General features: G+C 38.7%; 1 protein-coding gene across 2 annotated transcripts; it reads left to right on the forward strand.

The window, feature by feature from the left end:
- Positions 1-5,980: 5,980 nt before the first annotated feature.
- Positions 5,981-45,763, forward strand: LRIG3 (leucine rich repeats and immunoglobulin like domains 3). 2 transcript variants are annotated; one of them, XM_031048058.2, is made up of 19 exons: positions 5,981-6,056; positions 14,051-14,122; positions 14,431-14,505; positions 27,727-27,861; positions 28,474-28,617; positions 30,251-30,394; positions 30,712-30,855; positions 31,294-31,437; positions 32,738-32,818; positions 33,489-33,560; positions 33,917-33,988; positions 34,903-35,066; positions 37,860-38,180; positions 38,718-38,999; positions 39,547-39,999; positions 40,215-40,373; positions 41,396-41,539; positions 41,628-41,903; positions 45,057-45,763. In XM_031048058.2, the coding sequence occupies exons 5-19, from the start codon at positions 28,502-28,504 to the stop codon at positions 45,299-45,301; spliced, it is 2,817 nt and encodes a 938-aa protein (XP_030903918.2). In that variant the 5' UTR covers positions 5,981-6,056; positions 14,051-14,122; positions 14,431-14,505; positions 27,727-27,861; positions 28,474-28,501; the 3' UTR covers positions 45,302-45,763. The 2 variants fall into 2 exon arrangements, with proteins under 2 accessions (XP_030903918.2, XP_005148154.4); XM_005148097.4 differs by lacking the exon at positions 5,981-6,056 and adding an exon at positions 6,453-6,880.
- Positions 45,764-72,089: the final 26,326 nt, after the last annotated feature.

Raw genomic sequence — 72,089 nt, forward strand, 5'->3', positions numbered from 1 at the left:
GTACACAGTGCTGGTGACTGCTGCATCTCCTGCTGGGCTCTAGCTGGCACGTAGCCCATTCAGACCAGCAGGCTGGTTTTGCTGCCCTCTGATCCAGCCTGCTCTTTGATGCTCCGGCTCAGAAAAGTCAGACTTTATTGGCAAATATGGCTTTTGCAAGTAACCACTTGAGCAGCTGTGGAAGTGGTGCAATGTCTATTTGGACAACTTCTTACTGGGACAGTGCTTGCTTATTTTGCTTTATACAATAATTGGGAAAACAACAAGCAGCAGACAGCAAAACAAGGGGAGCAAGTTCAGACGACACTGCAGTCTGCTATGACTCACTTGTTCCCCAATGATAGCAATGTGATAGCTCTGTGCAAAATCTCAAGTGCTTGTGCTGCGCTGCGACACTAGGTATTCATTTTGTGAGAGCTGTAAATTGTGTCCTCCTCAGCCTGCTGCCAGCTTTCTGTAGCCCTCTCCACTCCACTCCACTCCTCTTTTACGTCTGCCCCCCAAACAGGACACAGTACTTCATGTCAGCCCTCAATGGAACATGTTTTTCTTTCTCTCACATAGAAAATGCCAACTGATGTAACCCATCAGTTACATTGTTGACACATTGTTGACACATTTAGCTTGTGATGCACTACTAGATCATTTTCCACAGGTTTCTCATTTTGTATTTGTTTGTATATGATGCTTCACTTAAGCATAGTCCTTCCCCTTTGTTTCACTAAATCTTATAAGATTTAATCTGTTAATAAATCCTTAATACAACTTCTTACATCAGCAGATAAAAAAGCAAACTACTACAGGGGTATAATAAAATTAAAAACTACAACAATTTATATTTGTGGTAAGTTTTGCTTATTACTGTTATAACAGTATAAAAGTATACTTATTATAGAAGAAGTTTGAGAAATATGCTTACATATTAGTCTATTTAGCTATTTGAAGTATATGTTTGAAGGCAGACAGTGGCAATAATCTAAAAATCCACAGTCTATCTAAACCAGTCATAAGGGTCCTTCTAGTCAGCAGAGAAGAAGAAAATCCTCCAGAGGCTGATTCATTCCAAATGTCTTGATTGCTTATTTTAGAAAGGTAGTAATCACTCTCTGGATGTGTCTTTCTCCACTGACTACAAAAGAAGCCGAGCCAACTGCTTTAGAATAGATACCAAACTCCCAAATTGCTAAAATTACACAAGATGAGTCCCAGCTGCAGCTTGTTACCCACTACCCCTCCCCGGATCAGATAATCAGACCTAAATTCTTCAGAGATTTAGGCCCTAACTCCCATTGATTTCTCCCTGTGAGATTTCTTAAACTGTTGACTTCAGTGAGAGTTACACACCTAAATGTGGTGAATACTTAACATTGGGGGCTGCAAAACACTGACAAAAATCTTACCCAATTTGCATGTGATGATTTAAGCAGATACAGCCTTCAAGCACCCACACCTCTCTGGCAGAAATTTCCATCCTCATTGCAGAAGGGAACACGTGTTCGTGCTTCAGGTGCAGTAACCTCCCCATGCCAAGGGAGAGGAAGAAGGAAGAGCTGAGGATATTACTGTTTGCGACAGCCACTGCTCGGTTAGATAGGGCATTTCTTTCATATTCCCTTTTTGGCCACTTCTTGATCTTTCTTACCACGAAACATTTTAAAAGATTATTTAAAAAACCCCAACAAACTAAAACAAATAGAGCAGACATGGCAGGTGTTTTATTACAGTAGCACCATCCTGAAATTACATCTACTTATTTTTATTCAAATTGACAACATTTCAACTCGAGTGTTCCTTAATGACCTAAAACTAACTCTTCTTTTTTTCCCCTTTGAAGTTACATCATTGTAGATGTTGATTGTTTAATTGTCTTTCCAATCATGCACTTCACTTCCCACTTAGCCCCATGCAGGACATGACTTGAAGACATTAACAATGTCACTAATGTGGATTGCCTTAGGATGATTAAGTTTATTTGTAGAGGAGGCAAACACTCACTGTTTGGATGAATTCTATAAAAGCTGAACATTTTCTGCCCTAGGCAAAGTTTTCAGAAAGAGTTCGTATAGTTTTTCTGGTTGCAATCAGTGCATTCAAATTATGCCTAATTTGGTTTTCATAGCGTCAGTGTTGGATCACACAAAGTCACGTATAATTACTACCAAAAATAAATCTTGGTATGCACCTTGGGATATTCACCATGGACTTATGACACATTAGCAGGAGATTCACAGTTACTAGGAAATTATTTAAGAACATTTTATTGTTTTCCTCAAATGCAAGTGAAATTGCAGTGGCTAATCATAGGAATTGAAACACATGGTCATGAAGTCTTAGTGCTATTATAAATTAAAAGTAGTATCCATTGCTATAACCAATGGGCAGAAGAAAAGGAGGGTAGGAAACCTCTTTAGAAGTTTAGAGTAGTTTAGAGTAATTTCCATGAAATATATTCCATTATATTGGATGAGGTTCTTGTTTACACACAGAAAGTGAAGAAGCTAAAAGGGTCTTCTGCATCCAGTAGAGAGGTTTTGTGTGTCTAGTAACCTCTCTCTCATCGTGGCTTTATGAAAAGTTTTGTTAGCTTTAAGATTATTTTTTAATTACTTTTTTAAACAGATTAAACTGAGGAACCTGCAATAGGGAGTTATAATCTTGAGAGGATGAACTCTTCATCTCCTTCTCCCAGATAGTCCTAAACATCTTTGACTAGAAATAAAATAGAACTGGGAAAGTTCAGGAATAGACAGGACATTAATTCTGGTAATACTCCTACAGGGGCATTTCCTGATAGGAAAGCAGATAGATGTGTGATTGGTATCTATCTCACTCCATCAGAACTGAGATGTGTCAGATCATAAGAAATGGTGTTCTGATTTGCTTCTGCTTTTTGCTGCTGAACACTACCTAAATCACTTTATTTACCCATGAAAAGTAGAAAATCTAAAACAAATACTAGACACAGATTTGGATTACCTCGTGATCCATGAGAAGAACACGGGGAGACTCTTAATTCCCAGGATGGTCTTAATGAACATAAACATTTAATACAGGTGTAAATGTTTACTCCTTTTGACCTTCTGACAAATCCTGCAGGTTTAACTATACATAACTGCATACAACTATATGTAGTTGCCTCTAGTGTCTTGAAACTCCTTTGAAAACTGATTAAAAGAACTGAATTTAAATTAAACAGTTGAAGTTAGTAATGTAATTTTAAGTCAGAACAGAAAATGCACAGTATCTTAAATTGGTTTTACTTAACTTAGCTATAGGTAAATTACTTGTAATAATCTGCTAAAACCAGCCTGATTAAAAATTGACCTTTTCTGGAGGTAGGTTACTTGAAAGCAGTGCCCAATTTCAGCGTGTTAATGATATGTAAAAAAATTATACCTAGACAGCTTCTGGGTGTGTCTTTTGCCTGAAGTGAATGCATATTTTAAACAACATATGTTTGGACTTGAATCTGTAAACCCCTGTTTATCTGATTTAAAATAATCAGGAACTGAAAAAGACACCAGTAGAGTCAACCCAAACCATCCCAATGAAGGCTCTACAGATCACTATATAAGCTCCTTTCCTCCACTCCCAGCTCACTCAGACTACAATGTTCAGCAGTCTTGTGGAGGAAATTAATCTCTTTACCCGAAGAAAGAGCTTTAGGATCTAGTTTTACAAGATTTTTTTTTCAGCAGCAGTGCTTCCCCCTCCTCATTGTTATCCCCTCAGGCTGACCTATATTCAGGCTGCCATAGAAAGGGCCTGTCTTTGTGTAACCACCAAGTCCTCTTCCTTGTGCAGCTACACAGAGAGCTGGACAAGTACTTTATTCGTACTCAGAACTAAAGGGAGGAGGGTGGAGAGGTGTGTGTGTGTGTTATCATTTTTGATGGGGCTTCAGTAAAATCAGTTCTTTAATCCTGTTGAATATGCATTTACACTAATGCTGATGCTAAACAAGGGTCATCAGAAATCCCTTGCTATGTGTGGAGATAACAGGGTAGAGGACAGTGAAGCCTCTCTTTTTGATGCAAGCTTACTTAGGGCAGACATAATCCAGCCACACCTGTGAAGGAGACATTCGCATTTGCTTACATACAGTCATGGTGGTCTCATAATGATGAAGAGACCTCTGGGCTTTGGGTCTGCCAGCACTTGCAGCATTCGAATCAGGTTCAGAACTGGTCCCTGAGGCTTTTGAAGAAAGCAAATCCCCCTGAGGGAAAAAAGACTTTCTGTCATGGGCTCTGAAGTACACCACATAAGCATTTTTTGAATTCGTAACACAATCAGTTTTAAAATGTTTTATTAAGCATTTTGAGAAAAGAAGCTGCAAAGACAGATGGATTAATTTTCTGAATTGCTTAACTTAAAACAGCTTCATATATTAGCACTAAATATGCGTTAGTTTTTTACAAAGGGCACAGTGTTCCATGACTGCATGAGTGGTTTTCAAAATTACAGAAACAGAAGTTTTTGACCTTTTCAACATTATTATCTTTTTTCTGCTTTCTTTTCTAAGATCCTCTCTTGTTCTGTAGTTCAGATATGTACTGTGTATATTACTGATTGCTATGATAAAATAAGTTCAAAATGCTTTGTTTCCATTTTTCCTTTCCTTCAGATATTAAAACTGACAGTTTAACAACTCTGTTGCTACTTACTAGTGAATTGCCGCCCTTGCCAACACTCAAGATAAGACAAGCTCATTTTTCCCTAATAAGAAGCTCTTTGCTGTGCATCCTGGGAACTGTAGTACAAGGCTTAGTTATTTTAAATCCGTTTTAATTTTAGTAAAGTGCTCAGTAATTCCCTTGAGCAACATCAACATGAAGATCTACCTCTTGAATTTTTGATTACTTTGCAAAAGTATCAAGTATAACATATTTTAACTAAATGAACAGAACACATTCAAGGTCTCTGTATCTTAGTATAATGGTGTGAAACAGCTGGGCAGCTAGAACAAATGCTGACACTTTGGAAATGGAAGCTTTCCCACTGACTTCAATGGGAACAGGTACAGGCGGATAACTTTGAAAATCAGGATCTAGCATTGCCCCATTGGCTGTTTGGAACAGCTCAGTGTTTCACGGGCTTTGCTCATCTAATGTCAACATTTTTGAAAGCAAGGCAGCAGCTGCAAAGAAACTGAACAACTATGACATGCCAATGATGCCAAAGCAGTCTCATTGACAAGAAATAAATGATAGCAACTTGCAAGTACACAGTAATTAATTTTTATCATCTTATTTTGTTTCTTTGCTTGCTTGAAGTGTAGAAAAAATGCGTGTCCCACAGCAATTTCCCACAGCAATTTCCTTAAGGAGCACCAGTGGTCAATAGAGCACAAGCTGACAGAGCACCACACAACTCTACACACCCCATGCATCTGAACCAGTTATGCTGACAGTGGCACATGAATGTTTGTTGTCACTCAGGGCTTGCCAGCTGGCTTTGAAAGTTCATGATTCCTGACTAAAATGTAGTTTTGTTTCTTTAATTTCAGCTGCATCCTGAGATGCACATGGGATCAATAAAAAACAGGGACAAAGCTTCAGCCTTACAAATCTTTATATCGGAGCTGTCAGGCTTTTGAGGCTCCAGGTTCCCAGTGTCTAAGATGTCTACGATCTTTCAGGTGAAACATATAGAGGTGGGAGAGATAGCACAGCGCCTGTGAGCAGTTTGATGTCTGCTGCTGGATATTAGGGGTGGGTGAAGACTACAGTAATTGAATCCATTGGAAGGCCTGGGCTTACATATGGAACTTGAACAATAGGTATTTACTTAAATTACATAGATTACCTCAGAGATGTGGAATCTGTATGCCCTGCCCACTTCCCTGAACCTCTGAAGCTGGGATCCTGTGGGGAATATAATGGGCTTAATTACGGTGTCTGGACTAGCCGAGTAGGACCCAGAAGGCAGGAGTTAACCTCACCTCACCTTTTACATGCCAGTGACCCCAGGCTTGGCTGGGAAGCCGTTGAGGCCTCCAGAATTGCCCCAACCCATGCTAAATGAGTGCGATGGCGAAGGGGAATCCCGCACGGGTAAGGCCTCCATGCCCTTGCCTTCGTGGCTCGGCCTGCTCCCAGCGGGTGACGGCGAGGGCACGTAGTGCCCGGTGCTCACGGCAGCCGGGTGCTGTGCTGCCCGTCCATAGTAAGGCCGTCGAAGGGAGCAAGGCCCCACACACACGCTCGCTGTGCTGCGAGGCCACCCGTTGGCTGTCTCTCCCGAGCCGGGCTGCGAGCCCAGGAAGCCGCAGCGGCCTGGCAGCAACCGGGAACGACCCCAACCCACCCGGACCCTTACCCGTCACCCCACACCCGCAGCCCCAGCCCCAGCCCGGCGGGGCGGTCGGGGGGTGCGGCCGTCACATGGCAGGGGGAGGGGGCTCCGACGGGGCGGGCCGTGCTCGGGGCTCCCCCGACCGCTCGGAGGCGGGCTGAGGCGGCGGAAAGTTTGCGGAGTGGCTGTCGGCCGGCGGTGCTGGGACCCCCTGTCGCTGTCTCCCTTTACTTTTCTCCTACATCCCCCTTCTCCCACCGCCTTCCCCCTTGGCGGCGGCTCTGGAGCATGAGTGGGAGCTGCCACCCGCGCTGAGAGGCGGGAGGTCGCGCTGCGCCCGGGTCTGTCAGTGCGGGAACGCCAGGGACGGGAGCACGGGCAGCGGCTCCGAGTCCGCCATGCCCCGCCGACCCTGCGGGGTGTCCGCTGCTCTCCTCCTGCTGATGTTGCTGCTGCTTCTACGGGGGGACCACGCCGCCGCCCGCTGCCCCTCGCCCTGCCGCTGCTCCGGTCACCTCGTCGCCTGCAGCCGGCTGGAGCTGAGAGGGCTGCCCGAGCGCTTGCCGCGGGGGGCGGTGCAACTGTGAGTGCCGGGGCGGCGGGCACCGCGGGGGGCTGGGGGTGCCGGCCCGCTCCCGTCCGCCATCTTCTGCTCCCGGGGCTGTGGTCCTGTCCGCGAACACGGAGTTTCGTGGCGGTGCCGGGTGGGGACAGCAGCCGGCAGCCAGGCTGTCAGCGGGACTGCGGCCCCGGTGTGGTGGAGATGGGAGCGGGCCCGGCAGCGCCTCTCGGTGTTTTGGGAGGGGGAGGAAGAAAGTTCTGATGACTTTGTTGGAAAACGTGCGACAGTCACAAAGTTACTATTGATTTACGTGCCGGGAAAACTGGGTCTCGGTTTTACTTGTGCGGTTTTCGCCTCCTTTCGCCTATAGTTTAGTCTGTAATGGCTTTTCTATGAGCGGAGCTTGCCCCGCTGGGTCCGGTGGCACGGGCTCGCCGAATCTGCAGTAACGTGGACTGAAATGCCGTCTGCAGGAAATCTGCTTTTTCTTGGCAAACTTTTATGGACAAAGCTTAAGTTACAGGAGCTTTCTAAAAGCTTGAAAATATCTGAGGAACTTTCCCCATTTGTTTTTAATCTTTTGTCACTGAGAGATCTTCTGTATTAGCCGTATTAATTTTCTGTTACATTTCCAAAGCAGATTGAGATAAGGACTTTAAAGTAAACAGGAAGACTTTCAATTAGTTGTGGCTAATTCTGTTCAATTGCCTCGTCTGGAGGTCATGCTGCTTTACTCATGAAATGTGGATGCCTGTATTGACACCAGATGGAACTGAACACAGGAATGGCTCTGGGAGCTGAATATTTCCAGGAGTGGTACAGGAAAGTGTGAGGAGAAATATTTTATTTTTTAGTTTTCTTATTTTTTTTTATTTTTTGGCTTATGTGACTGAAGCATATGAACCAAGTGCCAGGTCTGCTTTACCTTCAACAACTGGTTTTGCTTCCTGTTAAATTTCATTCCTCCTGCTCTTTTGAACTATTTGAGTATGCTAGCGTAAGTTTTCTTACAAACCTAAGGCTTTTTCGATACTAAAGCTAAGCTTCATAGCTTAGTTTAGTAGCTTAGCTTTAGGGCTATTCAGTTAAAATTCAGGTGTGACAGCATGCTAAACAAAAAACCAAAAGGGGGCCTGAATCAGGACTTTCATTTTAGGAGCTGCTTTAAAAAGCATTTTGCATTAGCAGTAATCCAAATTTGCCTTTTCCACTTCTATTACTGAAAGACAATAGAACACATTGCAGGGCTTTTTTGTTAGCACAAGGAGGGCTTTTCTAATTAGAATTCCCTTGGTAGTGTAAATTGTCCTTATGTAAGTTCACATTCCTTTAAAAGTGTGAGAAAATAAGTTCCACTTGTATAAATAAGCTTTGGTCTGTTGTAAGAGGTCCTGCTGTGATTACTCATTGGACAGCTGTGTCACTAGCTCTTAAACTCACAGGAGTACATCTTTGTAGGTGTCACCAAACCATGTGGTCTGGCTGCTTTTGTGTAAATATTTCTTTTGTTTGTGTCAAATGCCTTAGAAGTGCCCTCCTCTTTCTTCCTTTCCCTCCTCTTAGTAAGACAACAGGGAAGGTTGCCTGTTACTTCCAGCTACCCCAGAATTTAAAGCTGGGATTGCGCAATCCTGAAGATTATGATGCATTTCACTTTTACATATGCGAAAAGAAAAAAAAGGTTTGACTAACCTGGATTATTGTTGCAACAAACTGTACACTTACGAATTATAAAAGACTGCGTATGAATTTTATTGGTGTATGTTTACTGTGTTTTCCATGGAAGGCCATAGCGGGTATAGCCAAAGGCTAGTAGTTTAATTGCAGGCTTTCCAATCCTCTTTAGAAAACAGCTATTACACCAGTGTTCTCAACATATGCAAACGAGATCTCCCAAGCGGGAGAGTGAGAGCTCTTGTGCCTGAGAAGGCCCGTGTAAGGCTTTACACCTTCCTCTGCTCGACTGTCTGCTTGCCCAGATGGAGAGCAGGTCAGATGAAGTTGGTTTTTTTGAAGCTCCTTTTCACTCTCATGCTTTTTGTGTTCAGATTTCCCCAGTGAAATGAAATGAGTGTCTAATGTGGAAAGGCTGCATGACCTTAAGGAGAGAAATAAACCAAAAGAGCCGGAGAACTGAGTTATATCCCCTTCCTTTTGGTGGCAGGTGTGAGGCTACTGCCATGTGCGGAAGTGACTTCACTGAATGGGTGTAGACAGACTAAAATTTCCAGCTTTACTGTCATTTTGGCCAAAAAGACCATCTTTTGTATGGAAGATAACAGTCTGCTGAAAACTGATAAACATTTGTAATGGCTTTGTGTACAAATAGTTTTGGAGTTAGATTTCCATTTACTTCCAGGATGTGTGTCCTGAGATTGCAGGAGCATGGGTTTGTTAGAGCTGGTGTAGCAGAGCCGGAGGTGAAGGAATGAAAAGAGGAAGAGTGTGGAGCATTGGCTAGTGCTCTCCTTGTGTGCAAACTCCCAGTGGCACTGCCATACCCCTCTCCAGGTTCACTGAAGAATACTGAAGTTGTCAGTGGGGCAGGAGGGAAAGTCTGAAAGATGGTTTCCACTTGTGTTTGTATTACATCTTTAGTATTTACATTTTATAAATCCTCTAGTTCTCTAGCAGGATTGCCAGAAAAAAGGGCTGTATGGTTTTCACAGCTGTTTTTCAATATTTTCCAGACTAAAACTTGAACATAGCAAGCTGATTTATGAGTCACTTTGGATCAGTGCCTTAAAACAGCTACAGCCTGGCTTTTTGTTTTTCAGCTCTCCTGATTTCTGCTGAATTAGCAGCTCTATAGGCCCCTGTGGGACTGATTAAGAAGCTGTTGCTGGATTTGCATTTTAAAATTTGACTTGGGGCTCAGGTTTCTGAGTTCTCTAAGGAAGAAGATGATAATTGTGACTAAGTGTTGTAAATTAAGTTAGAGTCTAAAAGTTGTATTTATAAAATGTGTGAAGAAACACTACACACTAGGCCTTCCTTTCCATTTTTTATCATGCAGACATTGATGTTCAGTGATACTTTTCAGTTTTCTAATTCAGAGACTTGTGAGTTACAAAAGATGGCCATACAATACAGAAAATAGTTTCTTTCATAAAACAGGCACTTAAAAGGCCTCAAAAACTATGGCATGTTTTTTCAAGTGGAGGCAATTCTACTTAAATGCTCAATCACTTTTATTAGAAGTTTGGGTAAAGAACAGGTATATATACTTTTTATTGTTATAAAGAATTTCTTAATATAAATCTGGTTTCTGATGTTTCTGAGTTCACTCACTGTTACATCTTTCATGGCTTTTGAAATTCTAGTAGCAAAAGTAATCACAGAGGAGATTTTCTCCCCACTTATGTGTTTTTTTTTAACAGACAAGGAAAATTCAGAAATGGAAAATGCATAGTAATAATCTTAGTGTTTGAACATTGTCAGTTCCATTTCTTTAAAGGAAAAATACTGATTAATTTTCAAACCTTTTCTTCATACTTGTTCTAAGATCTGTTGAGAAATGCACTGAACTGAAATATACTTGCAGCTTTGCAACAGAGATGATAGATTTTTATATTTAAAAAATGCCTCAGATCCAGTGCTTATAAGTTTCAGAAACTTTTATAGGCTTAAGCTCCACTTAAGAGTATTAGTAGAAGACAAATACTTTAACCCTTGGTTCACTTCTAACTACTCTGATTAAAAAACTTAAATATGTAACAAGGCTTCCCCCCCCCCCCCAAGTTTCTAATGCCAGTAGTACTGAAATAATGTTTAATAAAATATTTATAATTAATTTTTTTAATCCAACAACTGGTAGACAAGTATGTATACAGCTGTGTGAAATAGGCGATTCAATATTGTGTGGAGGGGTTTTTTTGTTGTTTAGCTTTGGGGTTTTGTGCAACTTGTGTTTGACAACCTGCTGTAAGTAAACCAGGAGTAAGTAATTTGTGTGTATGTATGTCTTTTTTTTAAAGTAGGTGCTACCTGGAAAATCTGAGGGTATCTTTAGTGTTAAAAGACAAACACACAAAAAATAAATAGTTTGAAACCTAGTGTAAGTTGTTGCGCTCCCGGTTGCCTTGATAGACTCCAGATGGATGTGAGCTTGAGCTATGAGTGAAAGTGTCTGGCTCCAGTGTGGTGATCATGCACAGCAGTGGTTGTAATTGCAGGATTTTTATAGTTTAAGGGCTCTGCCAGATTTTTTTTTCTTTTTCTTTTTTTTTAACATGTTATAACTCCAGCAGAACAAATCTACTCACGTCTGATACTGTCTGGTAGGTCCTTTAGGCAAACATGTTTTAAATAAACCCTTTGCAGGGTTTTTGGATGAAATGAAGAAATGCAGGTTTTTAGTACTGATGTTGAATGCTCTTTGTTGAAATAATTACTGATTCCTAAGTCTTGTCTGAAGCATGAGGAACAGTAACATATTAGGCACTAACAGGCATAACTTCACTGAATTTTGGCAGTTTATTTGCATAGTTCTTCTAATCCCTACAGGCTAAAGCCAAATACAGAATTAAGTTTAAGGGTAAAAATGTTCTGCTATAAAGCACCAAATTAGAGTCCCATCTAGACATTTGTGACAGCATATTTTTTCAGTATTTATATTTAAGAATACAGAATTCAGATCTATGCAGCTAATATCTTCAGCTGCTGAAAACAAAGGGATTTTTCAGTAGTCTATGGACAGACAATTGTTTGCACTAGATTTTCTAAGCAGTGAAAGATGCAGTCCTCTAACTCAAGTGTGGTTAACCTCATTTATAGTAGACCTCAAAATCATAACGATGAAACTAGCATTTGTGGGTTTTTGAAAATGTTAACACTGTATTGGTTTTCCATCTTGAGGAAGAAAGTCTGTTGGGGTTTAGACACCTAAATCTGTCGGGGTTTAGACACTGGGAGAAGGCACGGATATGTATTAGGTGCTTGACTCCAGAATGGAGTCTTAGAAAACAGCTCCTCTGAAGCCACCTAAAGGTGGTGGAGAGTGTTCCCCTCTCTAGGTGGCTTCCACCCAGCCCTCACACCCTGTTTTTGTGCTGGCAAATGCCTTTCACATCTGCGGGTCTGCTCTTGCATGCTCCTATGCAGCCCTGGCTTGGAAGATGTAGGTGTGTATCTCCTCCCTGCCCGCGGCCGTGCGCCAGACACCAGTGCCACAGCTCTGCAGCTGGCTGGGCCTGATCCAGTTTGCTGGCTCAGAGCACACCTCTGATGGTACCCCTTATAATGCCCATATGTGCCTGAGATTATTTTTGATGTTTGAATTTTATTATTATTTTTAACCACTGACTCCAGGGGAGGACAGAAGTGACAATGCCAGGAATTGTCTTGGCAATATTGAACAAGTACTGCATAAAGCACCAGACAGTTGGGGGAGAGTAAAACAAGTTTTTATCGTTCCCATGTGCTGTTGAAGAAACATAGGTACCTGGCTGGGTTGCAGCATTACACCTGCGTTCAGAGTTATGCAATGGTGGGTGTAGAGAAATTGGAGTTCTCTGAATCTGCAGTTGTTCAGGACTTAGTCACAGAGCACAAGACCTAGCACAGACCCTAGATCTGTCTCAGTTTAAGTCAGTTCTGGAGTGTGTGCAGCAAAGGTATGCTGATCATCAGGTTTCTTCACAGCCAGAACTGTGGATGGGGAGTGGATGCATTCATGGCAGTCAGACCAATATAGGTGACTGTACTGCGTTTTATTATCCGGAAAAAGTGAAAGCTTCCTCATACATTCAACTTGAAATACACTTCATGCCTGGCATGGCTTGATGGGGACCCCTGCATGTTGAATGACCGTTCAATGCTTGATTAGCACAGAGAAAAGTATCATGAAGTGTAAGAAATTTTTGTGCCTTTTTGTGATGCTAATAATTCAGCTCACTGCTGAAGCATGCTGGTGCAATTCTGCATTGCAGACTCACAGGTGTGAGTTTAAGAACTCATTCAAAATAGTGCAGTTTTTGTTTGCTGGCTTGGATAAACTCAGCATTAATATGTCCAGTGAGCCCTTTGCAGATGACTGAATTCATGCAGGTGAGTCAGTGACAGGTTGCAGTGCATGAGCAGGAAGGTGCATGTTTTGGTGGATGAGTGACTAAGAAGGGGGAGGTCTTCAAGAGGGCTAGCCATGGTTAGAAAAGCAATTTTGAGTCTGTGCTGCTTGTGCAGATCTCTATGGCTGTGCAAGCTTGCCTTTCTGTAATTGCTTTTCTGCCTTCTATTGTTTGGTCATTCTGTTATTTGTGTGATGGTTCTGCTGCTTCTGAGGCTACACAAAAGCTTCTTAGGACTCTATTTTACTGTGTTGTAAAATATTTAAGACACATGGTAAAGATGTATGGTGTCTGTAGGGAAAAGAATTTCTTGACAGTGGTCAAGAAAATGTGTTGCATTCCTAGTACCCTGGCTTATTTTGTAGAAATACTGCAAAGACACTAACAAGATTTCTTATATGCTGCATTGGTATATATAGTTGGAATCTTCAGTGCAGACTGGCACAAGCTGAGTACTCAAGCTACTTCTCCAAGTGTGATTGTGATATTAATATGACTAGTATACAAACATCCTAAAACTCAAAATAGATTTAGGCTTTCCTATGTTTTTTGTGATATTGCTTAAGATCGCCATTGAATTTGGAATGGAGTCCTGAATTGAGTGAAAGCATGCAGATAGTGTTGAGATTTATGGACGATCCTTATTGTGTATTTAAGATTATGCATTGCTTTAGAGAAGTGAGAAGAGTAAATGATACAACTAACTCAAGGAATGAGTCTGCAATGAGTATTGGTTTATGAGTCTTCCTTGTAATCAAGAGAGGTTGTATTAGCCAGATGTTCTATTGTGAAGAGATGGGGCAGAGGAGTTGTTGTTGGTATATGAGTCAAAATCTTAAGGTGTTTTTCATGGGTCTTACACACTTAGACAAATGGTTCTAAACTGTTTGGAGGTATAGGAAATTTTTTGACACTGCTGGCAATGACCAATCAAGGTATTTATACTTAGTTATACTTGTATACTCAAATGAGTTTGTATTCTAATTTACTAACATAAGAAAACCAAAACCTTTTAATGTACTTGGAAACAAATGATAACATAATTTGGGTTGAAATTGTATTGCTTCACACAATTTATGTTTATGGCAAAACTGACAGGCTGTTTGTTTTTGTAACCTCCTAGGGACTTAAGTCACAACAAATTAACTTCAATCAAGACCAGTCTCTTGGATCACCTTCATAGTCTTCAGGAAGTGTAAGTTAATTTGTCTTAATAAAAAACAAACAAAAACAAACAATCAACCCCCTGAAAAAAGAACAGCATTAGTAACAACAAAAAAAAACCAACCAAAAACCCCAACCAGTGTTTGTGTATGCTAATTGTATCCCTGTTTCTAATAATTGGTTAAAGAACAAAGATGCTTGCTTTTCTGATACTTGGCATTAAGTGGAACTGAAATTATTTTTTAATGTTGGGATGACACTGTTCAGCCATTTAGCAAGTCCAATGTACATATTTCTGATTAACGTGAAAACTGACTCTCCATTTTCTGACATTAATAGGAAGTTGAACAACAATGAACTGGAGATCATTCCAGATCTGGGACGAGTCTCTGCAAATATAACGGTTTTGTCTCTGTAAGTAGATCTTACTATTGTCCCTAGTTAGTAGAACCAACTCCACAGGGTTTGTGGAAATATGTGCATTACAAAGATTAAAGTGAAATAATTGGGAATGGAGTAGCTTGTGGTTAGAAGTTGATGATGCCATATTATTTAGCAGGTTGTTTAAAATGTGTATAATTGAGCTTAATCCTCGTAGTTTTTATGCTTCCCTCAGATATAAAGACTGCATTAGAATTAATTTATGTTGTGGTAGTGCCCAGAAGCCTCAGCCCTGTTGTGCTAGGCACTGTACAAACATTAGTAAACGTTACACAAACTTGTACAATGCAGACTTTAAAACAAGAGTTATACTCTATCTTGGCTGAAATCCCACTCGTGTTAAATCATGGCAGAGTTCCATTAATTTCAGTGGGCAACATGGTGAAATCCCCTCGAGATGCGGCTTCAGGACAAGTATCTAGGTTAGCAGATAATTTGCCAATATCTTTAAAATGTCTTTTTGAGCCCATTTTAATGTGTGGCATAGTTTGTTTTTTTTTTCATCTGCAGTTAATGGATATAATCATGTGTCACAATTATGTGTACATTCATTGTTTTGTTTGAAAGAAATGAGCAGGTTACTTGATGTGGCATCTGTAATGTGAGTATAAAGTTGTAAAAGGCATATATAGGACCAGTAACCAAACCAGTTGATTTTAAAGGAAATGTTATTCCTGAGGTTTCCACTCAGAATCAGGTTGATTTCCCTCCCCCCCACCCATGATGTAGTTTCTCTAATTGTTGAAGGAACTGTTACAAAAATACTTACTTTAATACTATTAATTGAAAAAGGGAAAAGATGCCTCTTTCATGTGTGGGATTTGTATTTTATCAATGGGAATCTAAAGTGTCTAAAGCCAGTAGTATGTAGCCCTCTGGCCAAACACTGCCCTTGAAAACAAATTGCAAGTTACCCTTCTTGAAGAAGCCCGAAGGGTTAAAACAATACAATAAACTGTGGAAAGCTGTTCAGTTAATTAAATTGATCACTATTCAATTGCTTACATCTGGGGATTTATAGGGGTTTGTTTTTACTCTGGGCTCAGGTCAGCTAAGTCAGCTGGTGCAGCCGCTGTGTCTGGATTGCTCTGTTTGAGTAAGAACTAAGTGATATTTGATACTGATGTGGTTTCTTACAGATCAGAATCAGAAAAGAATGAAAGAAAAAGCAACAAATAACTGTTGAATTTAAGCATATCTTCTATTTTGCTTTAGTGTTGACACTATTTTCACATTGACATAGCACTCTGTAGTTTAAGCATCTAATTGATCTAAATATATATTTTTTTGCGTCGTTGCTAAGGTTCATTTTGCCACAAGGTTGGAAATAGTATCATAACAAAGTGTTTTATATCCTCCTGCCTTCTGAGGAGTGCAAAGTTGAGAATTTGTCTTACCATCTACTCTGTTCCTTCTCATGGAAACTGAACTAGTTTAGATGAACCCAAAATCATCCTTCTGCAGCTGTGCAAAAACTTCTGTATTTCTTTGAGAGTATAAATGCAGATCAGTCACTGCTGGAGCATATCCTTGGGTCACTAGCTTGGTTCATTTACTCAGGTGGTCAGACATGGAAAACCCTTTGTTAGATCTGTGCTGTCAATGAGAGTATAATAGTTAACACAATTGTTTGTATCAAAATAAATGTACAGAGAACATAAAATTAGACTGGTATTGCATTGTTATAAAAAAAAAACATCTTGTTTCTTTTGCAAAGGTTTCTATTTCAAACACAGAATAGACTCATAGAATTGTTTAGATTGGAGAAGACCTTTAAGATCATCTAGTCCAACCGTTAACCTAGTGCTCCCAAGTCCACCACTAAACCATAACACCTCCACATCCACACTCTTAAATACCTCTGGGGACGGTACCTCAACCACTTCCCTGGGCAGCCTGTTCCAGAGCTTGGCAACCCTTTCAGTGAAGAAATTTTTCCCAATATCTAGAAATTTTTCCCAATAGCCAATGTTCAAGGCCAGGTTGGATGAAGCCTTGGTATCTGATATGGTTTAGTGTGAAGTGTCCCTGCCCGTAACAGGGGGGTTGGAACTAGATGATCTTAAGGGTCTTTCCAGCCCTAACTATTCTATGATTCTAATATCCAATTTAAACCTCCCCAGCACAACTTCAGGCCATTTCTTCACCTTGTCCTAGCACTTGTTACTTGGGAGAAGAGATCAACACCCAACTCACAGCAACCTCCTCTCAGATAATTGTAGAGAGTACAAAGCCTCCCCTGAGCCTCCTGTTCTTACAAGTTATTTATGTAAAGATGTTAAATCTCTTTTTACAGAAAAGACTGTAAATAGTTATAGAGCAGCTGTCTGGCATAAAAATATATGTAATACTGTGTTATTATAGATGGATATATAATCTATCTTATAATACTTTTTCTTTGAGATGTGAAAAAATATGTTCACTTACTCTTTCCTTGTTGGATGTTTTTTGGAGAGGTTCAATCAAACTGAGTTAATACATGTAAGTCATGCGAAGAGAACACATATGGAACAATTAGAATATAATTTTTAGAGCTACTCTTCAAAGAATAACTGTACTCAAAACATCTGATGACTTCAGGATTTTAAACTTTTATATGAAAGGAGCTTGTGGAGCCTTTCCAAAACAAACCGCTCTTTCCTTATTGAGTCTTTGTTCTGACTTTCAAATAATAGCAGAAAAGAGAGTGCTAGTCTTCTGAAACTTGATTTGATTGTATTTTTGATGAGATACATATACGCTGGTTCATTACTGTCAGTTGAAAAGCCAGTTTTTTTTTCCCAAGACGTCTTCAAGGAATGTTGTGGAAGTGGCGCCTTCCTTTCTTGCCAAAATCTTCATTGTTGAAGAAACTTTTTCAAGATTTTTCTTCTCTTTTTTTTTTCTTTCCCCACTTCTCAGGACTTGTCACTCAGCTGTGGAGCCTTAGAATTTTACCTGTTCTGCAAGAATTTTCTTGCCCTGCAAAGGAATTTACATTGCTGATATGCCTACAGTAAATAATAGTGCAGGTATTTCCATACAGCACTGTGTGTCTAAATTCTTTGAGCAGTATAAACAAGCATGGGAGGATTATCATGTTAGTGTAGTTTCCATTTCTGGAGCTACCTCATTGCTAGCTATCTTAATTGATATTTATCTAGCTTAGATATTTGCATACTGTTGAATTATGCAGAGTAAACATACCCAGAGCAGCAAATGTTCCCAGTCACATGGTCACAGTCAGTAACATGAAACGATAATGCCAATGTTTTGTTTCTATGAATGCCAGCTAAGGGTTGAACACCATGGGGGAGAAAAGTATTGGGCAGGCACACCCCCTACCACCATCCTGGGAAGACCTTGTCTGTGTGAAGGAGTATACAAGTACATTCAGGCACACTCGCATTACATGGCTGGAGATACTCATCATATGAATTAAAATACAGATGTATCTATTCTTATCACATGAGAGAACTTCAGAGCCTCCTGGGAATCTGGAAGCTGCTGTGAACTAAATGGATTGTACTTTGGGATAAATCTGGTCAGGAGGCTCCAAACATCACAGCTGGTAGTCAGGAGGCCAGGTCCCCCTAAATGCTGGACAACATAATCTTTTGGGAGGATACTGGATTTAATAACCGATTACCACAAATATATAACACAGATGCCACACGCAGTAATGTAGGTATATTTATCTACCCCTAGGACTAAAATATATTAGGTGTTTCCTAAGCTGCATTCTTGGAGTGCTTGTGAAAACAGCTAAATTAATGCATAATTGTTTTAAATGGTTGTGGTAGAAAATCCTGCACTTCTGGGAGAATAAACAAGTTTCTTTTCATTGTTCCTAGATAGGTGGATTGCTTTTGTGTCAGGTAGTGAAGTGGATACTCATTCCAGGAGAACAAGCAAAGTTATGAATTTAGTTCCCATTCTAACGGCATTCCTTATCCAAGATGTACCAGTCCTGTCCTGCTTATCTTGAAAATCCACTAGAATCTGTGGTGTTGATATATGAAAACTGGTATTGCCTACTAGGTCTGTCATTGCTGTGAAGTTTTGTACCTGGGTTGGATCCAGAAGTAAATTGAAACCAAGTAATAGAAGTACAACAGCCTTGAAGTCCTGCATGGTGTTTAACTACCAACTACTGTCTGCATAGAGGTTTTACTTGAAAATGCTTCAGAAAATGTTAATTGCTTTCCATGTGATAAGTGCTTTGTAAGGAAGACAGACACTGATTTGCAAATGCTGCAACATTAAGGTTTTGGGTTTTTTTTTAGGATTTACAGTTTAAATAAGAACCCCATGCTGCTTTATTTGCAGAATTTTTTTAAATATGTATCTGTAGACACCATTCAACATCATCACTGTGCTTTGTCTTTGAATGCTATGGAAGGAGACAGAACAGCTTTGAGTATTACAGTATCCTGCCTCCCCAACTGAATTTTATTGTTCTTATCAAAATATGTACGTAAAACATGTTTTATATTACCCACATCCAGGATATGTTATATAGCCATCATCTTGCTGTCTGCAGGGACTGAAAAACCTGTACATACCAAAGTCACTAGTGCGTATAGTGAAATTCTGGTGTTAGGCTAGCTTTAAATAATGGTCTGTTTTAAATAAACTTGTGATTTTACATTTTATTGAGTAGAAATTGTTTTCTTTAAAAGCACTAGTACATGTGGTGCAGATGATTTAAATGAAAATATTATAGTTTATGTTGTAAAGACTGATCATGTTAGTCTAGAATACAAATATTTGGTCTTGAGAAAGCCAGAGTGGAGAATAGAAAGTTCATGGTACAGAAGTAAAAGGAGCATGGATCATTCAGTAATGTTTTTCAGGTTTTACAGTAATATATGGCTTGTAATAGGTTCCCACTTTTTTCAGAATGTGAGACCTCCTGTTCATAAATGACATACAGAATGTGCAGCATGGCACAGGTCTTCCTCTGCTGTGCTGAGGAAAATCCCATCTGTACAGGAAGCCTTAAGGCAGTTAAAACAAGGAATCACATGGCCATTCACTTCTGAGGTCTGAGATGAAGAAAAATGTTGCCAGTATTGAGGAGGATTCTTGAAATGTGCCTGCTTGTTTGTGCTGGGCTGCATCCTCAGGTCACTTTTCTGAAGGCTTTCTGCAGTCTTCCATTTGTAATGCCTTTCTGTTGGTATATGGTGAGTTTAAATGCATTGTGTTTGAAGATGTCTTGTGTCCTGCATGCTTAAAAAGGTAAATAAAAAGTATTAAGAAAGATTAGTCAGGAGATAAAAACAGGACAAAAGAACTGTAACCTGTCTTAAGTGGCTGCAGGCATCACAGGTTTTAATAGTAAGCAAAATTGTTCCAGCTTTAAATGTAGCTTTCTTATCAACCACTACAAACTGACTCTGATTACGTGGTGTCTCAGGACTTTGATGTTCAGTGAACACTTCTGTAAAAGCAGACATAGAAGCTGGAAATGAATTGTGCCAAAAAAGTACAAAGTTATTCTCTTCAAAGGGGAAAAAAAACCCCATAAAATTGCCTAAGCCATTAACAAAGATTTGTTTAAAAAATTATTATTTTGATTGCTGAAAACAAATGAAAACCTGGGGAATGCCTAAGAAGTGTTTTCAGGTCCAGGTGGTAGTCTGTGGTCTGAAGTAGACACTTGTTGCTTATCTAATCTGCAGCAGGGAATTTATTGGAGATCATCTCCAAGTGTTAGTATAGACTAGGCTTCATGAATAAGCTCTGAAATTTTAAACTTATCAGAAGAGCCCAGATTTAGCTTTGTGTGTTCTTTTATTAGCTCTAGCCTGCTACTTTGCTTAGTTGCTCATTAATTCTGATTTCGGTGATCAGTCAAATTTTTTCTTTGGGCACCATGCTTTGCTCTGATCTAAATATGAAATCCCATTGATGAAAGACCTAATAACAACATGGTTGTTGGTTGAGACTGGTAAAGCGTTGTGCTGTCAGGTAATGGAGATAGAGCTATCTCTGATGTGATACAAACCCTTAGTATGTGAAGTTTATCATACTGCAGTGTCAGTATCTACTTACAGGGCTTTCAGGATTTTTCACGATACCTGATTTAATATGTAATCTGAAAAAGTATTTTTCTTCATCAGTCTTACAGTAAACTAACTCTTAAATTGAAGTGGCATATTGTAAACATCTGCTAAACAAGCGATGAGCTCGTGACTAGAGATTTATAAATTAACCTTCATTTTAGGTAGCTTCGTGCTCACTTCGTTCTCCTTACAAGGAAGAACAAAGTAGTCTTACCTTCTTCACTTGGGGGTGGAATAATAGAACGTAGGCTTGTCACTGATTTTCATTCTTGGTTTAAAAAAAAAATAAAAAACTTTATCACCAAAAAGATATCCTTCCAAAATTTAAGCGTGCATTGTTACATCCTGGTGGCTTTGATTAACTAACATACAGCTTAAACGCTTATCTTAATTTTATGTGCAAACCTAGTTACCAAAGGAAATTGGTGATTAATACCTTATACTATTTAGAAGGGATTTTATTTTAGGATTGTGTTTCCAGATATGTTTAAAATGTGGAAAAGTATATTTATATAAGAGTGATAGTTTGTGCTCAGTGGCAGCACCTTCATGAGGAAAACTCCTGCAAAGGGCCTTCTCTAAAGATAAAAGGGTTTGGGTTTTTTTTTTTAATAATCTTTATTTGTAAGTTTATTTGGAATAGGTGTAGGTATGAGAAATCTGCGTCTTTGTTATCTCATGGTGGGCTGGGGAGTGGAAGCTGTGTGTAAAATCTGAGAGAATGGTTTCTCAGCATTTAGAAAGCCACAGTCATAAGAAAGAAGTTTGGGTGTAGCTTCTGAAAATGGGAGCTTACATTCAGTAGGAGTGGATGCCTTTCCCTTCGATGCTTGCCAGAGAAAGTGGTATTGTGTGTTTATAAGGCCAGCATACTAAACTGAAGTCTGGCTTCCAATATTAAGAAAATGTTGGTCAAATATTTTACATCGTTGTCATCTCTTCAGCTACCACTTTATTATGGGAAGGATTAAGATTTAGATACTGCCTGGAAGAGTTTGTTTTGAAGAAGGCTTGAAAGAAAGAATAGAGGAATGTCAGACTGGGCTTCAGGCATAAGGCTACTTGGAGAAGGTCCCAAAAATGGTGGTAAACCATGTGTGACTTGGGCTGAAGTTGTGAGCAAAAAGCTAGAGTGAAGAAACTGACTGGAATTAGTTCTTGCAGGCTTTGACATTTGGTGAGGAGACTAAGAGGAAGTAAATGAAAGAATTTGAGAAGGAACCTGTCTTAGTCAGACTTGCAGACATGGAAACTAGATTTTTATGGCAGTAATTTAGGCTGAATGATGGGAAAGGGAAGAAGTATGTGAAAGCCCAGAGTTTGTTGTAGCAAAAATATAAAGTAGTGACAGTCTAGATTAATGCTTTTACAATGAGAATGGAAAAGAATGCAAACTTGGAGCTATTTGCAGTGGAAAAAAATGGGCATAATTTTCTGATCAGCAATGTTAAAGAAAAAGGTGAATTAAAAAGAAGAATAATGGATCAGAAAAGTGGAGAACACTGTTCCTATGTGACCAAATGGAAGACTAGTAGGAAATTTTACCAAGGAGAAGGTGCAGAGTTGTAGGGCATATGGTATAGAGAATGAGAGAAGTCAGAATGAAATTAAGATGTCAGGTATAAGTATCTTGGAGAGCTGGTAGGTGGTTATTGCAGTAGATCAGTGAAATGTAATGACTTGGTGCTTTTAGTGAAGTAGAAGTGGATAGGAGACAAGTCAAAACTAGGAGTAGATCTAGATGGTTGTGGTCTGAAGTGCCTAGACTTTAGTCTGCACCTTTCAAAAGGGAGAGTTGGCTCTGTAACAGTAAAGGTAGGTGTTACTACTCAACAAGTCCATACATCATATTAGAAAAGTGATTTACGATCCTAGAGAGCACTATGCTGGGTTTAATCTAGGTCTAGAATTGTCCAGCATTTTAGCATTAACCCACTGCAGACTTGATGCACCCTATGACAGTTACTCTGTTGTCAGCCCATGCTGAAATAGCTATGCCTGCACTGTTTTTGTTTACCATCTTTAAAATAAAGTGATGAATTTACACATTCACTTGATTAGCACCTGAGAAGTAACTTGTGTTTATTTTTGGAAAGATCAGAAAGTGAAATGGGAAAAAGACTCTTGATTATCAAGAAGAGAGTTTGTATGGGAAGTTTAATTACATATATTGATACTATAACTAAAATCAGGAGAGAATTGCTATGAAAGTTTCATGTGTTATAAAGTTTGGGTTTGCCTCTTTTTGATGATGAAAACGTTTCTGATCATAGAGTTGTTTTGTTCTGCATCTTTCTCTTCCCCTTTTCCGAGTTTACGTTTGGTTTGGGAATCAATAAGCTTTGGCGTCAATTTTTGGACAGAGTATCAGCAGCCTGCAGAGTTCCGAGTTTTCATTTTCTGCTTTATGCCTATATTCCACAAAAAGCAGAGACTTGCTGACATCTGGCTTGAAAGTGCAATGACAGGCATAGATCATGGAATGAGGGAGACCTTCAAAAGAAAAAATCCTGCCTGCTCTAAGGAAAGAGAAGCCTGTGCGTGAAGGGGGCATGAAACTTGTAGACCTACCAGCAGGACTGGAAGTAAGCCAGAATTCTGGCTTTATTTCTGGCATCTCTTGGAGAAAACCAGTTTTGCTTGAAATATTTCTGTATATTAACAGTTGCAAAAATTTAGAAAACTGGATGTTATTCAATGCAGCTGGGTGTCTGGTGAGAAGAGCGTGTAGTCCAATTCATATAGGGGTATTTTGTAAGCGTAGTGTTCAGCTGGAAACCATAATTACAATATTTTAAATGATACAGTTGTTCATTACAGTCTGGTTAATTTTAGTAGTCAAATGTGTAGACATTGATGAAAAAAAATTATCTTTTTATCTTTATTCTTGTAGGATTTACTGAGATTCTTCTGTTATGTAGTCTTAAAGTTGTCCAGCCTTACCCTAAAAGCCACAAAACATGTGTCTTCCAGCACTTTGTAAGGAAGTTAATTACAGTTCTTTTATTTTATTTTTGCTTAATTTGTTTTTTACTTGGTGCCTTTGACATCGTTTCTTATAAAAGCTCCAGAAGTCCAAAGGAGTTTGTGCAGGGGTGCAAGAAACGATATATAATACGCGAAGAGTTGTATGATGTCAGTGGGTGAGGAGGGAAGAACAGGTGAGGCAACCACAGAGATCTGAGGAAATTGAAACAGGAGTTTGTGAGCTGTAGTGGACACCACCAGTTATGTGCTATGCTGGGGACAATCACATATGGTTTGCCTGTGCTCTGGTGTGGCGGCCTCCAAGCCAGCTCCCATTTGGAAGCCATGTAAACACAAGGCAATCAAACTAAACATCTGTGAATCCCAGTGTCTTGGATTCAGCACTGCTCAGAAAGATTTTTATCTGGCTCTAGCAGAGTGCTTTTTTCTCCTTACATATACTTTTTTAGTCTTCAGAAGGAGCCTCCAGTATGATTTTGTTTGTCTGTTTGTGAGGCAAATTAAGTATATGTTGCTTCTCAGGCCTTGTTTGAGATACTGTATTAGTCTAGAACCAGATGGATGTTAAAACAGTTATTTTACATCCAACTACTTTGGAGAACAGGCTGCACAGACAGCTCTGCAAAATTGTCTGTCTAGACAGCTTGTTCTTTATCGGGTTGCTCCACCTCTAGGCATGGTCATGATCATGGTGCAAGATAAAACTAAAGCTTCTCAAAACACAGCAGATCAAGGTCTACCTGGAAGAAAGTGTTATGCTGGAGAAGAAATTGCAAGAATATTTTTTTGTGTTTTTTTTGGCTGAAATTCTGAGTAGAAACAAAAGAGCTTCAGAATTAAATATTTCTGCATAGGGGTTTCCATCTTACAGGATCAGGTTAATGAAGCTTGCATACTTAGGTAGAAAACATACTGGCAATCTTTATCAAGAGATACTTATACTGGATATGTACTTTTTGTTTCTCCTAGCACATAAGAACTATTACATCTAAATGGTGTTAACTAGATCCTTAACAAAAGGATACAGAAGTTGCTGTCTTTCTTGGTGCTTCCCCAGAGGCAAGGAAGGCACAAATCAATATGTCAGATATGTTGTAGCTGTTTATATAGACTGAATCTTCAGATTGTGATTGATAGGGCTGGTACAGATGTTTTGGCCTAGTGGTGTGGTTAAAATCATGAATGCTGAGAAAGAAAGCTAAGGTTTCTCATACCCATAATGAAAAACTGATACTCTGTCTTGAACTGGTATTCACACAGGCGTATGTAAAAATAATTAAATCAGTCTGCATGCACTCTTGGGTGGGTGGTATGTTTTTTTTTGTTGCTGCAAGTCAGGGTGTGGGCACTCAAATTGCAAAAGGCATGTTCAAATTCATGCAGGTATTTTTGGTGGTTTTGTGTTCCTCAATGCTCCAGCTTCTTTAGCTGTAACAGGAGAAGTTGTTGGGAAGCTGCAGCATGTTGCTGTTCCTTGCACATAAAAAGTTATCAGATTGCTTCAGGTCTGCTTCTGTGAGAACCTGATGTGCTGGTTCTATTGTGGGTTTGATCTCCCTTTGAGGGTCTCTGAAATGAAACCAGTGTGGTGTGTGCAGCAGCTTTTGTCTGAGCACAGTAATAATAGCACTTTGATGGAGAGTTCATGGTCTTGGGGGCATTTGTTTTTTTTTTTGGTTGGTTGGTTTGGTATTGAACATACTAAACAAACTTGTGTGTCATTGTACTGACACAGGGGATACTGTTTGGCTCTACCTTGACAGTTAGATAGGCTTACATTTTTGAACACATTTTTCTTGACTAATTTTGACAGCAATTTGGCAGTTGTGAGGAAGCTGATACATTCTGGAAGCTGTTTTTATTTTATATACTTAAGTGATGATTGTGGGACAAAAATCAAATTAGAATTGCAGTTTCTCATTTTAACTAAAGTTGGGCCTTAAAGTTAGAACTTTTCAGGTATGTTCAGCACTCAGTGATCTTCTTTGAGGTGTGAATTATGGCACTTAAATATTTTGTAGAGAAAACTGGAGTAGGAGATTGGAGCAATAAGGAGTGAGCCATTTGGATATTTTGCATTTGAGTGGCTTCTACAGATATGAGTAAGCAGGCAGGTGCAGTGAAGGCTGGTTTGATTCTTTCATTGTGAGGTGAACTAGGGACTTTAATGTGTTCACTGTTTCAGTAAACAAAAGAAGTTGCTTTCTCCCCACAATATGACCTTACCATCCCCAAGAAAGTAAAACCTTCCCTGAAATAAACAAGGTGGGTTTTTCTGTTTGTTTGGTTTTGTTTTAACCTGGTCTGTGTCAGGTAATTTGCCAGTTAGTTTAAGTGCTAATCTGAAGGCTGTATAAGAGCTTTATTCAGTTCCATTAGGTCCAACTAAACTTTGTAATACAGGGGCTATTATCCTGCCAGTTGTGAGGAATTTCTGTTTTATGGAGCAGTGCTGACACAAAGACAGCACTGTGCAAGCCATCTCTATAACTGAACACTTTCACACTGCAATTTAGGAGGCGTGCAGTTCAGGAAATTGCTGGCTTCTGCTGGAGCACACTTTTACTGCAAGGAAAATTTTATTCGTCACTCAAGTAATTGGCAGTTTTAATACCTTGTTAGTAATTACCTTATAAACAAAGTAATGCATAAATGCAAGGCTCTGTGACCTGTTTTCTAACTCGCAGTCTTATTTGGCCAGTGGAATTGACACATGGTGGTGGTGTTTGTTGTTGTTTTTTATTAAAGTAATTTGTTTCCATTTATTATAAATACTTTCAGCTAAGAGTTAAAAATATGCAGTGTACCTCTACCAGACAGCCTGAGGAATGAAACTTGATACAAGCTCAGCGTTGGAGGGGCTGCAAGATCATTTACCCATTCCCACATGTGGTCAGAAGGCTCATTAATCTAACTTCTGGTTCAGTTTTTGAGTCAGGACTTTTTTTGTCTTGAGCAGTAATTCCCCCACACCCCTAAAATATGTGAGGGTTGTCCATGCTATTCTAAATGTGTGGCTTACTATTTGATCCAGAGCAAGTATTTCCAATGAGGGCAAACACCTAGAAACTGCATTCTTACTGATAGTTTTACTGAAATTGCCTTTCCCTGCAATCTCTAGTACCTGGGGAGAACTCCTAAATTTTGATAATTCATCACAGGAGGCACAAAATGTACCACAGGCAGAATTGACTTGAGCTTCTCAAGGTAACGGGGATCATTTCAGGTTTCATTCATTTAACTGGTCATGATCTGTTTTCCCCTATGTACCATTAGGCCCCAACAACCAACCCTATTAATGCTGCTGATGTGTGTGTATGATTCTGTACATTATGCAACTGGGATGGAGAAACCTGGTAGGTTGTTGGGTACAAACATGAAATAGGATTGCTGGAAAAAGTGCCTTTCATCGGAAGTAAAGAAAGGGGTGTTCGTTAGAGTAAACTAAGATATCAATGTCTTTAAACAGTTGCAGAGTTTTTGTTGTGGAATTGGGTGTGAGGCATAACTAAAATCTGACCAGGCTTGAAAACCAGAACCTCTATATTGAACAGAAATTTGTTTTTTTTTCTGAACTCATTAGAAGAATCTACAGGATAAAATACTAGGTCTAATTGCAGAACTATGGAATCTTTTTCTGAGGGAATGCGCTGTTATCCATCTCCTCAAATCTGGAAATTCAGTCTGATTTTCATGATACAGGATTTTTCAAAGAAACAAAACCCTGCAGCTAGTATGGTGTTAATTTGATTAAAATAGAAAATGCCTCTAAAATCATTTAATTACACTACTGTGACATACTGTTCAATGCAAATACTGGGTATTTGTACTGTTCAGGAATAGATGATCAGAGCAAGTTTTACATCTTTCTTTAAAAGCTATGAATTGAAGTAATTGGATTATAATACAGTTCTTTTAATCTTGTTTGCTGGGATTATGTTTTAAGCAATGTTGGTGAACACATGTATTTAGAGCATTCCAATTTGTGATGGCTAGAAATGAATGTTATGTCTAGAGCACATACTTTATTACTTTTCTTTAACTAGAAGCTATTTTCAAGTGGTAGAATTCAGAACTAGCTTTCATCCATGGTGTGTAGTTAACAAGTGTTTACTCTGGAAATGACATTCTTTTGACTACTATCCTTAAATTTTAGGACCAGCAACAAGATTGCCAACATCTTGTCTGAACATTTGAAGCCATTTCAGAGTCTAGAAACTTTGGACTTGAGCAACAATAACATATCAGAGCTAAAAATATCATCATTTCCATCGTTACAGCTCAAGTATCTGTAAGTAAAACTTAGTATTACTGTTTTTTTCTTTCAGGTTACTTTCAGAAAAACTTGCTGGAAAACTTAGATTGGCAGCAGTTTGTTAAGGTACTAAAACTTCTAATTAGACGCGCATCAAATACTTATTCCTGCTTTCACCTATTGTTTAACATAAGCTGTTAACTTGAATACCTGAGTTGTTGCAACAAGTTGATGAAACAAATAGATGTTTCTCTTGAGAGAAATAATTATATAACAAAATGAACTTAAGTCCCTCATGGTTGAGCTAGTCTTGAGCTGCTTGGAGTTGGGTGGACTTTTTTGAATCTACCTTTAATCCTTATTCAGTAATGGCAATAGTAGTGCCAGAGCTATACTGGCTGAGAATAAAGCAATGGGCTTACAAAATCGTATCTTCTGCCAATAACACACTCCTGCAGAATAGAACAAAATGTTGGTGGTGAAATACTATTTGACCAAAGACTGAGCTGTCAAGAGCTCTAATTAATATGATAAATGAAATTCAATTTATGAAGGAGTAGGCGGTGCAAGAGCTTTGTGTTTCACTACTTGGTATTGAGAATTTGTTAAATAACTGTAAATTTAACCTTCTAGACATTGTTTCAACAGGTACATTAACAGTAACCGAATAACCTCCATGGAGCCTGGTACCTTTGACAATTTGTCTACTACACTTCAAGTATTGAAACTGAACAGGAACAAAATTTCAGCAATCCCTCAAAAGATGTTTAAACTCTCCCATCTGCAGCACCTGTAAGTGCAACCTACAATTGACTAATTGTTTTCAGGTTTTCCAAAGCACTGGTAGTGCTTGAACTTTAGCCTTTAATTTAACCAGAGGCAGAGTGAGACAGCATAGAAAACATATTACTGCAACCCTTACTAACTGCAGCTTTGTGCTGAACAAAACTAGTCTTATATATTGGTGAGATGTGAATAGTCTTTGTGTTAAAATCGTGTTTGCCTATTAAAGGGGGAAAAAAAAGGCTGGAAAAGGAATCACAGCAGTATTCCTATAATAAAGCACTGGAAAAATACTGAGTGAAGTAAACTTAGTTTGCTACAGCAGTTTCATTTATTTTGTGCTTTCATGGTGAAATGAGGGGATTTTTTATTCTTTCACGGTGAAATGAATTAATTTGCTTTCAGAAGGCATGAGAAGCAATATGCTTGGGTAAATAGACCTCCATCAGCTTCACTGATACAATGCTGTCTATAAATGTTTTACCAAACAAATAATAAGTAAAGATTTTTAATATGGAATAGGCTGGGGAAGCATTTCTTTTTGTTTAAAAAAAGCCCCAAACTTAAAGAGCACAGTATAACTATGCAGAGAGAATTATTTAGGCCTTTACTTCCCATGGGAAGCAAGTTTTGGAAGGAGAGGATTCTTCTTAGTTTGGTAGGATGCAGTTAGGATGCAGATTGATCTAAGACCTTCTTGAAGGGACAGATGATCACTTACTGCTGTATGAGGGCCTTTTCTTATTATTCCCTAGTCCTTTCTTTTTATACTGTGTATCAGTTGTTTCTAATAAATAAACTGTTAATTTAGCAAATGATGGCTAGTCTAAAATTCATTGTTATAAAAAAGTTGACATAGTTCTTTGTGACTCTGTGAGGCTAGACTTCCCTTTTCATGGGGCTCAAAGTCAGAAAGCTGCTTGGGGTTGATGCAGGGTTTGGAGTTAAAAAGGACCAAAGCCAAGAAGGTGTTGTAGAGAGCAGGGAAATAGAAAATGTTGAGTATTACTATGACTGTGGCTTGCCATTCAGCTAGGTATCCCTTCCAGGATACAGATAGGTCCCAACTTCTGGCCTACAAGGGCCATGTATGGTGGCCGAAGGGTGAGTGCCAAGAGCGCCTGAGAAAGAGGGAAGAAACTGTTTGTAACTAATTGTGGAGAATGAGGGAGGAATCTGTAATGAATGCTTGGTTCCAGATTAAGAAAGAGAAGGATCACACAAGACACTAAATTTTGCCCAGTTGTCACAACTTAAAATATTTAACTTCTTTCTGACTGATTACTTATTTCAACTCTAAGATAACCTTAGCAGCTCTACTGCTGGATAAACACCAGGACGTTGCTTTCAGTTTTGAGTTTCTTAACAGGATTAACCATGACATTCTGGGTTTGCAGGTATTCTTTAAATCTGAAAATCAAGGAACTACCAAGGTCCTTGTCCTCAGTATCACAAAGGCAGAATAGTGTTAGCATGGTTAAGCATAATGCATTCCCATAAAATGTTTGATTTTTATTATATCTTGTTTCTGTTTTATACACAAGATAAGCATTTAAATAAGGTTTGTTTCCAGAGAGGGAAGAGAGGTTGCTTGCGTGCAGGTAGAGTTACTCTGCTGTAACTGTAATTTTTATTGATGCAGGGAGCTGAATCGCAACAAAATTAAAAAAATAGATGGACTTACTTTCCAAGGACTTCCAGCTTTGAAATCATTAAAACTGCAGAGAAATGGGGTTACTAGGCTCATGGATGGCGCTTTCTGGGGATTGACCAACATGGAAGTCTTGTAAGTATCAACTTTTTGCTGATAGGTTCTGCTGACAACATATGAAGTACAATTGTACAAAATGAATAGAATTGCTTGATAAAATTCATGATGTATTTGAAATTAAATTGTTCTGATGTGCTTTGAAAAGCAGAAAGCAGTCATTGGTGCATGTGTAGGACAGCGCTGAATTGCATACAACTCTAAATATAAATAGACACTGCAGCTACCTAGCCAGTATCATGAAGTCATATGTGGACCTGTGGCAAAGCACACATGCCACGGAGTTTCTGAATGTTGTCTTTTACGTGTTTGCATGTGTTTTTGTGTGTTTGTAGGCAGCTGGACCATAATAACCTAACAGAGATAACCAAAGGCTGGCTTTATGGCTTGCTGATGCTGCAGCAACTCCATCTCAGCCAGAATGCCATCAGCAGGATCAGTCCTGATGCCTGGGAATTTTGCCAGAAACTCAGTGAGCTGTGAGTAGCTTTTATTCTATTCCAGTTTTGAAAGCCAGGTACATGCCAAAGCATGAGCTTTTTACCAGTGATCTGTGAATTTTTCATAACAGTTTCCAAGGTGACAACAACTTTTTTGTATGTGAGACAGTTATATTTTGTTAAAAAGAGTTGAAACCAACCGTGACTGCTTCACTTCACTGTAGCAGTTGTACTAAAACAGTAACTCAGTAATTTTCAAATCGGAGAAATTCATTCTGCAGTAATTTGTGAATTGTCGGAAACGATACACAAGCTGTGTGGTCAAAAATGGCGTAGTAGGTTTCGTGATACTTATAAGGGAAACAAACTTTATCCCCTGCTGAAAATTCACCTGGGTTGAACTGAGTAATAAGCACTGCAGCATAAACATTAAAATGTTTTTTTTGTGGTTTTTTTTTTTTCCTCTTGAATTTGCAGAGATTTGACGTTCAATCACTTATCAAGGTTAGATGATTCAAGCTTCGTTGGTTTAAGTGTGCTGGTTGGACTGTATATTGGAAACAACAAAGTAAATTACATTGCTGATTGTGCCTTCAGGGGACTTTCCAGTCTACAGACTTTGTAAGTTGACAAACTCAATTTTTAAGGTCAGAAACCTTAAGGAAAACCCTTCGTGTTTATAGATCAATTTTTTCTCTCCCCCTTCTGTCCTTATGAAATACACTAGGAGCTTTTGTTAGCTTTCCCAGTTCAGCATGTGTTTTTCTTACAGTAGGATTTTTTTTCTTCAAAATAGTGGGGAGAGGGAGGACTTCCTCTTTCATTAAGACTGTACACAGTGGTGGTGGCAATTATGATAAAAAGTTTCAGTAGCATTATTATGGGAAAGACATGTCTTCATTCAAAGGCAGCAAGCAGTGCTGCTACCCACAGCTTTAGGGGTCTGGATCATCACTGTGTCTTACTTGAATCAGCATTTTCTCTCATGGGAGAAAAAAGAAGGCAAAGCTCAAAACCCTGTACTATTACTGTGAATGCTAAAGGTTATCATGAGTGGGCAATGCTTTAAACATTTGAGCATTTTTTGAAATAGCATTTCTTGAAGGGGAAGAATGAAGTAAACTAATCTAAATATATTCTGCTCCATTAAAATCTTCCAGTTGCATACTATAGACCCATCTGTTAGCCAGATAAATGAAATGGTTGCCTTTCCCTCTAGGCTTTGAAAATGGCACTAATGCATTACTTTCAGGGATTTGCTCACATATTCACACTTTGGGCATGTAGCAAAGATGCAGTTCAGAGGGGTGTATGCTGTGGTTTTTAAGTACACAGAGAGATACAGATCATAAAGAGAGGAAGTCTGACTTGGGAGGTGTCTAGGAATTAAGTGTCAGACTTTTCCTCCTAGATTTTTTTTTTTGCCTCTAGCCCTACCCTGTTGATTCTTTGCTGATGCACCATTCTCTTCACAGATTTTTAATCTCCTTACATTTCACAGATAATTAAGCTGGTGTTCTAGATGGTCAAGGTTGCAAAAGTGATTCGCTTGGTGTATTCTCTGTTATTATGAACTTACAAAGGCATGAGTGTATTGTGTTTTAAAGGGGCAGCATTTCATCCCTTCCCATCCAAAGATGCTCATTCTCTTAAGATATTCCTTATTTTAATACCTTTGTAGAGGAATGTGGGTTTGTATTCTAATAATTCTTAAGATTGCTGGCTGATTGGGTAAAGCATCTCTTAAAAAAACAAACAAAACAGCATCCTGAGCAAACAAAATATAACCTACCAAAAAGCTATTTTTCATTTTTTTTTTAAGTAATACGTGCTATTGAAGACATATGAACTTTGTTCTTTCAAATAGCTCTTGTGGTTTGGATTTATTTATTTATTTATTTTCCCCTACCACCTTAAACAGGGATCTGAAAAACAATGAAATATCATGGACTATTGAAGATATGAATGGTGCCTTCTCTGGCCTAGATAAACTTAGGAAGCTGTGAGTATTGCTGCAATATTTCTATCTCATCATTCCTTTAAAAATTTAGCTTGTTATGTGTGTTTCAAGGGACAGGCCCAACACTTAATGATGTTAAACTTTCCATAGCCGAGATATTTGGGTTTGGTTTTTTTTTTCCTCCCATACCATTTTGTTCTCTATAAAGTCTTCTTTTTCTATAAAACAAATTCTAGAATTTTCAAGTCAAACTGACGTGAAATATTTTAAATATTACTACTATTTATGGAAATGTAACTGAAAGAATTAGGGTTTCCCATAATGGGAAGAAATAAATGCATTGATAACAAAAGCATAGTGAGAGGGATAGTCTTTAACAAAGTAATGCAGCATCCAGTGGAATTCCATCAATTTCATTGCATTGAAATTTTCAAGAGCATCAATGAAATAAAAAGATGCTTATGTGTATATGTTTAGAATAACCCATATCATTGAACTGTACACACTAAATGGCTTCTAAATCTAGACGTTTAGTCAGGAGGAATAAGTCAGTGTCTTTTAGAGATGAGATGTTTTGCTGCATCGGGGGAGGAAGGTTGAATAGCGACTATTATTCACAATTTAGAAATAAATACTATAAATGCAATTGTTCAGCTCAAAAAATGCTTCCATTTTATTGCATCTTTTTTCATCATGTCCTTACATGTTTCAGGGTACTCCAAGGAAACAGGATTAGATCCATTACAAAGAAAGCATTTTCTGGTTTGGATGCACTTGAACACCTGTAAGTAGTAGAAATTCACATTTACCCCAGCATTGGAAAAAATTATTTTTGGTACTAATTGAAATAAAAGTAGACTAAGAATCTTAGGACTTTGCATGAAATACACTTATCCTGCTTCCTACCGTGACCGTGAGAAGGTTATTTTGGAGTTAGGTTGAATATGAATTTTGGAATCAGTGCAGAAAGTGATATGTATTAAGTATGCTGTAAACCTCCTTAATCCTGTCTCTAGTTTTTGAGCTAGGGTATCCTTTGTATATCACTAAGGTAGCAAACTATTCTTTGAGTCTTAAATACATCCACTGTAATAAATTACTCTTTCTTCCTCTAACATTGTTTTCCTTTTTTTCCCCCAGAGATCTAAGTAACAATGCAATTATGTCAGTTCAAGGAAATGCATTTGCACAAATGAAGAAACTCAAAGAATTGTAAGTTTATATCTAAAGACATCACCTCTATAAAATTTATATATCCATATAGATATATAAATAAAAGCCTTGTGAGATGTTACCTGATACAGTGATAAACTCCCAGTGTAATCTCTTTGAAGTCACTTAGGAAGGATATGTCAACATTTTGTTTTTTTTATGTTTTATGTGATGACTGTATTTAAGTGAGAGAAGGTAGGCAAGGAGGTATTCATTTTCTGCTACATTTGGAGTCTTTATTTTAAATTGGCTGATCTCAAATAGGTAATAGATAAGGGCGACTTTGGTGTAATGTGCTATAAGATCAGCAGTGCTGTTGCTGAGCTAAAGCTTAGTGGATCAGTGAAATGCAGTGCTGTAATTCTTCTGCAAAGTCCTGGTTGTCAGTGCTTGTAATTGGGTCCTTCTGTCCTGTAGTAGCAAAGGGGCAGAGAAGTCATGAAGTGGCACTGGGAAGAATGTATTCTTCTAGCGAGTTTTGGGGGCTTTTTGTTCTTTGACCCTCTTTTTCAGTTGATCAGCACAGAAAAACACTGTCACCATTCCCTGTGTTTTGAGCACAGCTAATTCTTCCTCTTGCATATATCTTGCGTCTCCTCTCTTTCATATCAGCCTTCTCTAGTCAGATCTTTTGTCCTGAGCTGTTCTGTAAATAATCTGACAAAAACTTAAAGAATAACTAAAAGATGTTTTTCTCATTATGAGTAGAAACTTTTAATTTGTGTTCTCCAGACTCCTGTGAAATATCACCCTAGAAGTTGGCTCCCTACTTCATCTTATGGTATTACTCTGTGTTGGGTGTCATAGAGAAACTGATGAGCCTTGTGTTATGGAATCATAGAACAGCTCAGGTTGGAACAGACTTCAGAAGGTCATCTGGTCTTTTGTGAATGAATATAATTGCTTTTCCTTAGGCATTTAAACACATCGAGTCTCTTGTGTGACTGCCAGTTAAAATGGCTACCACAGTGGATGTCAGAGAACAACTTTCAGAGCTTTGTAAATGCCAGTTGTGCCCATCCTCAGTTGCTAAAAGGGAGAAGTATTTTTACTGTCAGCCTGGATGGGTTTGTCTGTGGTGAGTATAGTCTTATATTCATTCATTCCATAGAACAAATATTGCTGAATGCATTGTTTTTTATTGTGTTTTTTTTTGATACGTTTTGGTTTCTCTAATAAAATGGAAAGGATTTAATTGTTAACATTTTATTCTCTTCCCAAACTGCGATGTAGATGCTCGAAGCTTGTGGCTTTGTACGAGATGGGGACTGACAGTTTTCTGACTTCTATTTCATGTAGAGCTTGCCCACATAGTATATAGCATAGCATGCAAAGGAAAGCTCAATAGTTTGGTAATAAGTGTATATGCCCCTAGATTTAAAAGATGGATATTGTTTAGATAACTGTCGTTTTCAAGTGAGACATATTTTGGCAAACTTGAGGTGCAATTTTTGGTTTTGATTATTTGTAAATTATTTTCATACTTCATCTGTCTCAAAGTTATTCCAGAGCTGAGAAACTCTGAAGGTAAAATAGCTGTAATAGCCTCTGCTCTGACCTTTTTTGTGTGTGCTTGTTTTCTACTTTAAGAAAATACTTGGACCATGTGAGTTATTGCCTGTATGTAAGCTATATTTTAAAACATCTGATTACCATAGTGCTGACATTTTGTATTTCAGTATGCCAGATAGTAAATGCTAGTGAAATATTATTTACTTTAAAACTTGAAAATTTGAGGTGATAGCAAAATTCCTCTTTTTAGTAACATTCACTATCACCTATGTTACGTTCTCTATTTCAAAGTGAAGCTAAGCATTCAGAATAAAAATGTGTGAGTACTCTTGATACATTAAGTGGGAACTTTGAAAATATCAAGAAATAAAAAAACTAACTGGATTTCACGTATTTTTGTTGTATACATTTTTTTCTTGTTGCTAAAGAAAATTCAAACTTTATATTCTTTAGAGACAAAACAGTAGCCATATTAATCTGACTAACTTTCCTCTCATAGCAGATATGACTGCTTAATTGTTCTGTTGCTACTTGTACCCTTTTTCAGTGCAAAGCAGGCACAGAATAGAAAATAGCATACAAAAATGTTGTTTTCTCTCTTCCTATTAGCAATGAAATTTTTAATATATTAATGTTAAATTGTGAATAGATTGTGTATAATCTAGCTACTGCTGAAAAGGAAACGTTGACATGGCACAGGAAATTACAGATTACTGGATAGCTAATGGAGTATATATGAAGTATAAATCCTTATTTATGAGAAACTCTTTCTGGCAAGAAATTAAATTAGGGGATTTAACTATATATCTCTTACTTGTTAAACCATGGGGGATTGTGATCTTTCTTTTAGCTGCTGAACGCCAGTTTTAATGAATTAATTTCAAACCCTTTAAGGTATATTAGCAAAAAGGGATGTACATTTAATACATAAAGTAATTATCATGAAGAAAAAAGTAGAATCTCTTAACGCAAAAACCATTGCCAGTTTTATCCTAGAGTGTTTTTCCGTATTTTGTAGTATGAGCTTATTTAAGTGACCTTTTCATTCCATCTACCTGCCAAACAATTAAGGTTTTATAATATTTTGTTATTCCATTGATGGTACAGCTAAAACAGAATGGAGTATCTTTTATACTTTCTCAAGGGTAATTTAAGTCCCCTATGACAAACCATGCCATTTGCAAACCGAGTTGATACTTTCACTGACTTTGCACAGGGATGATGGAGTAAAACCTCATAAATACTTAAGGTGAGAAGCATGAAAACTAAATGACTTGGAAGATTTCTAAGGCCCATGCTTGGTGTCCCAGATCAGGGGACATGTAGCCTGGTTGCTGGAGCACATCTCCAGACTTCCAAGTGTTCTGCAGGCAGCTCAAATTCAGGCTGTCTACACATCTCATTTTCTTTTGTAATACACAAAGCAGAGGAAATAATGCTTTGACCCTGCTATGTTCCCAAACAAGTGAGATGTAAGGAGGTAAAGGGGCTAGATAACACCTGACTGCAGTGCAGGCATGGTCCATGATATTTGGAGCTTGGGGTTTTTCCTGCAGTCTCTGAAGTTTGGGTTTATGTCTGTCAGGAGGTTGGAAACATCTTGAAAATGGAGAATATGCTAAGGCTTTTTGTGAGACCAGTTATTTAATTGCCTCCTCCTTTTGTACATGTAATGTACACACAATTGACAGAACAAGTAATTCATAAGGCAGCTAACTCTGTAAACTCACAAAATGGCACTTTGAAGGTAACTTTCCAAAAGTAAAGGGACCTCCAAAAACAAATTTGTTGAAATTCTTTTATGCTGCTCTGGGATATTCAGCACTGCTGTGTTTGTAAGGTGGACAAAACAGCCACAAATCACTAGAGCAGTGACTTTTCTACATGATTGTTTGTTTTGGGTTTGGGGAAAACCCTTGACTTTAACTTGCAGTTTGTGATGGCAGAAGAGCTATGCTTTCAATAAAGAAAAACTAACAGCAGCCTGAGGTGTTGTAAAGATGAAGGGTAGGCTTCATGACTGCCATTCATAATAGTTCTTAGGGATGTCAGGGGGTAGTGCTTTCCTCTCCAGTGCTGCTGTTGAACAAACTGTACACACGGTCTGCTTTTAAATGTGCTTTCTGTTCAGTAAGAGATTACTTGGCACAATAAATTCATAAATATGGCATGTATAAATGCCCTAAGGCTAACAAAATTTGAAAAGAAAGCATTATGTATCTGTTTTATAAATATTTACCTCTTTTCTCAGACTTATAAAACAAGGCTTACAAATGCATACTTAACAGTCCTCAGGCCTCACACATATTTTTTTTTCCTCTTCCTCTGTGTTCCTTTTCATTTTCCCCCTTCCATGCAGATGACTTTCCTAAACCACAGATCACTGTCCAGCCAGAAACCCAGTCGGCAATCAAAGGCTCCAATTTGAGTTTTGTATGTTCAGCAGCCAGCAGTAGTGATTCCCCAATGACTTTTGCATGGAAGAAAGACAATGAATTACTACAAGATGCTGAAATGGAGAATTATGCACACCTCCGGGCACAGGGTGGTGAAGTGATGGAATACACTACCATCCTTCGACTGCGCAATGTTGAATTTAGTAATGAAGGGAAATACCAGTGTGTTATTTCAAATCATTTTGGTTCATCCTACTCTGTCAAAGCCAAACTTACAGTAAACAGTAAGTATGTTACTTTTTGCTTGTGGACTTAAAGTAGAAGGATTTTAATCAAGATATGTAAATGTAGTTTTTCCTGTCCTCATAATCTGCATCTTTTAGAAGATCCCTTAATAAGGTGAGGTTATTTTTTTTTAAATGTATCTACTTCTAAGATCATAATTCAGTTTTAAATCTGGCCCCTTTGTGCTTAACTGTAGTATAGGAAAAAGCAAATAAGAGACCCAATTCATAGTAAATCTGACAACTTCTATGTAACAAGATGGAAAAATATTAATCTTTTCTTCACAGGAGGTAAATCTATATGCTGTTGCAAGGTACGATGGAAAAGTCATGTAGTAGGAGGCTGTTAGCAGAAACACAATTTTGATCTAGACCATTTCATACAGCTCCCTCCCTTTCTCTATGATGGCTACTGATAAATTGAAGTTGTATGCTTCTCTGGGATTTTTAGGCTCAAGAAGGGTGTTAACAAAATGCTTGCAAAAAAGGAAAAGTATGTTTGATTTATTCATTTTGGTATCAATAACTTCTCTGTAGTGCTGCCTTCATTTACAAAGATCCCCATGGACTTAACCATTCGTGCTGGGGCAATGGCACGTTTGGAATGTGCTGCAGTTGGGCATCCTGTCCCACAGATTGCTTGGCAGAAAGATGGTGGAACAGATTTTCCTGCGGCGCGCAAGAGGCGCATGCATGTCATGCCTGAAGATGATGTATTCTTTATTGTTGACGTCAAGATTGAGGACACAGGTGTTTATAGCTGTACAGCTCAAAACACTGCTGGAAGCATTTCAGCTAATGCAACATTAACAGTACTAGGTAAGACATTAGCAATCCTTACTGGCATAATCTCCTTTTAAAAACAGCAGTTGATTAAAAAACAACAATTTTATGGAAGTGCAGTTTTGAAATAGAAATATTGTAATTTGTATTGACATGTAGATGAGAAATATGTACTTCAGCACCCTATTGTGATGCAAAATAATGGAAGTTAATTATATTTCTCAGAGTGTACAGAGTGTTTGATATGTGGGGGCTGCTAGAGATGAGAGATTTTCTTTAGCGTGTTAATTTCCTTATGTTTTGTTAAAAATTTTTCATGTCATTCTCTGCAATCTTGAGGATGTACAATTTGGCTATTTTACCTTCTAAGGTAATCGAGTGTCTCAGTCTGATCAATTGACAAGTAAACTGTAGGCTCTAAGATCAGATTCCTTGAGTGTATTCTTTTTGAGAATGAGAGTAAACTTCATTAGGTCTTACTGATGCATTTAGTTTAGCTTTTCCTCTTGAGATGTGAAGTAAAAGGATGTGTTCCCATTCTTACAAGGTCATTTAGAATATAAGGCTTATGCTTTCTTTACAGAAACGCCATCATTTTTGCGGCCTTTGCTGGATCGAACTGTAACAAAAGGGGAAACTGCAGTTTTGCAATGTATTGCTGGTGGTAGCCCTCCACCCCGACTGAACTGGACTAAGGATGACAGCCCTCTCGTGGTAACAGAAAGACATTTCTTTGCTGCTGGCAATCAATTGCTAATCATTGTGGATACAGATGTAGAAGATGCTGGGAAATATACTTGTGAAATGTCTAATACACTTGGAACGGAACGAGGCAACATCCGTCTTAATGTAATTCCTACTCCCACCTGTGATTCTCCTCAAAACATTGCCCCATCACTTGATGATGATGGATGGGCCACAGTGGGCATTGTGATCATAGCTGTGGTTTGCTGTGTGGTGGGCACTTCCTTGGTGTGGGTGGTCATCATCTACCACACCAGACGGAGAAATGAAGATTGCAGCATCACAAATACAGGTGTGTAAACCGAAGGCTTCCCTTGGAAAGGAAAAAAAAATACTTGTGGTTGCTTTGCAATGACTTTATTGTAGGAATATTTGTGTGGTTTGACTCAGAGTCTGAAGAGTGAATTACTTGTTACCTTCAACACTTTGCTGACAAGTCTAAAAGTGCTTCTACAAACTCTTTAAGTGTGCTGATGGCTTTTGTGTGTGTGTTTTGCTTCTCCACAGATGAAACAAATTTGCCTGCTGATATTCCAAGTTACCTGTCATCCCAGGGAACACTGGCTGAAAGGCAAGATGGATATGGTTCATCTGAAAATGGCAGTCATCATCAGTTCCTCACATCTTCTGTGGGAGGATATTTCATGCAGCAGAGGGACAGTAATGGTAGGTGTAAAATCCTAAGATTTTCCATGTTGCTTGAGTAGCTGCACGTTGGCTATTGTCTTTCTAATTAGTAGAAATAACACTAAAGAAACACTGAATCTTAAATGAGGATATGAAATTTATTGCTTGGGGATAGCTTCAGTGACATAACAGTAAGTAGATTCTGGTCATCCAAATGATGTTATGGCTTTGCTTAAATCATTATGTTATTCTCTAGTCTTGAGAGTAAATCTAAATCTTGTTTCCAAAACAAGAGTGTCCAAAAGGAATTACAACAGCAACTCTTCTTTTGTAGCTTGAAAAGGATACTTTTAATGAAGTGTAGGCATGGGTGGTAATACCAGTTCAATTAAATTTTCCTGTTAGAGACATTGTTAGGGTCAAAGTCAATAAAGAATTTAGGGTGATTGCAAGTTAAAAGCTGCAGTACTTAATACTTGTATGCCCAGCACCTGAGAATCCAGAATATACCTGGGTTAGGGAGGAAAAGGCACCTTGCTAGAAAGGGGTTGGGGTCAAGATACACTCAGGAGTTGGGGCAGGAATGAATGGAGCAGTGAAGAGATAGTTTTGCAGTATAGTGAGAGGAGTAGCCTCTTTGTGTCCAGTGTCCACAGCCTTCAGGCGCCATTTATCTTAAAAGTCGATAGAGCTGCTCGAGCAGTGAGTGACTCCCTCAGATTCTTCTACCTGAGACATTCTTATTAGAACTCTGTGCTTCGAAGGGTGGCTGTGTGGCAGAGCATGAGCCTGGCTTCCAGTGCTTTGGAGGAAGTCAATCCCTGCTTCTGATCCCCATGATTGCATTTGTTCTGTTGTTTAGAAACTGTGTAATAAAGCACATCTTAACACTTGCTAGAACTAGAATTCTTACCAAAAGATTAGGTTAAACTTAAACAAGCTCTAAATACACTGTAAAATTTAGTTAAATAGATAAGGTTCTCAAAAGAACAAAACTTCAGAACCTGTAAGCTGAAGCTTAAGGGAAGACCATATACTGACATGTCAGTTTTATTTTTAAGGCATTTGCCACCTGGATAATGGCAGTGAAACAGACTTGGAGGGTGTTGCAGATCCATTCCTGTGCCACTATCTGGGGACTTCAGGGACCTTGTATTTAAAAGGAAACACATATGGCTCTGAGGCCTTTGAAGCATACAGTGCAAGTAAGTTGGTAGCATATGGGTGTTTTAGTCCTGATTTGAACTTGTGCTGTAATGAATCTGTATAAAAAAGATTTTTCATTTTCTTTAGGTTGCAGCCCTGACCAAAGAACAGCGTGCCTGGACCCTTATGAGTCTGGATATTTAAAGAAAAAGGAATGCTATCAATACTCACCTCCACTGGAAGATCCCTTTGACCAGTGTGTTGGCATTATTGGGATGCAGGCTACAAGTAGCAGATTGATTAACTCCATTTATACTCAAAATGAAGGAACTGGACTAAAAAGCAAAAGTCTAAACTCAGACTCATTTGATTTCAACAGAAGTTTGGAACCCTCATCTATTATCAGTAACAGCACTTTCATGGGTATGTTTTAACTATTGTTTTTTATTCAAGTTGCTGGCATTCTTGCTGTCTTGTTTCCTACTTCCAACGTTAAGCACAACTGATTACTCAGCTTTTTCTTTCCCAGTCCTACAGTAGGTAACTCTATAGTAGTGCTTAGATGCTCATATAGCTAGTATTGTGAAAAAAATATTTTTTTACAATTTTGCTAGAGATGCTTTTTGTGGGTATCTGTGAATTTAGTAAGATAATACAGCATGTGGAAAAGAAATACTTTGGAAAGGAGGAGAGGAAAGACAGGAAGTAGCTGAGGAAAGACAATTTGAGAGTTCTCCTTAACATTTTGCATGTGGTTTTGTCTTTTTATTTTCTTCTCCACTCTCTTCCTCCCTGAGTAACTTGTGATACCACGGTATTTCTTTTACTAAGGCTCATGCAACTGAACTGTACATGTAGGCTCACTTTCTCTCCACTTGAGTGCATGAGGATAATTGGATGCCCCAGAAATCAGGGTCCTCTCTGGATCCTACCAGAAGATAGGTGGGAGATTTGCCTTATCCTGTGTTGTAAATGGAGCAGCCTGGGGCTAGATCAGAAGCAGAACTGACTCATGTCAAAGTATTCAGGTCAAATGTACTCAAGTGAGGTGGTTTGCCTCCGGGTGTAACTGTGAGCCCTATTCTACTTCTCAGGATACCCGACATATAAGACCCATTAAATACAACATCCCAAATGTTTGAAGTGAACAGGAACAGAAAAGTGATTACTGTAAAACTGCATAATGAACGTATTTAGATTATCAGGAAATCTTAATAGCTCACGTTTACATAAAAATCTCATCAGTGGTGTGATTCTTATCTTCTGTCTTAATATAGCTGGCAGATTTCCATAAATGTTAGGATACTTTCTGAAATACACCTTAACAAACTTCAGGCATACCAGAATACATCTGGTATGCATGAATGTCCATCCTGGGACCTTTCACACTAGGCAGAAGGTATGCGAGGACTCAGGGTGGGCTGGGAGACTCGAACTCCAGTATGTGAGGATATATTGTATAACATGATGAGCCAGAACTGTTTACTCTTGAAAGTCAGGCACTGTGGAAAGGTGCCCTCTCTACCCCTCCTTTGTTGTCTGTCTCATGGTCTATATGACAAAATAGCTCCTGAAGCTTAATTCAGGGCTTACAGTTTTAATGCAGATAGCAGGGAGAGGTTAGGGGGAAGAAGAGCATTACTTTACCTTTGAAATTCCCTAGATTTTGGATCTTGGTATGGTTGGTTGGTTTAAAATGCATATAAACCCACATACTGCTTTCATCCCCGTGATATCTGTGCACCAAGTGCAGCCCTGGTACCCTGGATTGTCTCCTATCTGGTGTGTCAACATGGTTGATCAAGGCCTGGGTCTGCTGGTCCTGCAAGGGAACCAGGGGGAATGTGCATCACTGGGCTCTTTGTTCTCAGGGGGTGGGGAGAGAGGTATGTGTTCTGAAGTTTTCCCCTTCAAAATCCAGATGATTGGACTGTAAAATGTTGCAGATGCTGTGACATCTGGCAGAGGACCTGGAACTACACACAGCCTCCTGGCTGCCTGCCACTACTGCTGTGGTGGGACTGTGCAGATAGGGCTTTACCACTTCTGGAGAAAGTAGTTCTACTAAATGTGGGTATATCCAGGAGTTAATGCAGCCTCAAGGGTTCATGTTTCCATCTCCCCTAAAATTCTATGCACAGCTACTTTATATTGTCAGTTCTCTTGAGGTACTACCCCACCCAACTTATCCCTGCCATGGATGCTTCATAGTCATTAGCACTAGTCACTCAAATAGCCTATGGTTAGATCTTGGAGGTGGTGGCTTTGGAAGAAGTCATGATAGATTTCTTGTCTTCAGTTGTGAATTTGCTTCTTCAGGCTCATTATCTTCAAATTCAGCCCACTTTTGCCTCTAAAATCACAATTAAAGCTGGCATTAACATCACTGTTGATTCATGACCCAGAAAGTTCACAGTTTGGGGTTTGTTTTTTTTTAAGACAGGATTCGTTTGTAGCTTTGGTGCTGTGAGGAACATATTTTTGTATTGTGTCAGGAGCCAAGCTGCTCTGTAAATCCTTGATGCAAATATGGACTTTGTCCAAATTCTGTCCAAATCCATTTTTAGCAACTTCTCAAATTAGTTTTACTTGAAATCTTTACTTCTAGCAACTAAGCAAAACTAGAATTATGGCTTTTTGGGTGTAAAATTTATTAACAACTATAGTGTTAAGGTATTAATAACAACAGAGTTCTTCAGCCTGTGGCTGAATCAGAGAATCAGCCTGTGGCACATTGTCTTCTGAAAACAAGTCTTTTGAGAGTCATTTACAGACACTATGACTTGTGACAGCCATATCTTTCTTCATTGAAAAAAGAGAAGGCCCTTCATGCAGAGGTGTTGACACTCACACCTTCGAGTGGTAAAGAGTGACTGGCACTCTTAATTGCTTTCTGGCCAGTGATTCCATATAATTATTAATAAAGGTTCAACTGATATGCCAGTTTATTTTGAGCTACATCTGTTGTAGCCAGTTATGGAGATGATGAACAGGTGAGAATGGAGATTTTGACTGGTGGGACCTTTTTATTAATGGGAGATGCTAGCCAGTAAAAGATGATTGTAGCATTTGGGTTGCCCAGTGGGAGGATGTTGTATAATCCTACACATGTTGAGGTTATATTTTTTTAATATAGCTTTTTATTTTTGCTGAACTGCATGGCAGATTTCATGTGCCGTTTATTCACTGAAGAACAAAACAGGGAGACTGCTGTGACTTTTGCATTAAAAAGTGCCTTGTACATATGTTTGCAGTTTGGTTGGTGTGCCCACCTTCTACCTCACCATCCTTCCCAAAGAAAAATGGAAATAGAATAGTCATAAAAACAACTGTAATGATGTTATGAGTGGCCATAATTTACTTTGGAAACATTTTTAATGTCTCAGGTGGCAGAATCTTGCCATATGCTTGTGATCCCACGGATGTTTTCTTTTAAGGGGTAAAATAAGTTAAGTAAAATCTTACCTTGGTGATCTTCTGCTTGCATTAAGGATTGCATTTTGACATGCAGCCCTTAGTGAGATAGGGAACTGTTAGCGTTGGTATTTCTGTACTTACCTATTTACTGTCTTTCAGGAACATTTGGAAAGCCTTTATGGAGGCCTCAGCTGGACTCTCTCTCAAGTTGTAGGCAGCCAGCGAATTGCCAGCCAAAACCTTCTTGTAATAATCCTCATGCCTCACTGGACTTAGATGCAGAGGCAGATGAAGATGGAAAGGAAAGGACAGTTTCTAGAGGAGAAAATAGCATTTATACTTACAAACAGTCCTTTGAAAACTTTAGGACTTCTACTTTTCAATCCTGTGATTTGGATACATAGCTCCTTTTGGACCTGCCTTTGATTCTGGGGACCAAAGACATCCTTCGACATACTACTACCTCAGTGTGGAATTTTATTTAAAAAGGGTATAAGGAAAGGAAGAAGGGAAGAAAGAAACCACGTGATGCTATGAATTCAGAGCAAAATAAATGCATTTTTATTCAAATAAAGCAAAACTGCCAAAATGTTCTACATTTTTATACAGGGAAGACAATATAAAAATATTATATTTCTAATTATTTTATAGCTTGTTTTATGCAAATAATATCTTTTGTAAATTAATGGTGTACATAATACAGCATATGTATTTCTATGTCAGACTTCATTTTATTGAGATGAGTAGTAAGCATTCTAATTTTGTACTGTTACTTGTACCTTTTTACAAATGGAAACTCCATGCTGTTTGCAGGTATCATGCATCTTATTTGCACATTACTTTTAATAAAATATGCTGCCATGTGGTCTCTGACCCACATTAGTGTATGAAGAATAAAAAGCGTGACTTACATTTGTAGGTAACATTGCATATGTAGGTGCCCTCTGAATGTTTGCACCTTTATTTGACTCAAACTGGCATCTTTAGATGTACTGTGTTAAACATGTTCAGCTTCTAGGCATAGGTGTGGTCCTGCCACAGCTACCACTAGGGTGGGTTGAAGCTCTTTGTGCCAAAAGTAAGTATGCAAATCTTCTGCTTTCCCACTATCAGATAAGCGTGCACACATTCTCAGTTTAAATATATTCAAGGCTACTGTAGTAACAGCAATGTGCCCATGCCTGTGCCCAGAGAGACTGCATGCATCTGCTGGAGGATATGCACAGTAGATGCACAGATCTACCAAACCCTTTAGTAAAAGAATTGAGAAGACTGGATATCTGCCTGGTAGCATCACCCTTTCCCAAGTGGTTTAATGTTAAATGTTTGCCAACTATGCAGTGCATGCCCGAGTCTTTGCTTTCCCATACCCTTTCTCCCTCTTTTTTTTACTTCTGCAACCACTCTGTGCCCAATATGAGAAGGTAATCCAAGTACAAGTTAATGTTTTCTTTGGTTTAACTCGTGTTTCTGTTCCTTACTCGGCTGCCCTTTTCTGGTTGTAGATGAGATCTGTGTTTTATTCAATTGCTCAGTGAAGTTGAGCAACTTTAAATTCCTGCTGGGTTAAATTTGCAGTAATGAGCCCAATGCTTTTAACTATACAAAGAGAGGATTGCTTACTATGAAATGGTAATTGAGTGAAAACTCTGTTTTGTTTTTCTGTGTACAAATGCCTACTATTTTAAAAAGCTGTGAATCCTGTAATCACTGCATTAAAACAGAGAGACTCACAAATGGTTAATATTATAGGACATTGGCTATTTAAATCTGCCTGCTTTGAAGGTGCAAACTTACATGCTTGCCAAATAGCTTCTTTTAAACTAAATTAAAAGCAGCTGCCGGAGTAGGCCATCACAGACATCATGGCTTAAAGCTGGAGCAAAGGTTCCACTGCCTTGTGTAGCTGAGCTAAGGGCTTTTTGTTGTTTGCAGCCAGAAACCTGGTACCCAGATTGCGATGCAATTTCCCTTTAATTTAGGCGCCAGTATTAGAGACAGGAAGTTAATCCATCCTTAGTCACTGGTGGTCTAAGTGTAGAGAATGGATTCTGCGTGCTTTGGTTGATTATATTGCCAGATTTTCTGACTAGTATTGTTAATTTGTCTTCATTGTTGCCAGATGTGCTGATGTGGTGACAGACATTGATATGGGTATTTGATTATAATGAAGTGCATTTTGAAGGAGATTAATTTTTCCTAAGTTAAGCAGAAAGCTGTAAGTCAGTAAGACAAGAAACTTAAATTTGATTCACTCAATAGCTCTCCTTTTTCTTCCAGTGACCCTAGCTTTTTCAGGGGGTGGGAAACTGTGATAGCTCATGTTTGCAACCAGACATTGCATTTTGACATATCTAAAATAACCAAAGAAAGTTAAAATCTGTAAGTACATCTTTCGTTCCAGAATTAATGTTTACTCCATGTGTCTATTGTGAAAAGCAAACTTTATATTCTATGGTGGGGGAAGCTTGAAAACAGTGACAATGCCATTTTATTCCTTTCTTAACTTTTCCCTGAAATACATTTTATTTTGACTTGCTCTTGGAGAGGATAAAGATCCTAATCTTCCAAAGACATGGATCTCTATACCCAAATAAATGTTCAGGGTTAATGACTGGCATATAAATACTTCCTATCAAGTTTCATTTTAGCATCCTAAAAATAAGAGTGACTTAAAATCTTACTTGATGCCTTAAATACCCAGAAATGGAAGCGGATGCTCGTAAGTTATATTTTCTGCCAGTGTGAGTTTTCATGTTTAGCTAGAGTTGATTGTGCTTAAATACAGTGGCAATCTATAAATTGCAAGATAATTTCAGTATCTTAACAGTTCTTTTTAAGATCACTTATGTAACCAAACATCTGTTTTAAAGGCTTGCAAGTTCTATTGCCTCCTCCTTCCTTCTCCCTTCTTAAGATCCAGATGTTAGGGAGCTGGTAGGTTGATATTTACACAGCCGAAATCTAAATCATAAGCTGATGTGATGGGGCAATAAATTGCAGCCAAGGCTGAGTGAAGTTTGCACTGCATCTCAGAGTCTTAGAGTGAGGAACAAGTGTTGCTGAATGCCAAAACAGACATTTGCAGTTTTATGACCAGCAGCAATGGGAATCTTGTCATGGGCTCGCTTAAACTTGTAAAACGTTCTTTAAAGGCAGTATCTTCTTAATGCTTTATACAACAAAACGTTTTGCGCAATGAACTCATACAAACAACTGCTGATGTATAGTTTCTGAAAGGCTGAATAATTAATGTTAATAATTTTTGACAGATAAGTGGAGTTGTTTACCAGTATCTCTCTGGAACAAGCATTTCCTAAGTAACCTGTATGTCCGAGGTGACACTAGGCGATACCTGCACTGTTTTTGAACTGAAGGCTATTATTATTTCAAACACACAAAACCTTAAGGAGAGATACAGTATTTAATTTAGGATTCCTTGTATAACAGTAAACCACGAGAAAGTGGGCAAAGAATTAAGCCCAGACTTTCTGCTGAAGAATGTTACTTTTCCCTCTGAGGACTTGTTAGCGTCACCAAAGAGTCCTGATTTTGGTCTCGGGATCTCTTGTACATGTAGGACTCTACTCGTTAAACTGCTTCAATGAAGCTTAAAGCAATGAGTTAAGACTGAAGTTCCGTTAAACATTCACAAAGACTGATACTGCAAACCTTGTGTTCTGCCAACCTTACAAGCCAGGACTGTAACTGGGGATTGTGTTTCTTTTCAAGTAGAAATGGAAGCAGAAATCTCACTTGCTACTTGCAAGACTGATTGTTACAGGTGGGACATGTCAGAGAACTGTATTTTCTCAGTGAAGTCTCCTTTCTCCCCTTACTTTATGTATTGCTTTGTTGTAGTGAATGTGTCTGTTTGATACTCATTTTGCAGCTGATTAAAATTAATTTATTGAGAAAATAAGGGAGGGAGGAGCCTTAACTTACTTAGTGAAGGGAGGAAATCAGTGTAGAACAAGGTGCAGTTCTCGTACATAAGATATTACTCCCTTTATTATGTTTTAGGGAAGTGTTACAGCAGGAATAAAAGCCATAGTGTCTTTACTCACTTGTGTGGAGCAAAAACTGCTTCTCACAGTTGTGTCTAAGTATTAGGGATCATTAGTTCTACTGAATTAGAATCATGGAATAGTTAGGCTTGGAAAGGACCTTAAGATGATCTAGTTCCAACCCCCCTGCCATGGGCAGGGACACCTCACACTAAACAATATCACCCAAGGCTTCATCCACCCTGGTCTTGAACACCTTCAGGGATGGAGCATTCATAGCTTCCCTGGGCAACCCATTCCAGTGTCTCACCACCCTAACAGTAAAGAACTTCCTTATATCCAATCTAAACTTTCCGTGTTTAAGTTTGAATCCGTTACCCCTTGTCCTGTCACTACAGTCCCTATTAGAAGAGTCCTTCCTAGCATCCCTGTAGGCCCCCTTCAGATACTGGAAGGCTGCTATGAGGTCTCCACGCAGCCTTCTCCAGGCTGAACAGCCCCAACCTTCTCAACCTATCTTCTTACAGGAGGTGCTCCCTTCCCCTGATCATCCTCGTGGCCTCCTCTGGACTTGTCCTAACAGTTCCATGTCCTTTTTATGTTGAGGACACCAGGACTGCACACAGTACTCCAGTAATATACGTTCACATCCTATCACTTCCCAAAAGGCACGGGATGCTTCTCCCATTTCACATGCTGCTTTTTCTCTCATAGCTTGATACTCCTCCCATGTCCTTTTGGGGACCCTCTTTGGTAACCCACACTACTCCGTTCCCAGTTTCTTTGCTTGCCCTGTCACTGTGGTTACCAGCTAGGGTAAATGTATTCAGTTTACAGAGCACAGCGTAATTGAAGCCAGTAAGTCAGTAGTGCTTGGGTGCTAGAGGAAGGAGAGGGTAGGGGGAAAATGTACATCCTACTTATTTTCAGTGCTTGCTTTGTAGCTGTGCAAGGGGAAGCTGTGATTTACAATTTGAGTCCATTACTGGAGAATTAAAATTCAGGTATTGATTATACAGCTGTTTGAAATAACATCTTGAACAGTGAGGCTTCAGCTTTGTTTATGGCAGAGCAGTACAAAACCACATTAGTTCCTGCCCAGTTAAAGAAACTATATTTGGTACTAATCCTGGTGTCCAGTCTGCTTATTTTAGAAGTCTGCTGAAAATGCCTGTACTGGAAGAATTGACATTGATGTCCTTAGGTTCTGTTTATGCTGCTGTCTTCCATTTTTGTTGCTGTAACATAAAAAAATACAGGCTCTGCTCTCCATTCATCAACAAATGATGAGGTTTCATGTTGATTTTCTTAGATGTGACAGCACATGACAGCCAAATCTAATTCTGTCCTGCTGCTAACATGCTGGTGAGTATGAGTAAGGGAGGTAGTCAGAGGTGTATAGAGATACTGTAAGGTGAAAGCAGGGGAGGAAGGCTGGAGTTCCTGTAATATAAAGTGGTTTTGAATGATCCCTTTGTTCCAAGGGAGTAATTTGTGCAGGTTTTAACATTTACACCTCGTAACACTGTTCAGAAAGCTTATCAAGGAGTTAGACCTGCCACTCTACCAGCTTCTGGAAAGGGCAGCTGTGCCATTTTCTGCAGGGCACAGAGTACATTGGATCTGGAGATTCTTGGTGAAATTCTTGGTGCAATACTTGTCTGAGGCTCAGTCCTTGTATGGCAGAACTGCTGCTGACAAAGAGCTGTGCAGGTGGGAGTTGGGTATCAGGAGGTTCCTCATGACCTGCCATACTGCGTGCAGAAAGATTTTGCAGACTACTGACCAATAGTTGAAAACCAGAGAGCTTATACACAAGAATATTTGACCCACAGGTACCACATCATAGCTGTAACAGATCTCCAAGTGATGCTTTTGTTCAATAGCTTTATAATAGCTGTGGCTGACCAGCACATCGATGAAGAAGCTACTAATTGAGTGAGTACTAGAAGATGTAGACAGGCAAGCCAGATCTTACAGCTGAAACTACCTACTGTCTTGGCTTAAAATAAACTGTACTTGCTCTGCTACCTGCTGCAAGTCTGTACACCAGCAGCATTAAGAAAGTGACAGTGCTACAGCAGCCAACTGCTCAGAGCCTGGCTGCTGCCACACACTGATCATATTCTTTATTAGCATAAACTTCTTTCTCTATTAACCTTCCCTCAGGGAAGTAGAAAGAACCTCCATTGTAATTAGCTTACACAGCCTGCCATGAAAGCTAAAGAATGGAAAGTGTTAGGGGCGCTTGCAGCAGCCTTGTAGGTATGTGCTGCCAGTAGGGAAAAGTTAATCTGCTCTCAGATTTTGGCAAGGGGACAAAGCCCTATGTGTAAAATAGCACTTAGAATGAATTAATCTTCTTGTAACTGACCACACAGTAGGTAAGGTAGTAAAATGATGGCAATGATGGAAAATGTGACTAATCAGAAAGCTGTATTAACTTAATGAATAAAATTATGCTTTAATGTAAACTGAGGTTCTTCAGTGCCTCATTTAAAAAATGTGTTTGTTTACTGCTTTGTAGCTTGCAACAACTGTGTTATTTCACCTACCAGCACACTCTAGCAGTTTCATCTGAAATAGCATTTCACTCAAAAGCAGTTAAAAGAGTGATGAAAACAAAGCAGCTATGTGACACTGAGCCACTGAACTTGTTTTACTGATTTGCCTAAATTGGAACATCAAAAAAAATCTGAAAAGAAAATGGAAATGTTTTGAATTTTGATTTGAAATTTCTTGTTGTTGCAAAATTATTTTAATTTTTGGTTTTGAATTCTCTTTTCTATTCAGAGCATGGTTGCAGAGTGCAGACCCCTTTGGGTTATCAGGGCAACACAGACCAGGGGTGCAGGCTGGCGTGGGCAGAGCTGTTGCTTGTTCTCTCCCCACTGCACATTCCTCTTCCCAAATCCATTTGATCCGAGTTTGGCAGGTCCCTGCATATTGATTCTCATTGCTACCGGAGCATGTTTCTTTTCATGATTCTTTTCTTAGCTGACTGAACAAGTTTCTATAGTTATAAAGAGTTGGGCCTAATGTTTTTCTGTGTGATCAGAAATGTCCTGTTCTCTGTACACTTCTGGAATTGTTGGAATCTGGTCTCTGTACTTTCTGTGCAACCCTATGTGGTTTGGTTCAGAACAAGCATTGATTGGGTTCTCTGGGGTGGCTGCTGTGCATGCTGTGAGGAGGTGATTTGCAGCCACAGCCTCACTCTGTGTGGCTGCTACCCCGGGGTTGCCTTTGCTCCAGAGGATCTCAAACAGTACCTCAGGTCTGGGGGCTGTGTGAGCACTGCCCAAACCATCAGTCATATTAAACTGAAGTGCAAATAACAACCACAGTCGTCTCTCAAGCGAGGCAGCTGAGGAAGCTTCTGAAAGTCTGTAGCACTTGATCAACTTCATTTACTTCAAAAAACCCCACAACAGCGCTGTGTTGCAGGATGATGAAAATCATATCCAGGTTTCCAAAATATCATCAGCTACCTTCCCTGCTTGCTTCAGCATCTCACTGTCTTGTAGAGAAAATGTGCATTAAGCAAACAGAAAAGCAAGTCATTTTAGGTACCAATCTAGCCTCAGTAGAGGCTGAGTAAAAAGATCTGGGAAAGGTGTTCCTACAGCTTTCCTCAACCCAGACCTTTCCATCTCTTCAGTAGTGTTGGACCTCTTTTCTCCTCACAAAATATTCTAAAATGGAAAAGTACGGATTTGTTCATATAGTTCATAGCAATTACAAAGTAACTACTATATAAATTTGGTGGGATTTTTCTTGTTTTTTTTAATGAGGTCTTTCACAAAGGAGTTTTGAGCTTATGTGGGCTTGTGGGCTTCCTGCTTAAGCTTCATATTTTCCTCAGGAAAAAAAAAAGGAAGAAAGAAAAAGGTCTGCTTTTTTAGGGCCAGGTGTTTTATATAGCTAAGTTAAAACATGCCTGCAAAGGCTATGGTTATCCTGCTGTCTGAAAACTAGTGCACTTTCCCCCACCTTTGTAACATTTAGCATGTACCTCTTTAAACTTGTTTATTTCTGTGTTTTCTATTTGTGAATCTCCCACCACCATTCTTTGAAACACTGGATTCAAAAGTGGACATTGTTTTCCTCCTCTTCCTCAAATATTCTTACAGATGTGGCTGTAAATCAGTTACAGGGCTGACATAGCCTTTGGCTGCCTGACAAAGGTGCCATAATAACGCAGCTCAGTAAAATGTGGAATTTCTGAGGTACTGCTTGTAACTTTTTCAGTGCTGTTGTAAATTCCCAGCCATGTCAGCACAGGTGGAAATAAAGTCATAAATAATATATGTGTGTGTATACACACGTGTGCATGTGTGTGCATGGAGGGTGGGGAGCAGAGGCTGTGTGTACGTATTCTTCCTACGGAGTTCCCTAGGTGGTTCAACACTTCCATGATTTCATTCAGCTACTTGAAGCAAATTAAGAAAACAAAATCCCTTCATTAAAGTCAAAATAATCTTGCTAATGAAGTTTTTAGAGAGAGAATGTGTGCACGCAAATTGAAGCAAGTAGGCTGTTGCTACAATGGGTATGGTAAGCCATGCCAAGCTTCACAGCAGCCCCTCAGATAATGATGAAAGAGACATTTCTGTTACCCATCATGAGCTTCTGCTTCCCAGAGGGATGAGCTGAGCTGCCCCTTGTCTTCAAGAGAAGCCAGCACTGTGCAGATGGTTTGTAGCACTGGGCAGAGACGGGAATGTGTTTTGTCCCAACTACTTTTGCTTTGCTGTTTCCTTTCAAACTTTAGCCTGACAGAGGGTAGATTTATATAAGATATCAGTAAGAATCTCTTTACCATGAGCGTGGTGAGGCACTGGCACTTACACTGCTCAGAGAAGCTATGCCTGTGCCCCATCCCTGGAAGTGTTCAATACCAAATTGAATGGGGCTTTGAGCAACCTGGTCTAATGGGAAGTGTCCCTGCCTATGGTGGGGGGATTGGAACTTGATGATCTTTAAGGTCCCTTCCAACCCAAACCATTCTGTGATTGGTTCTGAGAGGCAAGACATTTGGATATTTCTTTTCTGTCAGTTTCCAATCCCACACTTTCTTAGGACATTAAAGGTAAGGTCATGTTTAGGAATCTAGCTAATCCATCTGAATGGTTTGTGCTGAGGAGGCAGCCCCCATCCAGCCTGCCTGGCCATGCCAATCCTCCTGCCTCCCCTGCAGGAACTGAACATGTGCTGAATCTGGCATGGAGTTAGACCACCCTTTCTCCAATAATAAATAGTTTCTGTCTGCTCCCTTTGAATAAATAAGTGTAGGGCTACTTAGGAATTGTTACAGAATAGCTGAAGGCAAAGCATTTGGAAGTACCTTAGAGAGAATTTGGTGAACTGATTCTGCTGAGCTACCTGAGAAGAAAGCTGAGCTCTGGGATTTTATGAGTATCATCTCTTCTTACAATCAATGCTAGGAGGTATTACTGCTTAACAACCAAATAATAAGCCCAGCCTAAGAATCTCTTTTTTAGCTGCTATTTCAATCATTGCTAGAGAAACATGATTTAGAACAAAATACCAAATTACAGTATACAATATTTGTAGGGCACAGATACAGTGATTAACATTGAGCTGCACACAAAACTAGCATTACAATAATGTTTCTTTTCATGACTGCAGACTTTAAAGTCAGATATTGTCTTCATGCACTTTCTGTCTTTAGTTGCTTAGAAACAACCAATTTCATAAATCTGTTAATATATGTATATTGCATTTTAATTTCTTAAATTTATTTCAAATACAGTCTACCCGCTACTATGCAACAGGAACATCAATTGACAAGATTGTTAGAATTTAAATTTTTCAGAATAAAACAGCTTAGTTTTACTACTAGATACTATTTTATGGTTATCAGTACTTCAGCAGCATTTCCCAAAGAAAGCACACTTAAACCTAGGTCTTCTCATCCATCAAAGTATTTGGTTTAAAGGAAAAGTCATAATTCTATTCTCAACAGACTTCAAAATCAGCCAAAATAGAATATTTAAAAATTAGGCCGTGTGTAACTTAAATTAGCTCAAAACGTGAACAAAAATAGTATAATTCCCCCTAAGTGGTAAAGTGTTAGCTCCCTGTTATAGCTGCAGTTTCTGGTCCCTCTTTTGTGTCAGTGCCAAGAAGCCACATGAGACTGGCTCCCACTTTGCAAGGCACCTACCTTGGACCTCCACCTTGCACACAGAAGACAAGGGCAAACATACAACACTGTGAAGAGCCCATATTGTGCAGTCTGGGGACTTCAGTGGAGGTTTTAGCTCCTACGAGGTGATATGGTTTAGTGTGACGTGTCCCTGCCCATGGCAGGGGGGTTGGAACTAGATGATCTTAAGGTCCTTTCCAGCCTTAACTATTCTATGATTCTATGATACTAGTGATAGGGCTGAGGTTCATTCTTCTTCATTTTAGCTGGTAGAAGGTTGGGCCTGTAGCCTCTTGTCACTCTTGGTTCCCTCTGGATTCAGTGGATTACTGACAGGCATCTCAGGAGATGCTTCTCCCCACACGTCTTGAAAACCCCTCTAAGGAGGAGCTGCACTGCTGTTCAAGCATGCCCCCACCTCTGCTGAGACCCACATTAAATAAAAAGACTACCTTTTTGTCATGCAGAGGTAGGTGAGTAAATCTTGTACTATAACAATATCTGTCTCTCACCAGGGTTAGAATAAAGAGCACAGTTCTGAGTTCAGAAAGCCCCAAGTGGGTTTATAAAAGCTACAAAAAAGAAAACAGATACTTAATTGTAAGCTGTGGTGCATCAGATGCTGAAGCCAAGATCATTGACTCGCTTTTCTGCAGACTTTAGATGCTGGAGTGGAGAAAAGGAGGAATAGAGATAGAGTCCGGTCCATTTTGCCAATATTATGATGAATAAATTATTGCAGAAAATGTTCCTCCATAGAAGCCATCTGGGTTTTCCTTCTCCAATCCACTTAGGAAGGTCTCCTAAAACCTTCTTGCTCACAAAGGTAGGAGTCTCTTTTGATTTTTAGCCCAAGTTTACTCAGGACAGACATTTGCTCTTTGGAGTAACATTTTTCAGTTGCTGAAAACAGACAGAACCAAATCTGATCTTTAGATCCCAATGTTTTTACAAAGATCAAGCATATTCCTTCTCACCCTTTCTCTGTCTTTTTGGCTAAAGAAGCCAAAATCCTGTACTTCCCTTTGAATATGTCTTGTGTTTCCCTTAACTGGTTTAGTGCCCATTTTTGGCATCTTTCTTCTGAATTTCATCTTTCTTCTAAATCCAACCAAACATCACTGTAAATCAATGATGGCAATAATTTTAAAAATTAGCTTTATTCTGAACTTTGAGTTAGATATCGAGCCCCCCCAGAGGAGAAGAACAAGAAAAGTGCACCTAGGTGTATCCATTATGCTTAACTAAAACCCCCCTTGTGGGGTCCAACAAACCTATAATGCATATACCACCATCAAATCCTGCACACTTACAAGAGCTGATGTAGTCACAGGAAGGAAGAAACTAGTATCTGTTGTGCAGAATCACAAAAACATACTGCCTTGTTCTGAGACAGCTCAGGTTATACTGGGTGCAAGCTGGCCTTGTTTGAACTCAATGATAGCATTCCTGTTTACGTTAAGATCTTATTTGTGTTCTAGCAGTTAAGATAACTGGAGGGGCTGGTAGCAGTGCAATGGAACATTGGGTTTAGATCTTTCTATTAAAATGATCTAATCACTCATTAATTCAGCCAGCAATTAATTGGTACTTACAACTAATGGAAATAAATCACTTTGATTAACATTCAAAATGTGTAATTTCTCAGAAACCTGATTTTTAATGAAGAGCAAGAACATACTCTGACACTTTAGCTTGTGTGATCTCCACACTGAATGTTGGCTGTTTAAAGCATGTGAATAATTTTAATCACACTGTACCAATTAACATTCTAGCCTTAAGCCTGAAATGACATACAGAATAAGGCAGTGAAAGGAAAAAAGAAAACTCCAACTTTCCTGACAAAGTAACTAATGAAGCAAATAAAGTCGTATTCCGAACACCTACATGTCCTACATTGTTGCTGTTGGTGGTCTTGTTTTAGTTGTTCATCTCCCTTTGCTTCTGAGAGGCGTATGAAAAAAACATGCTCTTTTCTCCAAGTCTATAATCACTTGAATTACAAACCTCAGGTGGAAATGGTTGCTATGCTCAGATTTTTATTAAATGCCTCTCTGTCTCTTTCAGTGTCCTGACATGAAGCTAAGGCTGAGCAGGCGAAAGCAGGTTATTCTTTGAAAGGACCATTCCTTCAGTAGGCACAGGCAGCTCCAGAGCTTTCTGTAAAGCATTCCCCAATTTTGGATTACTTCACCTCTCAGGTCCAGCTTTGTGCAGGATTTTGATGCTTCTTTTTCTGTCTTCCTCACATTCTTCATGAGTCCAAAACCAGGGCAAGTGTCTTTGCTTTGCAGCTGTGGGATTACTCTGCATTAGTTCAATAGGTGCTTCTAGCTTTGGTTTGATTTTTGCTTTTCTTTGTATTTGGTGAAGGCTTTTGTCCTTCCACCTTATGTAGGCAGCATCATCTGAAGGGAATTAATTTTCTCACAACAGAATCCTTACTTTTCTATTAATGCTTTCTTAATTGAACAGGCTGCTCAAAACCCTCATCAGCTGAGGACAAAACCACCTAGAGATACGAGAAATTGTAAAAATTGAGAAAGAGCACTTAATTTGTTTCTTTTTTCAATGCATCCTATCATTCCTGAAACACTTGACGAGAGTGCTTTAAGGAGAGCATTGTCCCCCTTGCCTTGCAGAGTCTGGCTGAGCCCATGATCCAGGTGGTCCTTTGGAAATGCCTGTCCTTCTCTAAGGACAGTGAAGTATGCTTGGGGCACAGACCTTGAGAAGGATCTTGTGATAGCTCCCCAAGAATCATTCCTGGGCTTTAGCTTTGTGTTGCTTTTCTCAAACATGGTGGGGAGACTACTTTATCCCTAATATGCATTCAGAAATGTTGTACTCATGTATGAGGTTCTAACAGCTAGGATTTCGTTATTAAATTGTACGGAACTATAAACTCTTTGTTTAGTGCACAAATGTGAAAACAGGCACAGTTTTTATCATGCATTCCCCAAAGACCTAATATATTCACTCTGATTATGAATCCTGAGAAGCGAGCCCAAAGAACATGAAGCAGTATTGTATTTAATTTACTGTTTTGTTATAAAAGGTTCCACTACACAGGCATTTATTCTGTAAGTCTGAATGAGAAAATTATGTTTTGCTGCTGGAAAACTCTTATAACTGTATACTACCACCCAGATAAATAAACAAAGGATAAGGTTTTTATTAAGATACAGAACAGAGAGATTAACATTTTTTTTTCCACAGAAAATACTGTTCCATAACATTGACCTTTTGAAATAGCTGAAGAATGTAAAAAAAGGTAATTTTATTTTACTTTATTTTTTCTTAAGTTTGAACCTTTCAATTTTCATTTCTCTTAGTGAAATTTTAAGGTGTTTCTCAAACAGTGTTCTCAAGTTTTCAGAAATATCTAAATGTCATAATCAGTTTGCCTGATGAAATAGAAATATCTGATGATCTGACATATCAAAATCTTGTGTTTCATATATGAGAAGGATTAACTCCTAGCATCAGGAAACTTGCACAGCAAAATGAGATTTCAAGGCTGGGAGCCTGAACCTTAGTTTCCCTGTTTAAGCTTGACCTCTTTTTTGGAGTGAATCAACCAGTTCCTTCCGTGATGAGATTCAGATGTGTTTCTTGGGACAAGTGATTGAGGCTGTTCCAGTGGTCAGCTGTGGAAGGAGTAGCACTGTTACCCCTGCAAACCCTTCTCATGTGCCTTCAGATCGAGGTCCAGGGCTTGCAACATATGCCCTTGGTATCATGACATACAACCATTGGCTTGATAGGTTGTAACATGGTCCTTAAATCTTTTCAGGGCATTATATCTGGGGGAAAAAGGGGAGGGAGGAGAAAGACATGAAAAAAAGCTCCAAAAATAAAATAATGATGTCTTAATTCCACAGAACAGCCAAATGGAGCCTGGAAGCGACCCAGGATCACAGCTATCCTGTAGGGCTGTTGCCAGGGTTTTGTAGCAAAGCTTGCCCTGAGCAGCATGCCCACAAACCACCCTGTGTCTGTCACTTAATCTGGAGCCAGGCATTGGGTGGATGGCTCTGTGTGGTACAAAACAAGTACTGGCATCTCACAAGTGCAAGCTGAATCTTTGGCTGGGTGAATTCAACAGTCTGGTCTGCATTAAGAACATCAGTCTCCATGTGCAGGCAAGGGAGAAGGAGGAATTGCTCAGAGCATCTACCAGTTTGCAATTATTTGAGGTGTATTTGTATCTGTTTGTTTGCACTTACTTATTCAACAGGCCTCTGCAAAAAAAGAAAAAAAATTGCACTTTATTTTTAATAAAGATGTGGGTAGGATTTTTTATTTCCATAGCAAAGGCTTCAATTTACATGTGAAATGAGAAAAAGGTGGGAGAGGGTTGTGAAAAATCTCTATGGAAAAAAAAAAACCTGAGAAAAAATACATCTCAACATGTCAGCAAAGGCAAAATGAAGTGTGTTTTATTTCCCTAGTTATAAGGTTTGCTAAGAACAAGTCTTTGTAAGGTTGCAGCCAAAGTACTCTGATCTAGCTTGAGCTGGAATCTGAGGAGTTAATCAATCTCCAACTCAAGGGATGGAGGTTTTCTACTGCGATCCTGTTCTACCCTGTACAATATTTCTGCAGTACACCAGCATAACACAGTTATGCTCATGGGACAGTTTTCCATTCAGTTCCATCAGCACTAAAGATCTTCTCATACTTTGCTCTGACTGTTGGCCAAATATGCTGGAAGCCTTAATGCTTCACATTTTAGTGGGTGTTGTGGTTTAACCACAGCCAGCAGCTCAGTGACACCCAGTCGCTCACTCAGTACCCTCAGTGGGGTGGGGGAGAGAACTGGGGGGGTAACAGCGAGAAAACTCATGGGTTGAAATAAAGGCAGTTTAATAGGTAAAGCAGAAGGTGCTCATACAAGCAAAGCAAATAAGGAATTCATTCACCACTTCCCATTGGCAGGCAGGTGTTCAGCCATCTCCAAGACAGCAGGGCTCCATCATGTCTAATGGCTGGGAAGATAAACACCATCACTCTGAATGTCCCCCGCCCCCCCTTCCTTTTTCCCTCAGCTTTATATACTGAGCATGACACCATATGATATGAAATCTCCCTTTGGTCAGTTGGGTTCAGCTGTCCTGGCTGTATCCTTCCAAACAACTTGTGCATCCCCAGACTGCTCACTGGTGGGGTGAGGAGCAGAAAAGGCCTCAAGGATACATAAGCACTGCTCTGCAATAGCTAAAACATCTCTGTGTTAGCAACAGTGGTCACAAATCCAAAACATAGCCCTATACTAGCTACTGTGAAGACAATTATCTCTATCCCAGCCAAAACCAGTACAAGGGGAAAAGGCAGCATGAGATCATAATTGTCAAATATTGTTAAATTTACCTGACACTATCTTATTGTTTTTTAAGTGCCTTTTGTATTTTATTCCATTGCATTTCTAAGTTACTCACAAGACATGCACTATGTCATCTTGCTCTTGATTAAATCAACCATCTTTAGACAGGTCAGGATTTAACCCAGGGACTTTCTTTTTCTTTTTTTTTCCTTTTTTTTTCTTAAATAATATTAAAAAATGTAAAATATTTTTACAGGTAACCTGTAAACCTTTAACCTTTTACCATATTCAGTGACTTTATGTAACCAGTATGATATAATTTGGGAAAGCAAATGCTTTTCAGAATTGATTTTGAAGGGTTTTTTTTGTGGAAAAAAAGAACTGTAGAAAAGAAGAAGTCATAGCCTCAAAATTTGGAAAAAAGCCATAAAATCATCTAAAAACAATCTTCTGGGGAACATTTCTTCAAGACAAAATACTTAGATTGACTGAAATAATTACAGTCAAGAAATAACTTGACCAGCTCTCCGGTTAACTTGGAATTAATTTGACCAACAAAAACAAAACAAAATTAAGTCTGGGGTAGAACCTCCTGTTTACGCTTTCCTCCTTGTTAAAAAGCTCACAGATAATTTTTATTGGTAGCAATTTGGTGTTAGTGGACAACCAACAATTTATTGCTGGGTTCATGCCATATTGCTTCTCCAACTTGCAAAAACCTATTTCTTTCATGCATAAACCACTTTTTAATTTATCACCTCTTGAGAGCACTTAAGCAGCTGTGATTCAGTTGAATTGATGTTCAGTGACTGTGCCTGTGTTTCAGACTTGGCTGATAAAAGAAAAGGATGGGGTACATTACAACTATTGATCGACTATATTTTATTTATGGTTCTAACTTATAAATGTTTAACAATCACCTTAATTGTGTGTGCATATGTTTGTGGAGAATGCTGAGCTGATAAAAGAAAGCTACAAGTGCAATTCATACTGAGAAAGAAGAAGCACGCTTTAACTTTTTATCTGTTTATGTAGTGAATTTATAGCTTGTGACTTTGTCAGATCTAGAGAGCAATTTTCCCTCCTTACATGCATAACAGGGATGTCATGAGCACTAGTAGTGCAATCTTCCCTAAACTAGAATAGTCCCCAATGCTATTTTAAGGGATTTTTATAGGTATTCAGTCTCTCATCCATTTCTGTTAGTTTACCAAACTCCTGGGACAGGCTTTCTGGCAATAATGTAATTTCAGTATGTGATATCAATGCTTAAAGAAAAGAAAACAGTCTTTAAAAACTACAATGTTGGGGAAACTAAATCAGAGAGGCATACACTGACTTGCCCAAGGTCATGTGGGACATCAGAACTCAAGAGAACCCAAATGTTTTTTTCATTGTGTCAGGCTGGATTTGAATTTAGAGGGAAACACAAAATTTCTGAGGCACCTAGTTCAGCTGGGGGATGAGGAACACAAAGATGGATAAATTCCAACTCTTTAAAATGCTAAAAGAAGAAAAGAAATAATGATTGCTCTATTTTCACTCTCTATTTGATCTGCTATATGTTGCTCACAAGGAAGTTTTAAAATAAAAGAGACAAACTTAGAACACTATATGGAAGGTTGGATAATAAAAGGTATTTCAGGTGTTTATCATGCTGTATATTTCCCAAGCTCATCTGAATGATGATATTTGAGGCTGTTACTTTGGAGGGGTTCACAAGAATAAGGCAAAACACTGTTTGTGTTTGGCTTTTTGTAATTCATTTGTGCAAAAAGCCATTTTTAGGGATGCTTTCTCACAAGCACAGCTACCAACGTATCTCCTTGGAGTTAAAACACAAAAGCTTACTGACATGAGGAGCTTCTGCATGAGGTTCCTGTACTCACTAAATCCTCCTGCACAGACCACAGAAAAAGTTGGATAAATTTAAAGAGCACAAAACATTCTTTTGATCATGTAAACAGTAAGCTGGAACTGGTGGAAAATCCTCCTTTAGAATTTTATTGTTATAGAATATCTTTGAACAAACATTATTTTTGTCAGAAATGCTGAATTTTGTGTTTTTTTCCACTTTATAAAGACAACATCTGTAAAACCAGAAAGCAATTTTATAGGATTCAAGTTGGGTTTGATTTTAGGGAGGAAATTTACTTTTTCCAACTACTTCATTGTGTCCAGCAGGTAGTAAGGATACAGCAAGGGCAACTGAGCAGTCAGGTGAAGGTGGAAACCAGCAGGACCCAATTGAACCAGGGAAGAGCTTCCCTGAACCAGAGAAGAACCAGGGAAGCTACAGTATTTTCTAGCTATTTCTGGTAGGTATTTGTCTAGAAGCTGATGCAAGAATTAAACATTAAATATGATTAATTGATTTTTATTTTAATTTTATTTTTCTTAAACTTGTTTTCTCAATCTTTTCATCATTGATGGCAGTCATGCAAAAAAAAGAGGGCTTTCTTTGTTAATCTGGTCTTTTTTTCCCCTACCCAGGTCTCTGTGTTGTTGCTGCTGTTCTTATTGTGCCCTGTTTATTTCAGCCAGCTATTTGGATAGGCTTTGCACTTTACTTTGTATTGAGCTGTTACTTTCTGGCTGTGGCTTCCACCTCTCATTTTGTACGTAATGAACAAAATAGAAGAAAAACAAACACAATAGCAAAATATGTCATTATCCTTTGCATCTTTTCCATGCTTTTTTGCTGATCATATGCACATCATTTGTAGTGGTGCCAAGAGCATCTGAGCCCCAGTCAACTACCTTTGGGATTGTAATTCCTTTATGATCTATTTTCCCATTTACTTTGATCTGAATGGTTTAGTAGTGCAGCTTGGAAAAGATACAGGCAAAGGTCTTTGGACTAAGTTTCTGTTGAAATAACATGAGCCATTTCACATACCACTGGGTACTGGCACAATACATTTTTGGCTGGAAATTGGCCTTGAGAGCATAAATCAAATTCATTTATTTTCTTTTTCAGCTCCTATCTTACTTGGGCAGCAGACACTCTTATCACAAGTCAGTGCTACACTAGCAACAGATTGTAACTGAAGAAGGGTAGTGGATACAAGAAGTTCATTCATCTATCTATCTTGATATTTATCCTACCTATATTAATAGAACATGTCTGCTACACAGAATTAATTTTCTTTAGTTTTCACTCCTTTAGTCCTTGTATGTGGAGATATAACTGCATTTTTTTATGAGGAGAGGAAAGAGGGATGTGATCTGCATTATTCATAGGGGGAAAAAAAGGCCAAGAGGTAGGTCTGGCAAGTTAAAGAAAATCACAGGGAAAATCAGTAATTAACCCGAACAACATAAAGTATGAACATAAGAGGCCAGGATACCTCTCTCTGAAGGGCTGCATTTCAAAAGACACCTTTACAGTCAGAGACAACAATGGTAGCTTTCAAAATGTCGCTAGCATAGATATCTGTGATGTAGAAATCTACACCTAACAGGGTGTCCCAGTCTTCTTTAGCAGATTGCTGTAAGAATCAGCTACTCCAAGAAAACCCCTCATCTCATCCTGATTAACAGGTTTAAAATGTCAGATAAAATGTGACTTAATAATGTCTTTTCCTTTCCAACAACAACGAAAAGGAACCTAGCTGAGTAACTCAGATGTACCTGCCTGCTGCATTGCTGTTTAAAAGTTCACTGAGTTTAATCTCACTTAAAATTGCATAGAAGTTGAAATCTTGGACTATTTTTTGATATTGTGATAGAATTGAGTTCCAAAACATAGCACGCCTCATGATGGAAATAGTGCATAAGTTGTATATTCAAGATCTTTTACAATTCTGCAGTCAACAAGAATATAATATTGACCAATATACTTCAATAAAGATGCGAGATTTAATCATATGTTTGGGTATAGTCATCAAACATTTATGTAAGTGAATCAATAAAGATTATGAATAAAGGTAGTAAATTACACACAAAAATATTTAAAAGAAAAAAGACCATTTTTCTTATGGTGTTAACATTAATAGTTAACATATCTATGAGTATACACTTGTGGATATATCTTGGACAAAGACTTGCATCTGTGACTCAGCAGGTGGTGAAAACATTGGTAATTGCTCAGAAATGTCAGGGGGTTGGTTGGATTGTCCCATCTCAACTTCTGAATTAACATTTGCTTAATTTAAATAACAATATTTAAAACATCGAACTGAAAATCCTGAAAGGCTGCAGAATTTCTAGATGAAAAGAGCAGCTGAGATGGTGAAATCATAAAGCAGTAGAGTGCAAACCCATCACTTCTGGGGAGTGAGATTAAAGCAGATAGTGCAGCAAATCTCTTTGCCATCTGCTCCTTTATCTTTTTGACCAGGTTGCAAGGCAGGCAGTATCCTCCCTTTTGTCCTACTAAAAGTGACATGTGCTGTCTTCTGCATCAAGGTATCTGATGCAGTTCAAACTTCACACATTCTGAATCAAAATTAAACAGAGCAGGCTTGACCAAGCCATAAGATGTTATCCTTTCAGGGTTGTCCATTGAAACATGAAACTTACTAAATATAAACTCAGAGTAGGCAGTGCTAAACTAAGCCATAAGAACCAGTCCTAAAGGAGCTAATATTTGTACTGGTAGGCAGTGATGTGAGGATTTTTCTCATGGTGTTTGATTCCACTAAAAAATTCTCTCTTGCCCTGAAGTCTTTAGGTAGTTCAGTAAAGTTAACATTGGTATTTCTACACAGCTTTGCCCTGATCACACATAGCCATGTCTTCAGCAGACTTATCTAAACTACACCAGAGGATGTTTATATACATGTGAAATCACTGCAATGGAAACATACTCCATGGAGAAAAGTAAGGTAAAAAAGCAAGCAAAGAATTTAACTGTAAATATTTTGCAAATTTTGATGAAGTTAGTTAAAAATTTATTTTTCTTGGTATTTCTATACACATTCAGTATTATCTGCATGCATTGTTACAAAAAGTTATTTTCTTAAATTTACCTATACAAATTTATTTAAGAAAATCCATACATTTCTTAAAATCAATTCATAAACAGCAACATTTTTTTTTTCATAGAATGGTATCAAGGACCAGACATTACTTCATTATCACGTTTTTAAGAATACAATTACAGGATAAGAACAAAGGTATTCATATCTTGGAAATCAGAATTTTGAGGAATGTGTATTTAATGAATCTGTGCTGTGACGCACCTGAGAAAACATTTAGAAAATACATATTTAAGAGGTAGCATTATTTAAAAATATATATTATATTTATAATTATATACTTATATAAAATAAATCTATATTATACTTAACATTAGATTTAATCAGTAAAATAATCTGATTTGAAAAATCCATTTGCTTACCAAATTCTGTTCCTCTTGTTCTCTTTTCCTTGTCATTGTCTTTTCAAACCCACAGGTATAAATACTTTGTCTAAAGAACAGTGAAGGAGGTGTGAAGAGATGAAAAATCTAGTGTACTCATCACTGGCTGAGTGTTATATTAAGAGGGCAAAAGAAAATAGAGAACCATAGCTACACAATGACGGGTTCAAAGGATGACATTTTCCATTAACAGTATAAAGAACAGAGGTGAATGAGTGGATCTCACCCACAAAAGAGCAGAGAATGAGAGTGAGGGCTAAGGAATATCTGGAATACAAAGTCTATATCAAGAAAATGGAAATGCAGTAGATTTGCTGCAAGTACTTTGAAGTCATCCTCCATTCTTTTATTATTTAATTTGTTACTTTAATTGCACTGAGCATTGCTCCTTACTGTGAAAAACACAGCTTCCTTCCTTGCTGGGATATCACTGTTTCTGTAGGGTGGGTTTTTTTTGTTTGTTTGTTTGTTTTTTTTGTTTGGATTTATTTTATTTTTTATTTCATTTCATATTATGAGACAATAATTTGGTTTACAAAACAGAGCAAGATTTTCAACCTGGGGCCACAGAATCTCCTGTGGGGGAGTCTGTGCATCCACTGGGTATTTCTTAGTATCATTAAATAAACAAGTGTTGAAAACATCTAATGCAGGAGGAACAATATTAAAAATATAAGTATATAAAATAAAATCAGCTAGTGCAGAAGTGAATTAACTACCCCCAGAACCTGTTATGAGGTTCAGTTCTCCCCCGATGTGATGTACTTTTGTGGTGACTTGCTGTCTCATTCTTCTTGGTGTTAGCAGCATTACTCCCTTCTGGCCTTGTAGGTAGGATCTCCAGCTGATAAAATAGTCAGTCTTTCTGACTCTGAATTGTCTCTGTAAAGATATCAGCCAAGCTAGTTATTTGTATTCTACAGGCATGTTCTCCTACTCTCCCACATTCCAAAGGTGCATTCAGCATTCAACAAATAAAGCAGAATTAACGAGGTGCTGTAAGAAAGTAACTCTTCAGCTGCTGTGCAGTGGCACAGGTTCTTGAGGAAGTGTAATTTGTATTTATTTTATTATTAAGAAGGGGATGCACCCAAAGAGTGAACCTTTTTTTTCCTGTTGTGCATTAAAACAAAGGAAGAGGTGATCAAGAAGCTAATGAATCACAGACAGCAAAATTCAACCTGCTGTAATTCCATTAGATATTCAGGCCAAGGTGCATGTATTTTGTCAAAGACACCAAAGGTGGGGCTAGAATCCAATGTACGATGTCAGATTCTTTTCTATGGCAAAAAAGCATATCGCCTTTTTCCAGGTGAACATGTTCTAAGGCTTGTACAACACCCAGAAATGCAGAACACTTATGCGTTTATGTCACAGATTTTTCATTATATCCTTTTTTGTCCTGTAACAATTAGCATTATACAATTTTTATTATTTTAATATATTCTAAGTTTTATTACAATAAGTTGGAAATTGATTTTCATTTGCTTAGGTGTCAATAAGGATATGCATGGACAGACCACTTTCAGATCAATAAAAGCAGGTACGTGTGTGTATATGTATGTACCAGAACAAAGTAAAGTGAGCCTATATGCACTCAATTCACTTGGGCCTTTGAACCAAGCCAGTGAAAGAAGGCAGCTGGGAAGGCCTTGAGGCAGCCAAACCTTGAAATGTTGACAGAAGCAGCTAAAGAAACTCTCGCCAAGTTAGCTACACCATTATCCCAGTTGCATCCATAGCTCTACATACTGCCAGCAATGTAGATTACAGTGCTTGATTTATGAGCTCTTTGGCTGCCAGGCAGGCTTTGTGTGTGGCCATGTGCATAGCAATCAGTCCTTGGAGAAGGAAGGATGGGTACCAATGTTAGTGTGGAAGGATAGAATGAATAGGTGATAATTTCAAAGCTGTGTTGCTTTTCTTCTCTCAGACCCTGCTGTCTGCCTTCCAGGAGGAGTGAGCAGCACTACAAGGCTGATCCTCTGCTCAGTGTGGTCAGAGTTTCAGTTGTATGCTGTGGTCATTGAGCTCTGTAATTGATGTGGCTACATTAAAACTTCCAGCTGTTTGGTCCACATTTTGCCCTCATGCATGTGTGTGGCTTTTGTGCTTCAATGGGAACAGTGTGTTCATAGCTGAGGATAGAATCTGGCTGCCTATGTACACATATGTATACATATGCATCTGTCTATATACAGTAGTTGTAAGGAGAAAGAGAAATGTATTTTCCTGAATGATAATTAGTTTTCCATTTCCTTTCTGTACCAAATGTTCTTATTTCTCTGTAGATGCCTGGACTTCCATCTGTAGCAGTCTTCTTTAGGGAGCACGTAGGTAATGTGGTGACTCCATCTCAACCAAAACAATGAGATTGATCCAAGTTTTTGTCCTAACCTTTAGCTGAACCACAGCCTGAAGTGTTTCGAAATGCTAAAAGTAGTGAGAGGGAGAGTGAGAGAGAGAGGAGAAGGCATCAAAAAAGTAAGAAAGAAAGGAGGGAAGAGAAAAAGGGAAGGGAAAGGAAGGGGAGGGGAGGGAAGGGGAGGGGAGATGAGGGGAGGGAAAAGGGAAAGGAAGGGAAGGGAGAAAAAGACCAAATGTTCTCTTTGTGTCTGACAGGAAACAGCAATACCAAAATATCCCAGAAAGGCTATTCTTGCAGTACTATTGACCTAGCCAAAACCAAGTGTTTCTGGAAATCTTTCAAGAAATCCTGTTTATTTCCAGTCTTGCTTCCAGACCAGGGAGGCTTGGATAAAGCATTCAGAAGTTTGAACGCTTATCAACTGATGTTTCTTTTGCCTCTCTCCACCTAAATGAGAGCTCAGACTGATCATTCACCCTTCATGGATGTGGCGCTTCCCTCTGCAGACATCTCTGACTGGTTTTCCATCCATACAAGTCAGGCAGTTGAAGGAACTGAACTTAGCTTTTCTAACCATAAAGCGAAGCAGACTAAGACAGCTGTTAAGCAACATCTTATAACTGTGCAAGAGTTGATGGTGATATTGTCCTTCCTCTTGTTCCTTTTTTTCACTGCAACATTCTGAACATAAGTATGTATCCTCTTTGGCACAGCAATTGCAGGTTATTGAGTATTATGACTAGCCACTTGTTTGTTTGCACAAGTGATGCAGCATTTCTTTCTGAAGCTGCCTCTATGTATCTGCATGCATCTGCAGTTGTGGTTCAGGCAGCAGCTGTGACTGTTATTTTTACTCTATTTTTTTAGAGTAGAGCTAAGAATATGAATTACTTGTTCTTTTTAAACTAAGGGAGCATTTACCCTGATCTCATTCTTCACACGGTCATCCATGTTTGTCTGAAATCTGGGACAAAGGTGGTTCAACTGATTTTGTAACTGAGCTGCTTTTCTCAGTCCTAATTATCTTAAAGAATTAAGAATTGGATCCTAACTGAAAAAAAATTGTTTGAAAGCCAGAAAAGAACACTCAGTGTCTTACATAGACATTCTTCTGCTTTCCCTCTCCTCCCAAAACATTAGTCTTTTGCACTACATAATTAAGGTATGTCATAGAATCATAGAATCATAGAATAGTTAGGGTTGGAAAGGACCTGAAGATCATCTAGTTCCAACCCCCCTGCCATGGGCAGGGACACTTCACACTAAACCATATCACCCAAAGCTTCATCCAACCTGGCCTTGAACACTGGCAGGGATGGAACATTCACAACCTCCATGGGCAACCCATTCCAGTACCTCACCACCCTAACAGTAAAGAATTTTTTCCTTATATCCAATCTAAACCTCTGCTGTTTAAGTTTCAACCTGTTACCCCTTGTCCTGTCACTACAGTCCCTAATGAAGAGTCCCTCACCAGCATCCTTATAGGCCCCCTTCAGATACTGGAAGGCTGCTATGAGGTCTCCACGCAGCCTTCTCTTCTCCAGGCTGAACAGCCCCAACTTTCTCAGCCTCTCTTCATATGGGAGGTGCTCCAGTCCCCTGATCATCCTTGTAGCCTCCTCTGGACTTGTTCTAACAGTCCCATGTCCTTTTAATGTTGGGGACACCAGAACTGCACACAATACTCCAAGCGAGGTCTCACGAGAGCAGATAAGCCTCATTATTCCTACAGCCTAACAAATCTTTCAGTTTTAATTCCTGCTTGGTAAATCCTATCTCAGTCAAGAAAAATCTTTCAAGATACAATCTCTTACAGAAGTTTGTCTCCACAGTATAACCATATATAACCTTACTTCAAATTCTTCAAATCTGTATTGTAATTCTTCTTGCTTTGAAGTAAATAACTGTGCCTGAGTCATAGATCACATGTCCAAAAGGACAAGTGTGGTTATCTACCTTGACCTGTGACACAAGACATTGGACTATCCTGAATTAGATATTTCTGTAGTTAGACCATGACCTTTAGAATAACTCTTTGTTATTTTCTTATTTTCTGGCATAGTTATAAGTAGACTAAGATCACCTCATACCTTCATTTATTTTTGATGAAATGATTAGGTTGCCTGGATTTTTTCCTTTTTTTTTTTTTTTTTTTGCTATAAGCCGTATTTTCTTATAATCTAATTATTTTCACAAATCTTCTCTGAATATCAACCCTTCTTGAACTGCAGGCATACAAATTTGCTTTGGTATTCCAGTTACGTTTACTTTGGAGCAAAACAAGCGTTATTGACTCTTTACTTGCTCTGTATCCCCTTCTTACTTAATCCAAGGGTCTTGCTACATTTTTGAAACAGAGTATCTCACATGCAGGTCAAATTAGTTCAGAGCTTGACCATCAACATGGATCTTTCCAGTACTGTTTGTTGTGTTGAATCACCTTACCTGTGACTATCATTTATGTTCTTTATTCTTTAGCTTTTCTCACTCTCTCTTTTTTCTTGCTCAAATCAAAATATATGTTTGCAAGTTTATCAAGCAATCAAAATGGCCTTTTTGTCACTAACACCTTTTCTCTATTAGTTGACAAGATCTAACTCTTCCTGATAGTGGCAAACTTTGTTAATTATATTCTTAAGTTATCTTCCAGGTCCTTGATAAAGCCTCATTAAAATATATTACCAATGCTTTACGTATGGGATCACACTAAAAGCACACCTGTTTGATGATAATTTTTCAAACATCTGTCAGTTAACGGATAATATATGTACCGTTTAGTGTGTTAACTTCATAGCGTTCTATAGTTCTAATCAAAATGTCCTGAGATACACAAAGGTTTGCCTGAACGTTAGTTGCATGCACTAATATCACTATGTTTGGTGATATTGTAATCCCACCAGAATTAACTTGACAGAATCTATTTTCCAGAAGATTAGTTTGAGTGGCACTAATAGTATTTTGTGATTTATCAATGTAATCTTTCATCATCTGTTCTATTATTTTGTTTAGGGTCACAATCATGCTGAGAGAATATCTTTAGGTAGGTCATCTTGTTTATCCCTTTTAAATTCTCATACAACATTAAATTTCTTCCAGTTTCTAAAATTATTGCAGTCTTTCTAGAGTTACAGAAAATATCAGTAATAGCTTAAAGATGTTCAGTTAGCTCTACAGGTTTATATTTTTTATAATGCTTAAGTCATAATTCATGAATGGATGAGTGCTCTTTACCAACAAGGCTTAAGATGTCAAGGCATAAACTATGAGTAGGGTAGGCATTAATAGGGAAAAAACAGGGCATATTTTTTTTTTCACTAAATCTTTCTTTTTATTCCATTCTCTTTCTGTAATAGGACAAATCTGCAATATTCTGACATCTTTAAAAAAGAAGATATCTGTGGCTAAGGCACTTGGCTTGGGTACAAAAGAAGAGATTTGTAACTAAGTCTCCTAAGTTTCCCGTTCTAGCATTATTTATATTTCAGCTAGTGGTCTCTCAGTGTAAATGCTTGCATAAATAATGACATCTTCTATCAGTTCTCCCCTGTCCTGATGGTTCCTTGCCCATATGTATTACAGTTTTCTAAATGCTTACTTAATGGCACAAAAGATCCTAAAAGAAAATATACTATGAAACAAGGAAGAAGAAGGTGGCAAGGGCAATCTGGCTGTGGTTTTACATCATGGCTGGAGCAAGACTGGTCAAACTTTGAGTAAAAAGGTCACGTCCCATTTCTGTCGGTATTACCTACTCTTGCTCTCTCTTGTTTGATTTCATCTGCTGCTTCAGTGAGCTATTTGTACTTCTCGCCTGGTTTCACTGGAGGTTAATGCAGCTAAAAGAAATGGCATAACATTGACCAGAACAAGGTTCTAAGTTGATGAGCAAAGTCAGAGAAGGAGAAAGGCAGGAAAAAAGGTGAAGATATAACAAAGCAGAACAAATGAGTA

This window comes from Melopsittacus undulatus, chromosome 5, assembly GCF_012275295.1.
Source record: "Melopsittacus undulatus isolate bMelUnd1 chromosome 5, bMelUnd1.mat.Z, whole genome shotgun sequence".
Classification (NCBI taxonomy): domain Eukaryota; kingdom Metazoa; phylum Chordata; class Aves; order Psittaciformes; family Psittaculidae; genus Melopsittacus; species Melopsittacus undulatus.

What these genes read in the sequence shown, in the direction of transcription:
- LRIG3 (XM_005148097.4), top strand. Translation starts at nt 6,696, where the DNA reads ATGCCCCGCCGACCCTGCGGGGTGTCCGCTGCTCTCCTCCTGCTGATG. An exon ending in CTTTCCAGTCTACAGACTTT is followed by an intron (nt 31,438 to 32,737) that starts GTAAGTTGACAA and finishes CACCTTAAACAG; the next exon opens with GGATCTGAAAAACAATGAAA. An exon ending in TTGGATGCACTTGAACACCT is followed by an intron (nt 33,561 to 33,916) that starts GTAAGTAGTAGA and finishes TTTTTCCCCCAG; the next exon opens with AGATCTAAGTAACAATGCAA.